Genomic DNA, 66947 nt, shown 5'->3' with positions numbered 1-66947 from the left:
GGATTTGATAATTATGATGATCGTAGAAAAGCGGATCTTAAGAAAAACTGTTGTTTTGGAATGGTAAATTCTGTTCTGTTAATAAAGATTGTTTATTAAGCCACGATTTCGTAGTGATAATGTATGTACCTTTATTGTCTGTTTATGAAGTTTGGACGATCGGCATCCCGCCTAAGTACGAGCCTACAAGCGGTATGAACGCACAGCAATGATTTGTACGTCAAATGTCAAGGACACAATACAAGTTAAATATCAGAATGAATACTGTAAATGGAACTTATTTTGACTAAACTTAGTCCGGGTTGAAACTTTACCATGTATACTATTATTTTCAACAAAACGTAAGTACACAAAGTACTTCAACTGATCCTGAGAAAACACTGTCCTGGCTGTATTGATCATTCATAGTAGGATTTTCAAAACGTTTTCACAATTATAAGGCGCCGTAGCACACACATCAGCCAGACCTTAAGGTAACACTGAGAGGTCAACATTTGAAACAGTTCTATTGAAACATTAATTAATTGAGTACACAATAAATTGAGATGTTCGAGTTTGTTAAATTTTAAAGTTGATCGTTACCAAATTATATATCATACGAAAAATAAATAGTTTTCGTCTTACTGTTGAACTCCATGTAAGCCTGTGTTGCAATAACATGGAAAATAGTCTGACTGTGTCTGAAGCTTATTTAGCAGGCTTGACATGTCGCCACTTGGCGTCTATTATTGCCGTTGTTGAGTTTATGAAGGTCTGCCCGCACTCTATAGAGGCTGCGTTATGGCTTGACTCCGTCACAGCCCCAAGTGAGACTGAAACATTTTTCTGAGGCCGAGGGTTAATCCCATTTGTTTGTGGGAAATTTGCCAAATGAGTAACTGCGGGCTCTACTATAAATGAAATATGTGGTTCCACAGCTCTGACTTTTGGATATGTTTTTTTCCATTGGTCTTGACTTGTTGTAATTTAGAAATTGGATAGCATGCGTGTCTTAAAAATCTAAAAGCTAGAGTACTGTAACTTTGATATTTTTAAAGGATGAGTAAGACTCGTGGACAGTTCATTGGCAAGAGAGTGTTCTGAGATCAGGATGTTTCGTCCACTGTGTATACATATATAATAATGTGAACTGACCTCTTTGTTGTTGAATTCCCAGTTGCATCACTACTATCTGAATTCTAAAACTTCTTCAATACCAAAGAATATGTTGACATTTCTTATTGATTTATTTTTCTGATTGTTTTTTCAAATGTTTATCTACATATTTATGTTGTTTTTGTTTGTTTTTTTTTGTTTTTTTTTCTTTTTCAAACGGCCCGCGTTCGATTGTTTTCCAATTTAGTATTCAAGAACGAGATAATTATTACCCATACTGGACTATCTAGACATAAACATGTCGCCCCTAGTCCAGTGTATGCTCTTTTTCACTGAATATAATTTATTTTCTATATTTGAATATTTGTTATTGAATGAATTAGGTGTGGGTCAAAAACCTACAATGTACTTGGACCCGAAGCTTTATCAAAATAACACCATCAACTTGCATAGCATACACCACGTATCATTCTGGACTTCTATTAGTACAATGGTTGTGTACAAGCTTTGAGAAGAATTGAAACATTGCTTATAACATATACATTTTTTCCGATATTTTCTTTCTTGATGCGTTCGTTCGTTTGACGTTATGTTTTTGTGGTGACATGTATTTAAAAGTTTATGGTTAGACCGATATGTAAAATCATACTCTGAAATACCTCATTCTTTCATGTAAAAACGAAATCAAAAAAGAAAAAGAAAAGTTTTGTCACCACAACGTGGATAATACATCATCAAAATATTTGTAATAGTAAGTGTTTGTTTACCGGGCTCGGTAGGGTTAAAAGTTGATTAATATATCGTTCTTAATGCCATGCATAAGTCCATAAAGTCCTTTTCGTGTTATTCCATAATTTCAAACAGTAAAATATATGTGAAACACTGAATATTCTATAAGTTGTTCGATTTAGAAAAAATGGCATCTAGTACACTATATGAATTTATTATAGACTTAAGGACAATATACCTGCCAATGAATGAAACGGTTGTGTCTTAAATACAGAATCATTCACGTTCTTACGTCAAGTTATGCGAAATCAAAGATTGAAGTAAATACATAAAAGTTGATGATATGCTTGCCACAAGATTTTCAGGACATTCGTACTTAAGGAACTATGCAAATTTATATGTCCCAAAAGTGCATTTTTTTTTAATTTTCAATCGATAATCTCTGCTCAGTGTAGATTATGAATAAAATTCAAACAAATTCAAATATTCGTAAAATTATGTTAGTGTTATTGTTTTGTTCTTCCCTCTATTATTTTGCAGGAAAAATGTCTTTTGTAAGCTTCATGTAAATAACGATATGATCTTAAGCGTTCCTTCCTGAAGAAGTAATAAAAATCAATGTATATTGCATGTCGCTTAAACTTATTTCATATGAAAGCTCTTTTCCATGTAAACTCAATAAGGATTTTGTTTAAGCCTTGATAATTATAAAACATACGTTTTTATTTCCGACTCAGTTATTTATTCAACGTATTGATTCAGATATATCATTGGTGTATATTTGAGGTAAAAGTCATGTTAAGAAACACGAAGAAACCTTACATAAAAACAACTGTGCATTTACTGCTAGGATGTGTTTGCAAAGTGTTTGTTATGTGTTAATTTGTCTTTAAAACATGCAGTAAATGCCTTTTAATAATATAACAGTGATATACCTCTTCGTCAGTCAAAATTAAACAAAATATTATGTCAATCGAATCAATTTCAATTTAAGCCTCATTATCCCGTTAAAAATTCCGCTTCTGTGACCTCATTCCTTTTTGTTTTTTTATACTCCAACGGTTGTCTCGACTTCTATCGTGTAACCATAACCTGGGTTTAAGTGAAAACATCAACCCCCACTTTATAACAATATAATCCCACAAATGGTAAAAATATTTGAAACTAAACTAGGTGTCGTGCTACCAATGAACACATTTTTTATATCTGAACAATTAATATTTGCAGTCGGACTCCTCTGGGAGAGACATCGTAAAACGAATGAGTATGTCTGAAAAACTGAAGTTCGATTTGTAATTGAAATGCTTTTTATAAATTGATGGGAAAACTATATAAGAACCATTTTTGAATGAATTAAAATGTTCCTAGATTCATTTTGATACATATTTAAACGAATCTTTGAATCTTAAACGTAATGTTCAAAATATCTTATATTTGTTATACATTGTCTACCCCACATTTACATGTGTTATGCCAAAGTTTAAAATACAACAACACTGTTTTAAAACGGTTTGCTGTTTAATACACCACGGTTTAATTTTTCGGACTCTACTTAATAACTGGAGCCGTATAATAATTAAGTATGTAAACCCCTTTTAAGGGGCGTAGGTTAGAAATGGAAAAGAGGGGCAACCTATCTCCTTTATATATAACAAAGAGATCGACACATGGAAGAAGTTGTTCCACCGCATACACGATGGAATCAAGAAAACAACGGTTAGTGGCAATATCAGTTTGCTATTCAATCTAGGGAAGGTTCGTGTGTCGCTTTGTTTAAATGGGCTATAGAAACGCGGAAAGATGATGTGCAGACAGTCTTGGGCTCGCGCCGAGACCTACCGCCTAGAGCGAATGTTGTACCTTCTTATCGTTTATTGTGCATTTTTTCCCCTGATGTTACCGCTTTTATACAGTATCAAATATTCAATTATAATTGTCAAGTGCACCTTTAAATTTGTTTTGGAGAGATTAACTGCACTACATTCATTAAAACAAATCGTTTTTCTAAGTGGAATTATAATGTATGGTTTCTGGTGGTTGTTTCTCAAGTGAAATAATACGTTACTGATTTGTTTTGTCATTATCTTCTTAGAAAAAGCGTCATATAATTAATTCGAATGGTTTAACAATCGAACAGATACGAGTGAAACTTAATCAAAATGAATATGTACATATTTTCATAGCATTTCAGCTTTTAAAATTAAAATCGTAATAAGTTGACATTGTATATAGATTTCACTCTTATTTCAGTTCTGACATTATTTTGAAAAATGCACGTGCACTACGTGTGTCCCTTGTACTTTGAGGAATGCCATAACGGTAGATATTAGCAAAGAGTAGTTTCTATTTGTTATTGAAAGTACAGGAACAGTTGGTTTGTAACGACACGTCTGTTTAAGTCGAAAAGAAAATGTATGAAATTGCAGACGACATTACACCAGAGACATATATATATATTCCAATCGCCAATTCTTCCTCCAAGTATAGGGTCGTCGATGTCTGCGCCTCCATCAGACAATTTCGTTTTGGCATTGGCATAACAGGATTAAGGCATCATACACAACAATTTCAACTTTTCGTATTAAACTATTACTTAAATGAGTCATTCATGCTGCAATGTACATATAGTCATAATAACCGTTTCATCATTATTGATGTTCTTCCAGCACACGAAAATAAAAAAGGCTAGCTGCTAACTACGCTTTTGGATACAGGGGACACGTTTTTGACATACATAATCCCGCCGGAGGATGCATTTCGAAAACCATATCATTGCTCACCGGTATCGCCATATATAGGGAGAAAATACCGAAATACACGGTTACTAGCTTGTCAACGTTTTCCGGGTGGTTCCGTGGTCACACTAGTCAATCCAGGGACAGCAGTTTCGATTCCCAACCGCAACATTAATATATTTATCATCTTCAGGGATGGACGTTAATCGGGGTCCCGTGTGACATTCCTGTACTTTGCGGCACGTCAAAGAATTGGATTGGCTCAAACCAGGGCTGTATTGTGTCTGTGCACCATTCTCGGAATATTTTCAATAACTAATACTCTTACCAGAGCACTCGTCGAATGGGCAAGGCCCGAGTGCGAGTGTAAAGAAGCTGACACACCAACGGGTGGTTGAAGCAATTAAGCAACCCCGTCATAATTGCAAACAATGCTGCTTTTTTACAAGAGTAATGCAATGATGAAAACGGCAATAGAGTATGTCATTGGACAAGCAACATGTATTTGGTTTAATAATAATGACATAGATTTTGTTGTTATTGTTTATTAAGGTTCATAAACCTTTGTCTTAGTGTGAGGATAAGATCACAACCTAGCCCGACTTTGAATTAAAATTAACTTCAAATATTGTCATGAACACAGCAAACAAAATGCAAGGAATAATAATTTGATAATATATTGAAAGGATTGAGGAGATGGCTACATAAATCATGGTTATCGAACTGGCATCTTAACGTTGTCAGTAGGACTAAAGTATTAGGTTAACCGATATTTACCGCTTTAATTCGAACAGGGTCTGCCGCGAGACATTCAGACCTCTCTACGGACTGAGTTAAGTAGTTAAGTTACATTATATATAATTGAACCTTTTACCGACATATACAGTACAACCTTTGGGGTACTTAACCCAAAGGTTGTACTTTTTCATGAACATCCGGCGCTTAACCTTTAGGCGACAGTCAAAAATTGTATATTCTCGATGGCTAGTATTTTTGAAAAAAAGCATCATTAATAATGCTTTACTACATTTATATATGCATATTTTATGAAGGAAAATGCAAAGGATATATTATTATGGGATATATAGCATTTAATGATAATGTCTTCCAAAGGTTGTTCTAATTGGCAAAATATCCCAAAGGTTGAATTTGTATATATATATATATATATATATATATATATATATATAAATACCTTAAGGGATTTGGAATCGAATTATATCTAGATGTTTTACACACAAAAATAAGAATGGCTTTGTCTAAGCTAAGATTGTCGTCAAATATACTACATATTGAAATAGGCCGATATAGCCGTAATATTATTGATTTGTCCTTATAGTTATTTGCCATGTTTCACTGTTGCCATATTTAGTATTTGGCATGTCATGTTTTGTCAAGAGACTGTTATGTGTACAACAATAAACAAACTCTGTCTGACTGCCTCTCCAATTTTAAGAAAGTGGTTCTCTAAATTTCATAAAATAACACAACTATAGAGGTGATTGGTATTTGTATTTCACAATAGTGCATACAATTAAAAATACAAGAATGTACTTAACTATGACGGAAACTTAAGAATAACAAAAAAATACATAAATGGGTTGAATTTTAAATAAGAACACAAAATACGAAAAAATGATACTAAATTATGAATACATAAATACATAGCACAATGTAGATATAACTATATCAATATAAACATTTTGGCCATAATAAATATAATAACTTTTTAATGACACATTTTAAAGGTATAGATGAATAGCGCATAATATTTACAATAAATGTATTTACTGATATAAAAATAAAACATATATTAACTCATAACACAACGTACACTTTATTGTAACCCATTCATTTATATTATCTTTAGTTTTACTAAATGGGAAGCAACATCAACATTATGGCATTCTGTCTATTTCGCCAGTTTGCAGCTACTAATGATCCTTTACTCACGGTAAACCATTGGACGTGCTAGTGTTGACTTTCGCATCGGATATTTTGTTTTAACAGTTGCAGTAGTGTCTCTTCTGATTTCTGGTTTTCAGGCTGTACATGTAGCCATTGACAACTAGAGTTTTTTCTGCTATTCTTTATGAACCGTATATTTACTAGCGATTGCCATTTTAGGTGGGTTACGGATGCTGAGGAGACTGACCATCTTTATATACTATGTGTAATAATGACTTACAGTTAGTGACCCTTTCTTGGTGTCCAGCTGTTAATTATCGGAAATGTTAACTTAATTGGGACTCATCATAATTGTTTTTAGACTTTTGTACGTTTAGATATGCATTGAAAACATGTGACAAAAATATAGTTATATTATACAATCAGCATTTTTTAAACAGGATGAAACACGATACTAGTATCTGAAAAAATAAAGTGAGAAAAAGAAACGGTTTGGAAAGTGGGAACAAACCGATTTTATTTATTGAGGGAAGCTACATGAAGTTGAAATGTTTTGTTATGTTTTATACTAATTTCTGGCGTTTATTGGTATTTTGAATTATTTTCGTATAACCCCTTTTTGAAAAGATTGTTTGTTACGCCGCTACCCGTGGGACTGGGGCAGAGTATGTCATTTCATTTTTCGGTTTGTTGAGAAATACTTCTCAGAGTTTATCTTATTGATATCATTTAGTCGTGTTTTAGTGCAAACATTTTAATAAGTGAACAAATAAAAGATATTCCCAAAGCAATAAATCGTCAACCTCTCGTTTACCTATTGCCTATCCCAGTGATGTTAAAGAATTCAATCGCATATTAAAATGGTTTAAAGAGAATGAAAAATAAAAAGAATATATTGACATGAACCAAAATAAACAAAATGAAGAAACATAAGACAAATGAGAATCTTAACAAATATCAGATGAGTATGAAGGACAAAAAGAAGAAGAAATTGGAGTAGTAACAGAAGAAACTGATTGAAAAAAAATATTGAAGAAGAATTGATAGCAGTAGTAGGTCACAACGATGGTATTGAAAAAGATGTGATTGAACATTATAAATTACCCTTCTTATCTACACTATTGTCCAAATACGATAAAGAAAAATGGAGAGAAAAACAAAACAAAACAAATCGTTAAAAACTTGTTGGTAATGATTTAAAAAGTTTATCTCAGGATATTGCTTGGTATAGAAACAAATGCAGCAGAAACTACTACATTTGCAAATTTTAAACCACTAAAAGTAGGTGATAATTTAAAAAATGAAATAATTAAAAGAAATGATTAATCTTCACCATAGCTTTTAACAGCATGAAAATAAAAAAAATAGCAAAGGTCTTACAAAAACTACAAATGGTGAACAATATATCGGTTTATCAATTTACATTTCTAAACAAGTTAACAATAATGAATTAATTGCTAAAACAGCGACAATGTTGTATTAAATGTAAAAGTTTATTCTGATTTGATTGATCTATTAACAAATAAATTTATTCCAAACAATGATTATTCGAAATAAGCCTAACATATGTTTAAAAGATTAAACACAACTCTTTGGAATGTAACCACTAAAAGTAAGTAAAACTTAATCTAATTTGCAAATATGACATTATTTTTTCTTTTTGAACCTTGGGGAAATAAAAATTCTAATTTTGAATTAAGTGGCTTTAAATATTTCAAAATCGTCGAGCGAAGAGAAATAGTGGCGAGGTTGTAATTTATATCCGCAATAATATTTCAAAAGGTGTAAATATTGTCAAAAAACATTTTGATACCATTGTTTGGTTAAAATTGGACAAAACGTATTTTAAACTTGCTGATTTATATCTTGCCGGTGTGTATATTTGGGTCGAGAGTTTCCCTGCATATAATTTTATTAATAAAGATTTATTTGATATTGTTCAAAATGATAATAGTTATTATCAAATGCTTGGTAAAACTATGTTAATAGGTGATTGGAATGCGAGGATCGGAAACGGGGACAAAAGGGATTGCATTGATTGTGATCGTTTTGTGCACAGTATTGATGATGACGAGTATTGTCCGGATTGGCCCATTGTTCGCCGTTCACAAGACCAAATTTGTAACGGTCATGGTATTAAATTATTAAACTTATATAAATCATGTTCAATTCGCATTGCTAATGGTAGATTAAGTAATGATTTTCATAATGGGGATTTCACATTCGTATGTTCAACAGGTGTTATCGACTATTTACTGTTAAGTGACCATGATTTTAATTTGGCACATAATTTTACCATTGGTGTATTTAACGAGTGGTCAGATCATTCCCCGATTTATTTTAGCGTGTATACCTATTGGTCATGATCTAATATATAATTCTCACGAATATGTCAAATCTAGTATTCGATGGAATGATGCACTTTGTGACTCTTTTCGATGCAATGTTATTGCAAAATTGCCCGTTTTCAACTCTATTGTAAATGATGTTACATTTGATAGTCGTATTGCAGTTAATGATTGTAAAAAAACATTTACACATGTCATTAATTCTGTAGCAGAGCCATTGTATCCGATAAGCCTATTGTTGATCAAGGCGTATGTAAAAAGGCTGACTGGTTTGATGAATAATGATTTAATGCTTAACGTCTGTATATCAATGCACTGAATAAATATAATAGTTGTAAAAATGAAATAAATGGGCGATCATTTTGTGAAAATAAAAAGCTTTATAAATGCCTTGTTAAAAAGAAGAAAAGACGTTGTAAAATTAATAAGATAAAGGCAATTGAAAAGCTAAGGCACTGTTAACCAAAATATTTTTTAGGCATTTCAGTAAAATGAAATCTAATAATGATTACAGCACTGATGAATTCTTTTGCTTTTTTCAACTTTGAACGATGATATGCCAACTTGCATCAAATGTAAATGCAGAGAAGTTCTGTAATAATCATGATTTTGATAATAATGATTGTATTTTTGAAGAGCTTGATACTCCAACCACTGTGCAGGAAATTGAAAATATAACAAAAGTATTAAAGAAAAATAAAGCTTTCGCCGGTGACAAATTGTTTAATGAATACTTCGTTGCAACTATTGATGTTTTATCGTCTTATTTGGTAGACATTTTTAACGGTATTCTTCATACCGGGGGTTTTCCCGACCAATGCATGGAAGGTTTTATAGTTCCTTTGTTTAAGAAAAATGACCCCCTTGATGTAAATAATTATAGAGGTATTACGCTTGTCAGTTGTTTCTCTAAAAAAAATTCAGGAATACTTAATAAACGTATTACAGATTGGGCTAAAAATAATAATATTATAAGTGATGCCCAATTCGGTTTCAGAAAAGGTCGCCCAACAGTTGATGCATTTTTGTGCTGAATGCTGCTATAAGTAAATGTTTGAATGAAAATAAACGCTTAGCCTGTGAATTTATAGAGTTTACGAAAGCCTTTGATAGTATTTATAGAAATGGTCTTTGGGTTAAGTTATATAATGTAGGTGTTCGTGGAAAAACGTTGAAAAATATGCGCGATATGTACTCCAAGGTAAGAGCACGTGTTAATAAGTGTAGCTCATTTTCTGATTTCTTTAAATGTTCTGTAGGCTTAAAGCAAGGTGAAGTCATGTCTCCGATATTGTTTTCTTTATTTTTAGAAGATCTAGAGTGGTATTCATTTGATAGTTTTGATTCAGGTATTACTTTAGAAGAAATATCTTTCATATTATGTTATTTGCAGATGATATGGTTATAATGGGACAATCTCCAGAAGATTTGCAAAAAAAGCTTAAATTTGTTGAATTCATATTGTAAATGTTGGGGATTAGAAGTAAATCCAGATAAAAGTAAAATAGTTGTGTTTAGAAAACGAGGTCCTATTAAAATTATTGAAAAATGGACTTACAATGGCTGTAACTTAGAAGTTGTTGATAATTTCAAATTATCTTGGAACGGTATTTAGTTATACTGGAAGTTTTATATTGAATCAATCGACACTTGCTGGTTAAGGTTTAAAGGTTCTTAATGTCCTTCTTTCAAATGTTAAAAATAAGCCTTTAAAACCAAGTACAGTATGTCAACTGTTTGATGCATTTGTCTCATCAGTTCTTAATTACGTTTGCGAAATTTGGGGATTTGGAAAAAATAAGGAAATCGAAAGGGTTCATCTGTAGTTTTGTAAATTATTGTTATTATTAACATGTTAAACAGTCCACATCGACAGTGTCAATTTATGGTGAACTAGGAGGATATCCATTGTATATTTGGGTGTTGTTTTTAATTATACTGGAAATTTTAACCTGAACCAAGAACATTTAAATGGCAAAGCACTTAAGGCAATGAACGTATTATTTTGTAAATGTCAAGATTATGACTTAAAACCCAAAATTATGTGTCAGTTATTTGACGCATTTGTTGGTTCTATTTTAAATTATTCGGCAGAGGTTTGGGGGTATACTAAATCAAAGGAATTAGAAAGAATTCATTTGAAATTTTGTAAAAGATTACTGAACGTTAAAACAAACACTTGCAATGCCACTGTTTACGGAGAGTTGGGTAGATATCCATTATATATTCATAGATATGTGCGTATATTGTCTTATTGGTTTAAGGTTGCTAACAGTGATAATATTATCATAAAATCTGTATACAAACAGGCTAAGAGTGATAGTGATAAAGGTTGCCGTAATTGGGTGTATAATGTTAAAAAGATATTAAATGATTATAGTTTTAGTTATGTGTTTGGTGATATTTACAATATTGATGTTAAATCATTCATAAAAAAAATCAAATGTAGAATTCTCGATACTTTTAAACAAGATTGGTATAGTACTATAGAAAATAGCACGGTGTTAGATGTGTATAGACATTTTAAAACCTGTCTGGAATATGAACCTTATTTAGATATTTTACCAAAGAGCTTACGTTTTTTCTTTTGTAGACTACGGCTGTCCGTGCACCCACTCCATATTCAAACTGGTAGATACAATAGAAATAACGTTGTACGCAACCAAAGATATTGTTTGTGTTGTAACTCTAATGACATCGAAGATGAATATCATTTTATTTGTGTTTGTAAATCCTTTAGCAATTTAAGAAAGAAATATATCAACAATTGTTACTTTATAAGACCTTCTGTATTTAAATATATGCAGCTGTTGAAATCTAACAATAGAGCTGAACTGATTAACTTATGTCTGTTTGTTAAAAATGCTCTCAAAGAAAGATCCGCTTTGATTAATGTTAGAACATAATTCTATTTAATGTTCATCCTCTGATATATATATATATTAGTTTATTTAATTTAATTACTTAGAAGTATTGAATACTTTTGTACATATGTATTTGTATATATATACTAATTTGTTTGCATTATCTGTTACTTTACATACACGTTGACATTATATGTTATATCATTATGTGTTGTTGACGATGTACATTGTACAAGTCAAAATAAATTGTCTGTCTGTCTGTCTGTCTATATAACAAGACATACTCGAATTATAAAATTTTGGTGTAAAACACTAAATAGCGATAATATTATCGTAAAAACATTGTATAATAATCTTTTATCAGATTGTGCGAAAGGGAAAACTAATTGGGCTAGTAATTTAAAACTGTTGCTTAACACAACTGGTTTTTCAAATGTGTGGATAAACCCTAGCTGTGTCGATGTGAACAGGTTCTATTTAGTTTTAAAAGAACGCCTTATTGATCAATTTAAACAATCTTGGTATAATTATATACATAACAGCCCAGTCTTGTGTACTTACCAACATTTTAAAACTTCTTTCGAACGCTTGTATCTGGATACATTTTCTTCAAAGTATCGAATTCCTCTTACTAAACTGAGACCCTCGTCTCACCAGTTACGTATTGAAACTGGGCGTAATGGAAATAACATTGATCATCATGAACGTTATTGCACCATATGTAATAATGGTGACATTGAAGATGAGTTTCATTTTGTTTGTGTGTGTGATGTATATGATAATTTATATAGAATGTATTTGAGAAGAAAATATATCGTTAGGCCTAGCATGATCAAATTTATTGATCTTATGCAAGGTACGAATTATTCCGAACAGCTTAATTTGTGCAAATTTATTTCTAAAGCATTTGAACATCGTCATAACATTGTAAATATTGTTTGTTGATCTTTATTGAAGGTTTACATTTTGGCTTTTTTGCATACCATAATATACCTTTAAAAATCTAGCTTTCATCATGAAAATTATTATATAAATATTTACTAATTAGTTGTTAGGCCATCCTCACTGTGTAAGTGAAATGTTAGTGAAATGTAAAAGTATCTAATGTTAAAGTTTCATGTTAAAAGATTGATTATAAGTTCTTTTCTCATGTCTGAGATTTCAAACCAATCATGTTATCGTTTTATATATGTTTAATTGAATGTATTATATTTATCATGTATTGAGGAGCATTTGTGTTAAAGTTACTTAATAAATAAGTTGAATCTTCAATCTTGAATCTAATATTCTTAAGGTGGATGCAGAAAGAATTTGTACAATAATCGGGATGAATTATTTGACTTTATAGAATTAACTGTAGATTTGAATGCTGCAGGAAATAATAGTTTGCATGTGATTATTGCAATTATTGACGAATTATTAAAGTTGGTGGCAATCACGGCGGATAAACATCAAGACGTTTATAAAAAAAGAATGTATAATGGCATCATATTGCATAAAAGAGAAACAAAAGCTTACACAATTATTAAATCCTTAGTATGTCTTTTCTAAAAAATAATCCGTTGCCGTTTTTTAATGAGAAAGGTAGAGAAAAGACATCCATAAAGCGACTTCTTCATTGCTTTCTTAAAAATTAAACTTACCGTGAAATAAGAACTGTGGACCAATTTTGAGGGAAATAAAATAAGCAAATATTGCATATAATTTAATTGTCACACCAGTTATTAATGCAAAGTATAATGTAGGTCTGTGACAAAACGGTAACAACCCCCCCCTCCCCCCCCCCCCCCCGGAAAAATGACTATAACAAGGTAGATTTGTTAGAGTCCAAGTAAGCTGATACATTAGCAAATGATTTACACAAACCAATTAAATGAACATTTCGAAGCAGACGAGTTATTTTTATTGATGAAATATGGTCAGGAGGTTTGGTTGACATGCAAGGCTTTTCTGCATTTAAACAAAATAACAAATGTTTATTAATAATCATTGGCAAAGTTAATATGCGTGGATAATACCATCAAAATATAAAACAGGTATATCTATTTTACTTTATTAAAGTGTCTTTAAAAAATGGCTTTCCAAAAGTTATATTGATATATGTCGGTTCCCAGTCTTAGTGCGTCCCATAACTACCTTCTAATTGTAACAGCCATTAAAAGTAAGTCAATGTGCTTGTTTTACCCAAATAGTGGGTCCCCAGACGTTGAGGGTCAAATTTTGTCAAGGTGACCATAAGTTGGAAGTTATTCGGCGGTACCGAGTGATATCCCTGAATGTCCCCTACATGCCAATACCCGGTCTTGGGGGGAGGGGGGTCACATCGCCTCCTTCTGGTCGTAACAGTTACCCAAAGTAGTTAAATGTGGTTGTTTACCCAAAAGCGGATCCCCAAACGTTTATGGTCGATTTTGGTCAAGCTGACCCCAGAAAGGAAGTTATTTGGGTGTAAGGTGATAGCTATAGATATCCTCTACAAACCTTTTCCCGGTTTTAGGGCGTCACATCGCCTCCTACTAGTCGTACATGAAACCGATAGTAAGTCAATATGCATGTATTACCCAAATAACGGGCCCCTGACGTTTTGGATCAATTTTGGTCAAGCTGATCAAAGATTTAAGTTATTGGGCATTGCTAGGTGATAATCCTGGATGTCCCCTACATTCAAGCACCTTGTCTTAGAGCGTCACCTGCGTCATTCTGGTCGTAACAGCAATCTGAAGTGCTTGCTTAACTCAAATAAGGGTTCGTAAGACGTTGGAGTTAATTTTTGTGAAGCTGATCCCAGGATGGAAGTTATTTGGCGGTGTAAGCGATAGCCATAGATGTCTTCTGTATGCCAGTACTGGATCTAAGGGCGTCATGTCGCCTCCTTCTGGTCGTACCAGAAGCCAAACGTATGTCAATGTACATGTTTTATCCAAATAATCGGCCCCAGACGTTTATGGTGGAGTTTTGCAAACCTGACCCAAGATTAAAGTTAATGGGCGGTGCTAAATGCCGTCGTCCCCTACATGTCAGTACCTGTTCTAAAGGCGTCACATCACCTCATTCTGGTCATACTGCTAACCCAAAGTAGTCCAATGAGCTTGTGTTACCCAATTACGGGATCCAACGCCGTTTTTGGTCAATTTTGGTCAAGCTGACCTGAATATGGATGTTATTATGCGTTTTAGGTGAAAACCCTGGGTGTCCCTTCCATGTCAGTACCCGGTATTTGGGCATCACATTGCCTCCTTTTAGCCGAAACATACAACCAAAGAAAGTTAATTTGCTTTTTGTACGTAAATAGAGGTTGCCAAGACGTTGAGGTCAATTTGGTCAAGCTCACCACAAGATGTAAGTTATTGAGCGGTGCTAGGTGATAGCCATAGATGTCCACTTCATGCCAGTACCCGGTCTTGTGGCGTCACATCGCCTCCTTCTGGTCGTTCCAGCAGCCCAAAGTAGGTCAGTGTGCTTGTTTTACCCATATAGGGGGTCCTGGACGTTGGGGGGTCGATTTTGGTCAAACTCACCCCAAGATGGAAGTTATTGAGCGGTGCTAGGTGACAGCTCTGGATGTCCCCTACATGCCAGTACCCGGTCTTGGGGCGTCACATCGCCTCCTTCTGGTCGTTCCAGCAACCCAAAGTAGGTCAGTGTGCTTGTTTTACCCAAATAGGGGGCCCTGGACGTTGGGGTCGATTTTTGCCAAGCTCACCCCAAGATGGAAGTTATTGAGCGATGCTAGGTGATAGTCCTGGATATCCCCTACATGCCAGTACCCGGTCTTAGGGCGTCACATCGCCTCCTTCTGGTCGTTCCAGCAACCCAAAGTAGGTCAGTGTGCTTGTTTTACCCAAATAGGGGGTCTTGGACGTTGGGGGTCGATTTTGGTCAAGCTCACGCCAAGATGGAAGTTATTGAGCGGTGCTAGGTGATAGTCCTGGATGTTCTCTTCATGTCAGTACCTGGTCTTGGGGCGTTACTTCGCCTCCTTCTGGTCGTTCCAGCAACCCAAAGTAGGTCAATGTGCTTGTTTTACCCAAATAGGGGGTCCTGGACGTTGGGGTCGATTTTGGTCAAACTCACCCCAAGATGGAAGTTATTGAGCGGTGCTAGGTGATAGTCCTGGATGTCCCCTACATGCCAGTACCCAGTCTTTGGGCATCACATCGCCTCCTTCTGGTCGTTCCAGCAACCCAAAGTAGGTCAATGTGCTTGTTTTACCCAAATAGGGGGCCCTGGACGTTGGGGGTCGATTTTTGCCAAGCTCACCCCAAGATGGAAGTTATTGGGCGGTGCTAGGTGATAGTCCTGGATGTCCCCTACATGCCAGTACCCGGTCTTAGGGCGTCACATCGCCTCCTTCTGGTCGTTCCAGCAACCCAAAGTAGGTCAGTGTGCTTGTTTTACCCAATTAGTGGGTCCTGGACGTTGGGGTCGATTTTGGTCAAGCTCACGCCAAGATGGAAGTTATTGGGCGGTGCTAGGTGATAGTCCTGGATGTTCTCTTCATGTCAGTACCCGGTCTTGGGGCGTCACATCGCCTCCTTCTGGTCGTTCCAGCAACCCAAAGTAGGTCAGTGTGCTTGTTTTACCCAAATAGGGGGTCCTGGACGTTGGGGGTCGATTTTGGTCAAGCTCACCCCAAGATGGAAGTTATTGAGCGGTGCTAGGTGATAGCCCTAGATGTCCCCTTCATGTCAGTACCCGGTCTTGGGGCGTCACATCGCCTCCTTCTGTTCGTTCCAGCAACCCAAAGTAGGTCAATGTGCTTGTTTTACCCAAATAGGGGGTCCTGGACGTTGGGGGTCGATTTTGGTCAAGCTCACCCCAAGATGGAAGTTATTGAGCGGTGCTAGGTGATAGCTCTGGATGTCCCCTACATGCCAGTACCCGGTCTTAGGGCGTCACATCGCCTCCTTCTGGTCGTTCCAACAACCCAAAGTAGGTCAGTGTGCTTGTTTTACCCAAATAGGGGGTCCTGGACGTTGGGGATCGATTTTGGTCAAGCTCACCCCAAGATGGAAGTTATTGAGCGGTGCTAGGTGATAGCCCTATATGTCCCCTTCATGTCAGTACCCGGTCTTAGGGCGTCACATCGCCTCCTTCTGGTCGTTCCAGCAACCCAAAGTAGTTCAGTGTGCTTGTTTTACCCAAATAGGGGGTCCTGGACGTTGGGGGTCGATTTTGGTCAAACTCACCCCAAGATGGAAGTTATTGAGCGGTGCTAGGTGATAGTCCTGGATGTTCTCTTCATGTTAGTACCCGGTCTTGGGGCGTCACATCGCCTCCTTCTGGTCGTTCCAGCAACCCAAAGTAAGTCAGTGTGCTTGTTTTACCCAGATAGGGGGCCCTGGACGTTGGAGTCGATTTTGGTCAAACTCACCCCAAGATGGAAGTTATTGAGCGGTGCTAGATGATAGTTCTGGATGTCTCCTACATGCCAGTACCCGGTCTTAGGGCGTCACATCGCCTCCTTCTGGTCGTTCCAGCAACCCAAAGTAGGTCAGTGTGCTTGTTTTACCCAAATAGGGGGCCCTGGACGTTGGGGGTCGATTTTGGTCAAGCTCACCCCAAGATGGAAGTTATTGGGCGGTGCTAGGTGATAGCCCTCTATGTCCCCTTCATGTCTGTACCCGGTCTTGGGGCGTCACATCGCCTCCTTCTGGTCGTATTAGCAACCCAAAGTAGGTCAATGTGCTTGTTTTAACCAAATATGAGTTTCCCATACGTTTAAGTTAATTGTGTTTAGGCTGAATCTAAGATGGAAGTCATGCGGCACTGCTAGGTGATAGCCCAGATGTCCATTTTATGCCAGTTACCTGTCTTATGGCGTTACCTCGCCTCCTTTTGGTCGTACCATCAACCCAAAGTAGTTTAATGTGTTTGTTTAACTCAATCAAAAGGGCCCAAGAGGTTGGGGTCAATTTATTCAAGCTGACCCTAAGATGGAAGTCATTTGTAGGTGCCAGTTCATAGCCATTGCCAGTACCCTGTCTTAGAGCGTCAAATTGCCTCTTTCTGGTCGTAACAAGGGGTCCCAAGGATTTAGGTGCGGCATCTTGCTGTCGTACTATCAACACAATTTCCTTAATTTCTTTGCCATGCACTGACCCCGTCTTGGAGGATACATATGGTCTTCCTAACCCCAGTACTACGCTTATTAAATGATTACAGGGAATAGTTTTTTTAAAGGGTCTGCGTCGTATGCTTACCCTGTCTTCTGGAGTCTTTATTTGATCAGCATGAATCTTAGATAATTACACTATCAACAAAGCGGGATTTTTTCTTTCAAAAAAACGCGTTGCCACCGCGGGAGAGAATGCGTCATCGCGGAATATCGCAACGATATATTCCACGGCAGCCAACGCGGTGGTGCGCGTCATCACCGCAATCATCTGCTGTTACTGCTGTTTCTGCGTACGACTTAATTCCGTATAAATGCACGCGGCAAATCGCCGTAATTCGGCAAAACCGAGATGTTTAGGTATTTGTGGTACAAATAGAATAGAAGAAGTAGATTAAACCGTGCTCGCGGACAGGATTTTACTTGATTGCGAGGGTAAACAATCGCATTGCTCTTATATAAATACTGACTAAACAACCAGAATGCAACTCATAGTAAAACGATTGAAGAACGTTGGTTAAATATTTTGATACCAAATTTTACGAGAACTCTATTCATATTATACATATTTTTACTTAATATAGCGGGTGTTTCGGATTAAAAACCAAATACCAAATATTATAAAGTACAGTAGTTATTGGGGGAATGGGGGTAAACTGTGCCAGTAATAATATTTTAAAAAGCTGATGTAATATTTTAAATGTTTATGTTATCTGGGGCCAAAAATAAATCCAATTTAAATTATTCCCCCATGTGTTATCAGCATATTAGCTGGTTATCCCGGATACTATTTAGCCGCGGGTAGCCTCTACTGAGTACTGTAGTACATATTAATTTTATGGTTTACTTTTGTTCGTACTGGTTCTTTTTGAGTATGTTTCATCGTGTTTTATTTATATAAACCATTTGCGTTAATGATATTTTCTTTGAAACATTGTTGTTGTGTTGTTGCCAGTTTTTATTGGCTGCTGGAAAATAGTAGATTCCTTTCACATTTCGTGTTTCGTGGTAAAAGTACTTATTGGCTGCTAAGTCCCTTATTGGCTGCTGTACTTATTGGCTGCTGCTATTGGCTGCTAGCTTGCTGTCAGTGTCAAATTATCGATTTCCAATTTATTTCACGTCTGGAGAAACCTTTAACTTGGTAAGTGTTTGCATAAATTGTAGTTGGTATTTATCTATCAATATTTTGCAACAGCTTGTGATATAGTGCTGCAGGTATAAATAAATAAAGTAAAAACTTGGACATTTCTTGAGGTTCTGTATTTTCGGATATATGTTTCGGATACAAAGTTGACTCCATAAGAAATAAGTTGTAAAACTTTATGGGCGATCCAGTGAAAAATATATGTCTGAATCTTCATATTTGTTCCTTTTCAATTGTAAATTTTTATAATTCTGTGGTAATTTCTTCCTTATGTGATGTTTTTATTCCACCAATCTTAGATATAAGATTTAGCTACAATAATGAGCGATCAGGGATACTTTTTTATTATTTTGACATTTCATGTGTATCCCTGTAACGCTACAACTCTCTACCATTTAACACTGCGCGAAAGAATATATAGTAATATTATGCATCGATGTTGATTAATAATGATATAATTGTTACAAATGTACCTAACAGTGATCTTAACTGGGTTGGATTTGTCGTTAGAGTCGTTATTTTCACATAAATATACTCTGGGTCACGAAATGAGCGTAGCAGTCCACCATTTTTTATACATGTTGATTTTTATCGAATAAATTTGTACCCATCCGTCAATGATGGTTAACCCTGTGCGCAGTCACAGTTATCCTCCCTTTTCTATGTATTGTGCAGAGCAACGCAACAGTGTTCAAAAATGGTGATACCTAATCATCATCATCATCATCATCATCATCACGAACATCATCATCATCAACTTCTCCCAACTTGACCCATCAAACACGTTAGCGTTCAGCGCATTGAAATGGTTGCATTTTAATAGTGTTATTTAACCGAGCCTATTAACGACCAAAATATTCGAAATCCTCTACCCCGTTTCATACATGTACACAACCTGTCAGATTTGTCCTAGATTTACAGATTAATGGATACAATCGATGCATGTAAGTGCATTATGGTATCTGAACATGTTTTTTTGGCATAATGACATAAATAAATGTGTGTTTGATAGTAGGCAATGATATTTTCGTAGAAATTTGAATTTATAACAAAGATAATTTAAAAATTGTGGCCGCGAGGATCCTCTGCGCAAGGCCCGTTTGCTACTTTTTGCTGGGATGGTGGATGTCACCAGTCTGCCATAGTCTAAAAATTGTCAAAAGACTGGTTGACGGCCATTTAGGTGGACTAATATAAGATTAAGAAACACACAAATAAAATGTAGATTTTTTTAAATGCTGTGATTGAAACTTTATTACACAATCATATCAGAGATAAGCCTTGGTTGAAATTTCGGTTATATTTTGCAAAAGCATTCTATTAATGGCTCATTAATTTGAATTTAATATTGAATTTCAAGGCTCACAATGAATAAAGTATTCATTCAATTCATTGATTTCTTACTGAATCTCAAACAGCTGAAGTAACATTTCGCTTGATGGACATGAAAATTTCATAGTTTTATATTTAGATGTTATTTTGCTAACATGGATGAAATGGATTCTGATGGGGATGAATTTAAATTAAGCAAAAATATATATTTACAGACAAAGAATAATTTGAATGGAAAATTTGATTGTTTCTTCATACAGAAATTCAAGAATGGGGCTGTGGAATTGTAAAAAACCCAAGTCTAAAATTGAAGTGGTCACAATGGTTGACTAACATCAGAAAGCGTGTCGGGAGTATATTATTTGTAATCGGTAACTGATCATGATCGACGACAGCCAGAAGACTGATGGTGCTGTCAGCCCCATCTCCTCTTAGTTACGAAAATGGGAAGGTGTGAAGAACACCACTGACCTTCCATCACGCTGCTTTTTGTTGAATTCCATGCAGCCTTAATCTTAGTTTATGCTGCGTAAGCTTTCAGTGTCATTAATACCAATAATGTGAAAAAGTACTTTTTTTATTGTATATGTTAAATACTACTGACTTCTTATAATAACTGACTTTCATTTATTTACAGGCACATAAAGAAGATCTAACCTAACACAATGAAGAAATATATGGCAGTATGGGGTGCTCTGTTTTTCTGTGTTGTTTGTCTGTCCCTCTATCTCATGTTAGAAACACTGAACACATCGCCAGGACGTTACACAGACATTGATGCAGTAAGTGATTCAATATCTCTGAATGCATGATTAATCATTAATATATTCATTTCACATTTTTTCCCTTTATTATGTCTGAAATTTGTTGTCTTTCATGTGTTTTTTGGCTTGGAAAATTGTAATTTTTAAAACATTGAACTTAATTAATTTAAAAGTCTTGAACTTTAATTTAATTTTAAAGTCTTTTTCAAAATCCTTTATATAATCATTACATTTATTTTTCAAGAAAGAAGTTCTATGGTTTATGTTTTTCTTTTTTTCTGCCAGTCCAATCAATTTAACAATCATACACTTGAACAGTGGTCGAAATTAGCACAAGCCCGCAAGCCCTGCACTGGTAAAATGTCTTTCGGGCTTACTCAAATTCTGAATTTTATATAGCAGGGCTTGTTCAAAAATTTGATATCAAGAAATAGTATAATAATTCGGGCTTGTTGATCCAAAAGTCTAATTTCGATGACTGCTTGAAGTGTGTAAGCTTATTTATACTCACACTCGGGCTGTGCCCATTCGGGGAGTGGTCCGATAAGATTGTTAGTCATTTTAGGTTTTTGGAGCATAGTGCACAGACAGAATGTAACCCTGGTTATAGCAACACTGGTTCTTTAACTTGCACCGGTGTATAGGACTGTCACTCAGGACTGCCATTTAACATCCCTCCCGGAAGACAATTAGTATTTTTTTAGTGGTGTGGCAGGGAAACAAACTGTGACCCCAAGATTGAAAGGATCTGTTGCTGGATTTATAATTTTACCCATATATTTACAGGAGTCACTAGCCCACTTCGAGCAGAAAGTCAGCGATATACAAGAAGATATTAAACGCAACCAGATAGTAATCGACCAGATAAAAGCTGCTGTGAAAGACATTCCCAAAGATGATAACCAGAATATAGAAAAACTCCAGGTAAGATATATTGTAGTGTTGGATAATCGGACAAGTTACATAATTGATTATCGTTTGATTCAGTCAAAATCTACAACCATAATCGATCATCAAACCGGTAATAATCAAATGAGTATTTTAATAGTAAATGTAGGTATGAACATTTCATTTTTGCAATCTTCTTTATCATATATCTACATGTTGGTATTTTGAAATGGCCTATTGAAAAACAAAATAATATGTTAGTATATATACTTGTACCATTTTTGTAGATTCTTGGCACCAAATTGTATACTGTGAAATCATTAATGTTCGTGGGGCATTAATGTTCGTGGTTTTCGTGGGTTGGGTGATCCACGAATTCAAGATCCCACGAAATATAAACCCTTTATTCACTTTTTCAATTGCCTTGTTACGTACATACACTAGTATATTATTTACAGAGGTCGCAGTATACAGTGTTAAAACCTGTGTCACTGTATAACTTACGATCATTATTCTGTTAATATATTATAACTGCCTTTAACAAATAATGAACCAAATCAATTAAATGTGTTTTATGCAGCAAATGACAGTTATAAGCACGTGTTTAAACGTGTGCTGTTAATGAAAATATCCAAGTTTTAAGATGTGCGTGATGAGTGTCTGTACTCGATTTTTTTATTTAATGAAATAATTAATCGATTACTAGTACATTGAAGGTTACTAAGCACCGAACGTGACAATATACGCACCTTTTCGGTGTTTTCACAGTTTGCAAAATTCTTAATTGGCATTCAATGGCTTCCCCTATCTGTATTTATGATCAGGGTACATCTTCTTTTATTACCTTTATTCCCAATTAAATCGATAAGTGACATGGGTATATGCACTAATTGGCATGTCGTACCACATTAGCAAGTGTCATAAACCGAGTGACATAGAAGACGGAAATCACGGGCCAGCGCGTGGATATTATGCAGACGATCTAGGACGATCGCATCTTCGATTATTTATTTTTTTCAAAAATGAAAATCCACGAATTCAAGTACCCACGAAATTGTTTTTTTTCGGCAAACCACGAAATTTCATGCCCACGAACATTAATGATTTCACAGTATATGATGTTATGGCCAAAAAAAGTTGATTTTACATACATTTTTAAAAATGTTTTAAAAAAAATATCAGTTTTCATTTAAGACAGTTGATTTTAAATGATCATAATGGATTATCACTGGTTATGGGTGCCAAATTAAAATTATTTGATTGCATTCGATCATCCCATGATCAATATTATTTTATATGGATTCATTAAAATGCTCAGTTAATAAGGTTGAATGAATATTGGTAAATGAACTATACCTATAAAAATATATAAAACAGAAAGATCACAACTGAAAAGTTTAGAAATAAATATGTACCCTTGAGGCGTTTTTGATTAAAAAATCAGATACTGTCATCTAACCCGTGACTGTTTTTCCTATTAAAGTTTATCATTGATGATAGTAGCTGAATTACCAGTTATTCACTTGTTATCATTTTCGTAATATTTACCCTGAGGCCTTAGAAAGTTTTGTTATAAAAGTCATATTGGTCATAACTTTTAATAATTTGTATAGCTTGTCAGTAATTGGAAGAAAAAAGTAAAAGTATCTTCAAAGCCTTGGTGTAGGGGTATTCAGTTGTTGTGCCAAATTGTTAACCTTGGCCATTACTCAGAAACTGTTCAAGATATCTGAATGAAACTTTGCACAACTGTTCAGCAGAGACAATACACATACGTTTAGCAATGATCATAACTCTGGTTTAAATTATTTAAAAATTGTAGGTTCTGCATAGTGGTTAACTGGAAAACAAACAATTTATGGTATTTCTTTCCTTTTTTATCATGAGGGGGGGATCTAGGATTTGAGGTAAGAGGGTGTTACTAAATGGCGTAAGATTTTGACTTGAGCCCCTCCCTCAAACCAAAATTAATTTGGTTTAAAATGTTGGCATGGGTGTGTGGGGATCCCCCAATATCCCCCCCCCCCCACGTAGGGAATTTGAAATCTAAAATTCCTAACTGGTACCTTTAGGGTGCATTTATTTTCTTTTAACCCCTATATGGAAATAAGAAGTGAAGTTTTAAGGGGAATTGCACGCTGGATGCGCCCCTTCCCCCTCTGGATCCGCTAAAAATATATTTTCCACATTCTCTTCAGGACCTAATTGACAAACAGAATGCCAAATTAAAGTTCCATAAGAACAAGGTCATAGAGATGCAACAGAAACCTAAACAGCCAGTAGACGTAGAGAAATATGTTCCTGCCACCCTGAAAGGTAACTTGAGGTTGACTTTTTGTAACTTGGTTAAAGTTTACAACGTGATTAACGTCAACATGGTTGTTATCTTTTAAAACATTATTATAGAAGGAGAAGCAGATATGGCGATCTTACAACAGAATTTTGAATACATGTCTTGATAATTTATATCATTAATGCTAATTTAATGTACATGAAAAATTGCTTTATATATATATATATATATATATATATATAAATATAAAACAAATACAATTTACCATGCTATTAAATTATGTCGTCACATCAGAAGTTAAAACACTAGTAGTAGTAGAAGTATATTTAAATTAAAAATAATGTGGCATCATTTATGATATAAATACAAATTTTAAGTGGCTTAAATCTTCATTACAGAAATTCAGCTGCAGAATCCTCCAGGCAAGATCCCTGCCACTGGAGAGGAAGCCTTTGTTAGCCTCAGGAAGCCGGTTCCCGCTTCAAAAGAGATGTGCAGCTGGGTTCAAACACCAAGCAAGAAACCAGACATTCAGGTAACTGTCTTCTATTGACAATAACTTGGGGTTTAAGCTAGGTTTTACGAAGGACAGGGTGCTGCAGAAAAGGGACATGGTACAAAGGTTTAAAGGGGCTGTACTCCGTATGATAAAATAGGGAAAAATAAGAAGAAAATTGTCAAAAACTGTCATAAACTTGGTATCGATATGTATAATGCATTGAAACTTACTAACTAAAGTACCACATAGTTTACAATTAATTTATTTTTCACAGTTTTTTCGTATTTTTCCATTAAAAATCATTACTAGGTATGTCTACCTAGTAGAACTCATTCCTTACGCGTGATTTGCTAGTCAATGTTATCACGTGATATTACCAAGTTAGGTATATAGCTTAAATATTCCAACTCTTTAGGGTTAGCCATCATAGCACAGTGAATACAACACTGGATGTCAATTTTGGCGACACCGGTTCAAACCCGTTCTCCGATTTTTTTTACATTTTGGTATTTTTTTACAATTATTATATCAAGAGTAAAACATTTTATTAAATAATTGTCCTGAGATTCGTTACAGAAAATAAACATTTTTTGGTGCCAATCTGGTGTACTGTCCCTTTAAAAGGGCACATTGTATCAGGCTTTGAAAAAATTTAATGTAATAAATTTGACAAAAAATGTGTTTGAAGTAGTATTACAAAAACCTTCCTTACTTTACTGTCATTTGGTACCTTATAGAATTAACCCTAGATAAATTATGAAATAAAGTGTCAGTGTATTTTTGTTTTCCTTCACAGATCGAGGATGTAGTGAAAGATCTTCCCTTTGACAACCCTGATGGTGGAGCGTGGAAACAAGGCTGGAATGTTACATACCCGGCGGCCAAGTGGAACCAGGGAAATAAACTGAGAGTTTTTGTTGTGCCCCACTCACACAATGATCCAGGTATGTAAAACAGTCAACAATTTTGCAAGTTTACATACCCCCGCCCCCGACCTGCTTAATTTAAGGAAATTATAAACACAAGGTTTCAGAGTCCCCCTCTCACACAATGATCCAGGTATGTAAAACAGTCAACAATTTTGCAAGTTTACATACCCCCGCCCCCGACCTGCTTAATTTAAGGAAATTATAAACACAAGGTTTCAGAGTCCCCCTCTCACACAATGATCCAGGTATGTAAAACAGTCAACAATTTTGCAAGTTTACATACCCCCGCCCCCGACCTGCTTAATTTAAGGAAATTATAAACACTAGGTTTCAGAGTCCCCCTTTCACACAATGATCAAGGAATGTGATACAGTCAACAATTTTGCTGGGTTACATACCTCCCTGCTTAATTTAACGAGAAAAATAAAGAGAGTGTTTCAGAGTGCCATTCTCACACAGTGATCAAGGATTGTGAAATTCTCAACAATTTTGCTAGGTTACAACTCCCGCTCCCCTGCGAATGGGGCTGCTTTTACCCTTGTTAATGTGAAATGGGTCAGATAGACTGGTTGTTTTTGTTGTACCTCAAAATGACCCAGTTATGTGAAACACTCAACAGTTAATTTATAATTTGTACCCGCCCCTCTGTTACAAGTGATATAAACCCATTACTTGTGTGGTTACCAATTTTCTCAAAGATACAAGGCTTATGAATGTGTTACACTGAACATATTATATTAGAGTTATATTGCTCTCCTTCATACAAAAATAAGCGGAATTAAAATAATAATGCAAACAATATAAGCAACATATATCGTTCGGTGCTCAAGCCCAGATATAAAAAGAGCAGTGTTTTAGGTCAGAAAGGGTACTTTTGATGCACATTGAATGAGCCTAAATGGGGCACTTACAAGGGTCAATGTTCAATTCATATTGTGTATGTGTTTGTTGTAACCTCTTTTGATGCTTATAGTTTGTTACAAATACCTTTGCTATTATCTTGACTTTAGGGTCAAAATTATGTTTATTTTATTATTTTTATTCTTATTTCTGAAAATTGACTCTGTCAAACAAATGGGTACAGCGGGGTGTAGTAAAATAGAAGCATTGTGCCTGAATAGGGCAGTGAGTAACCCACCCTGCTATTTAGCCATAGCTGGACGCTGGTCCTTAACAACAAATCATAATTTACCTGCCGACAGTATTTGTACTTCTATTTTTAAATATGTTGATATATTTTCAGGCTGGGTGAAGACTTATGACAAGTATTACACGGAGCAGGTGCGGCACATCCTGAACAACATGCTGGAGAAGCTGGAACAACACCCTAAGATGAAGTTCATGTATGCAGAGATTTCTTTCTTCCATATCTGGTGGAACGAACTGGATGAATCCAAGAAAAACAGGGTCCGGAGGTAGGAAATGTTGGATTAATGTGGAATGCGGTCATTGTGTAGGAATTCATGAGATTAATAGGGTCAGGAGGTAGTATATGTTTGATTAATGTAGTAAGTGTTCATTATGTAGGAATTCATGGGATTAATAGGGCCAGGAGGTAGGATATGTTTAATAAATGTGGAATGCGGTCATCGTGAAGGAATTCATTAGATTAATAGGGTCAGGAGGTTGGAAATGTTTGATAAATGTGGAATGCGGTCACTGTGTAGGAATTCATGAGATAAATAGGATCATAAGGTAGGAAATGTTTGATAAATGTGGAATGCGGTCATCATGTAGGAATTCATGAGATTAACAAGGTCAGGAGGTAGGAAGTTGGATTAATGTGGAATGCGGTCATATTGCAGGAAACATGAGATTAGGACAATATATACTTTTAGGTTGTGGTCAGTTCTTACTTATTTAGTTTCGTTTATAGTAAATAATTTTAGCTCAATTAATATGACATTATTTCGAGCAATGGAAGCTTGCATGTAGCTCCACCTGGTCACTTGTCAGAAGTTGTTTGTCAGAGGTGGTCAAAGTATTCATTTGGATAATTCAACCATTTATTTGCTAATATAAATCTAAAGTGTTTTTCAAGATAGGAATTGTGACAGTTAGCCCAGTTTTAAATGATGAGGCCACACCTACTTTATATTTGATGATTAAGGCTTACACCACCATTCTTTGAGTCATAGGGCTGACATCCACTATTTTTTAATCATAAGGCAAACATCCACTATTTCTATGAGTGAAATGGCTAACATCCACTATTTCTTTGAATCATAAGGCTAACAGTAACACCCACTATTATTTTCCAGACTGTTTGAGGATGGTAGGCTAGAGATTGTGACTGGAGGCTGGGTTATGAATGATGAGGCTAACACCCACTATTTTGCAATGTTGGACCAGCTCCTAGAAGGACATCAATGGCTTGATGGAACACTCGGTATGTTGTTTGAGGGAGCAAAATATTTTACTCTTAATTAGCGTGCAAAGACTTTAACTTTGATAATCAAAAGAAACATGGTGCAAATGCACAGAAAGTATGGCTTACCTGCTTAGGCCAAAAGAAATACTTTTAGCTCGGGTATCCTGACGCTACCTGCGTTTTTAAAGTCAGTAAAAGGAAGTGTTCGTTTAAATATGTAGTTTTAAACTACAGAAAATTACTTTAACACCATTCTCCAATGCTGACAGTACCATTCTTACTTATAGCCTTATAAAAAAACAAAGTAATGGAAAAGGATGTAACGCCAAGCAAACCATACTTAGATGCTAAGGGCTCAACAGTATCTTTATAAAATGAACACATTATGCTCAATAAATTGCATTTTATAATAAAGTTTTCCACAAATTTCAGGTGTTAAGCCATCCTCTGGCTGGGCAATTGATCCATTCGGCCATACACCGACTATGGCGTACCTGCTTAGACGTTCAGGGTTCAACAGTATGCTGATTCAGCGAGTTCACTATGCCTTAAAAAAACACCTGGCTAAAAATAAACAGCTGGAGTTCATGTGGAGACAAAACTGGGGTATGTTTATATCTGATAGATATTTCAACAAAAATATAAAATAATGAATGAGTTACACAATAACATAAGTCAGAAAAATCATGCAGTGTTTTAGGTTGATTTTAATCCAGGTAATGGTCAAGATCACCAAAAACCGTGATTTGCACCTATTTACTGATTGCCCAAACCTAAAACATGATTTTCTTGCCTTTGAACATATCTACTTGAAACCAAAAAAGTACAAACATACGTTTTAGGTACAGATAAAAAATATTCACGATTTTTTTACTGGGAAATTGGTGGCAACATACCTATTATTTAAAAAAATTTTTTTGATAAAACCTAATATTTTTTTATTTGTACCAAGATCATATGCTGATTTTTTTTATCATTATTTAGGTCAAATGCGCTAAAAATGATAATTCATTAAAAAAATAAATAATTCCCTTTGGGCCTTTAAATATGTTTGAATGCATTTATTACAGATAAAGAGGGTAATACAGACATGCTGTGTCACATGATGCCCTTCTACTCATACGACATACCCCACACATGCGGTCCCGAGCCAGCTGTCTGTTGTCAGTTTGACTTCCGACGTTTGCCTGGCAGTTCATACTCCTGTCCATGGCATGCTGCACCAAAGCCTATTACAGATTCTAATGTCGCTGAAAGGTAAGCTTATAATCTTGTTTTGTTTAAAGACGAGCCGTAAGATTCAAATACAATCGAAACCGGTTGGCTCGATATCGCTTGGCTCGATTTCCTGGTTGGCTCGATTTCCTGGTTGGCTCGATATCGCTTGGCTCGAGTTCCTGGTTGGCTCGATTTCCTGGTTGGCTCGATATTGCTTGGCTCGATTTCCTGGTTGGCTTGCACCAGATGTAAAGGACTGATTTTGTTTTACTCTTTGTAAGCATTTTCACTTGGCTGGATATTCGTACGGCCTAAAAGTATTTTGGCTGGTCCCTGGGATTTTAAGCGAACAGGTTTCGACTGTAGAGTTTGTTAGTTTGACTACTTCCATCTAGCAGGAAATAAATGATCCTGACACTGGCATATTACAAGCTTGTTACAGATGTTAATGCAGTCTTTGTCGTAACTGGCTTGCCCGAAGCCCGGGACAAGTAAATGCTGTTTCGGGCAAGTCCAAATACCTAGGTGATTGCCTGAATGTATCTGAAACTAAGATCCCTCAGTTTTCATAATTTCTTCAGCAACAATTCACAAATCCTGATTGAACATTATTATTAAATTAAAAATGGGTTTCGTACATTTACGCATGATTTGGTTATTTTGGGCAAGTAAAACTGTTTTTGGGCAAGTGGTTTTCTTCAATTATTTGCCCGAAAGGACAAGTGTTGAAACAAATTAAGGCAAAGACTGTTAATGTTGTTTAGAGCTAAGATGTATTTTTTCATTTAAGCATGTTGAAGTGTTAATAAGCTTTGTTATCATTTTAGTTAATTTTTAATTTCTGGTGTCTACTGAAGAGTTTGTATTTGTGTCCATGGCTGCTGGTACTTATTATTTATATCATTTACCTATTATGCTATCTTAAAGCTGCACTCTCACAGATTTATCGCTTTTACAACTTTTTTATTTTTTGTCTTGGAAAGAGCAAATTTTTGCGTAGATATCTGCAAACCAATCATATAAGATTGCTGACAAAAAATCAGATTGTCAAAACGTTCAAACTGTGAGAGTGCAGCTTTAAGCTTAAAATATTGCAATTAATTTGACCTCCATGGCCTACTGGGAGTATTTTGTGATGCATCATAATGTATCAATATTTATTCCAGAATTCCAACTACACCTTGCTGGTTGTGATAGGTATAATTACCAACCGAGGGTGTTAAATGTCTCATACAAACTTTCCCCACCCATTCCTATATATTATCAGTGATATTTGAAAATCTTTACTTAGTCTTTTAGACTTTGTGTGGGTGATTTTTAAATACACTAACATGTCAAAGTCTTAATGGAACATTCTTACAGTTTGATTAGACAGAGGGAAATAAATAAAAATAATTTTTTTATTAATTTAAAATTTATGACAATGGTGGTGTTTCCATTTTTATAGTTCCGTCATTTTGAATAATCATTTTCTGTGCTTAAATGATTAAGTGACTATAAATGAATTGCTAGATTTTCATCCCTCCCTCTATTTTCGCTGCCCCTGAAATTTTATTGACTCGAATAAAAATGTTAAACTGGGGGTCTGTATTTTCGTATATGTCTGGTTCTGTCCAGGAACGGCATTTATTCGTACCAGCCGGTGTAAATGTAAATATTTGCATGTAAAACATGAAAATTATTATGATGGTGTTTGTGGTTTGTCTAGAAACACATGTTTAAGGTCTCTTGTGCGAGAGCATGAACACAAATTCAACATTGAAACAAAGTATAAAAAAATAAAGAAAAGTAAAAATAAGATGTTACCACCCATCCCCATTAAAGAAAAAAATGGATGGAAATCTAGGAATTTATTTATATTGGCCTTAGTATAAACAAAAATAAACTGCAGCCAAATGTAAACATCTGGATAAGTTATTCTCAGATTATTTTTTGACATGTTTGCTCATAAAAGCAATTTGATTGGTCAACTGTAATTTTTGGATAAAAATTGACCAATCAAAACATAGTTTGGCCAACATTAGCCAAACCAAAGACTTTGGCTGCTGACAACTAGCTACTGTTAACCAAATGAAAGAATGTCCCTTTAATAAAACTAATTGTCTTTTTGCTGATATTAAAATATTTATTCACATGTTCATTTATTCCTTGTACAACATATTATTGTCCACACGGAGACGAGCTAACATGTCTTCATTTGTAGAAGCAATTAGTTTCACTTATCCAAATAAAAATAATTTAAGTGTAAGATTTTGTAGTAAGACAATGCAAAACTACTTCCTTTGCACACTTTTTATGTTCAACTTTAAGTTTCGTTAATGAGCAATGATTGACATCAAACTTTTCATGGGCAAATTATAATTTTACACCTTTTTTGTCATGGGGAAGAAAATTAACCTTTTTAGGGGGCAAAAATTAGTTTACACCTAGCTGTTTAGGGATCAAATACATATACACCTAAATTCAGTAAGACTTATTTTATATACCCAATTTCAGAGCCCCACTTATGAAAATTACTATAACAACTATTTTTAGCACGCAAAAATAAAGTAACATGTATATGACTTTTCAGGGTGGCAAATAATAAATTTACACCTAACTTTTCATGATGTAAATAATACATCTAACTTCAGTGAGTAAAGAATGATTTTAGATATGCTTTTTCTGTGCTTGACTGATAATTGACCAGTATTTTATATATGCCATTTCAGGGCTCGACTTATTATTGACCAGTATTATATATATATGCCATTTCAGGGCTCGACTGATTATTGAGCAGTATTTTATACATGCTTTTTCATGGCTTGACTGATAATTGACCAGTGTTTTATACATGCTTTTTCAGGGCTTGACTGATAATTGACCAGTGTTTTATACATGCTTTTTCAGGGCTTGCCTGATTATTGATCAGCATTTTATAAATGCCATTTCAGAGCTCGACTGATTATGAACCAGTGTTTTACATATGCTTTTTCAGGGCTCGACTGATTATTGACCAATGGAAAAAGAAAGGCTCCCTGTATAAAAGCAACTCCGTATTTGCTCCTCTGGGTGATGATTTCAGGTAAGACTCTTACGTAAACATTTGTGCATCCTTCAGTTCTAATCCAGGGTAGGTGATCCTTCTGGTCACCTGATAAGACAGTGGCTCTGTGAATAGCCATGAATCATTACGTGAATCATGATTATTATTTTATTATTTAAAGCGTTTAATACAATGTACGCTTTAAAAAAAGTTTGCTATATAGCATGCATGTTTTCAGTGCAATTAATTTATGACGTCATATTTAAAGTTAGTAAATTTGTTATATATATCAAAAATGTACAATGAAGTTATTTCATGATGTCAATGTTATTTATGATACAAATAAGCGTACGACAAAACAAGCATTTTTTTTACTTCCTTCTGCTAGATTTTGATGAAAGAAAATCGATCAATTTCCTTTTCCAGGTATGACAAGGCGGACGAATGGGACCTTCAATATGTGAACTATCAGAAGATCTTTGACTACCTTCAACAACACCCTGAACTTGGTGTAGAGGTATTCTTTAATTACATACATACTGTTTAGCTCGGTTTTTTCATCGAATAGCAGTGTTATAGTAATTGTCGAAGTTCAAATACTTGAACCTGGCAATTACTCAAGACATTTAAAATATTGAATTGAAGCATATAAACATGAAACTAGAGACAATATGCTAATTTATAGCAAAACCCATAACTCTTGCTTTATTGATTTTATAGTTAGATCCCTTTTTATACAATGAGTGTTGCATTTACTCTGTGGCGGTCTTATTATCAGTGTGACTGTGTATACCATGTGATAAATTACGTCATATTACGTGATATTTTGCTTCGAATGAGGACTTTAAACAAAGATAACTTTCCCTTTTCTTCACCATTTTAAATGAAACATAGCGCAGTCTACACCTCTTACGGAGCCACGCCTTCGGTCTTTACCAGAGTTTGATCGAGAGTTTAGTTTCTTAAAACACTTCGACAAACCTTTTCACAATACGGCCGTCTGACGGAGCACTGTCAAAACATTAGTTTGGAAACAGGTTTGTCAAAGTGTTTGGTGAAACTAATCACCTTATCAAACTCCAGTAATAAAACGAAGGCGGGGCTTTTTAAACGGCGTAGACTGCTCTTTGTTTCATTTAAAATGGTGTAGTAAAAGAAAAGTTATCTTTGATTTAAGTCTTCATTTTAAGCAAAATATTGCCTTCCGAAGTAGCATAATTATATGACGTAATTTATCACGTGGTATACACACACTGATTATATTATTTAAGAAAAAGTGACAGTAAGTAAGTTCTCAGTGACATAACAACTAGCAAATTTCACAATTAATCTGATCATATTAATCTCTTTTTAAAATGTAATTGTTGAAAGTAAATGTCAGCATTTTTGTTGGCAGCGGTGTATAAAGTATTTCTCCAAAATGCTGCCAGGTATTTTGATAATTAAGTGAGATTTGGTGCTCTTGTTGACGAGATAAGTTGGTGTTTGCATTTGTCAAATATAAGTCAATATATGTAGCTAATAAGTTTTATTGATCAAATAATTCATCATCAATTTAGTCCAACATAACCTTATAACATTTTGACAGTCAATTTTACAAAATTGAAATGAATCCAAGAAAAACAAGCTACAGTCTAAATCTATTGGCTTGATATTGCTTGGGTTTATTTCCTCGATGGCTGAAACTGGATATACTCTGTGTAACAGTGTTCTCATTAAGAACCGGCTGCCGGCCAAAATGGACAGTTCAAATGGCAATAGGGCCGATTCAAATTTGGAAAACTAAATGAATTTTCAGTAGAATAAGTAGAAGCTGGTCGGTTACTTTACTATTTGAGACGGTTCAACCGAAACTTATTGAGAACCCTGTGTAAGCATTTCCTCTTGGATCAATATTCGCTAGGATCATAGTATTTTGGCCAGTCCCTGGGATATCAAACCAACAGGTTTCGACTATAATATTTACTCTATTTAATAGTATCTAATTCTATAGTTTTCTCTCTTTGAAAAACATGTAAAATATTTCTTTCACTCCTTACCCAAACAATTATTTTTTATAACATGGTATCACATGTTATACAACCAAAAGGAATTTTCTAATATTACGTAATGGCTCAAATTATGCCATCCCCCTACAGAAGCAAAATTACCCTTGTCATGTTCAAATTAGCAAAAAAAGACACCCACGTATACACTATTTAAATAATTGCCTCCCCCCCCCCAAAGTTTGATATCCACGTAGTATTTTCATTGTTTGTCTACACAAAATATTCCATTTGGAACAGTGACAAGAACAATGAGTGTAACTGTTCTATAATAACACCTACCTAGGCTTATTAATTCATTGCTACTCACTGACACCACATGGTAATTATTGAACATTGTCCTTAACAACAGGGAACAAAACAGTTACATCACCTGCAACACTTGTGATTTAAATTAGAAAACAACTCTGGCCTTAAGTTTTGCCTGTCGTCATGTATAAGATCTTGCCTCCAACATGAATGACACAATGCCATTGGTCAAGGACAGACAGGTCATGCAGTGACCCCATATTTTTCCAAATTAGGTCACTTCTGTTTATATCGTACCAAAATGGCGTCTTTTTCTGATTACAATGAATTAAAGGAACATTTATCAATTTCAACATGTTGTTAATCTGATATAATATATATTACAGGATTAGTAAGGGACTTCAAATTGGATAAACAGGGGCGCAGGAAACCATATATGATTTCCTTTGCCCTGTATATTACATATTTCATCACCAACTAGCCCCGTAACTTAAAATATTTATCATATTTCCTTCCACTTTCTTTTACACTCATAAAATATCTGTATCCATGCCTCTGTAAAGCATACCTAATTTTAGTTTTTCAGAGTTTAAAGTTATGCCTTGTAATATTATATCAATGCTTTCGAAAAGCATTACTTACTTTTGTTCAATAGTATGTTTTGCAACTCCTCAAGAGTTATATGAGGGTGATCTCTTACTATCTGAGCCAGTTCATATTTCTCATCCAAAAACTTTACGAGAGCCTTCAAGTCCTTGTGATCCTTAAACATCTCTAGGAAACTCTCTTCTGATGTTCGGCACTTTCTTCGGAGTGGTTTACAACTTTTCTTCTCTCTTGGTGGACTTTGATCCTCTCTTCCTAGACTTCGTTCCTCTCTTCGTAGACTTTCTTTTTCACTTCCTAGACCTCGTTTCTCTCTTCTAACATCTCTCTTTTGTGCTCTAATACTTTGCTTTTCTGTTCTACGTTTAGCAATAGCCTCTCCAGCTTCTAAATCTTGATGCTCAACTTTCCTCTCTCTTCTTAATGCATTCCTCTTTTGTTTCCAAAATTTATGGACAAACTTTTTTTCTTTTCTCTCCTTACCATTTTCACCTGTTTGCACATGATCCATTTCTTTTTCAAGTTCTCTCACTTGTCTTCTTCTTTCATTGCTGTCTTTTTCCACCACTTGCACATTTTTTTTCCTTTCTTGTTTTTCATTGTAATTTCGAACTGCTTGTTCAATATCATTGTTTGTATCAGTGTGTTTTTCTTTTTTTCCAACCTTGATTTTTCTTTTTTCGTTATTTTCTTTTCTCTTTTTTCCATTCAATTCTTTCTTTGCTCTCAAAATGTCTCTGTCGGCATTTTTGTCAACAATTCTCTTTCCAGTTTCTTTGATGTCTCCTTGCTTCTGCATTTCACCAGCATTTTCTGTTTCCTTGCCCTGTGGTTTGCCTTGAGTTATTTGAATAATGATGGTTGTTGTCATTAACATCAGTATGAACATGGTTTTGATATCCATTTTTTTCTGAAATTGAAAGAGTATGTTGATCAATATATTTACAGAACCAGCAGATGATGAACATGGTTTTGTCATCCATTTTTTTCTGAAATTGAAAGAGAATGTTAAGCAATATTTACAGTGCCAGCAGATGATACAGTTGAAAACATTTATGATTTTTTTTTGAAAAAAATGTTAATATAATCAACTGTAAATAAATTTGATACATGCTACATCCATTCGGAGCTGAACTGTTACTGCATTTCAAATGTAGTAATGCAACATTTTAATTATAACTTCTAACCATTAAACTTTTAGTTAAAAATTAAACAATGATGACGCCAAGAACATTTAGCCTTATGTTACAAGTTTTATTGAATATTAATGAAGTTTAATTGAAAAAAATAACATTTCTCAGTGAAGTTTTTAAAGTACTAAAAAGATGTCTTAAATACCTGGATTTACTTTGATATCCTTCTTGGCAAATAACTAACAAACTGGTCCTTTATCCACTGGTTTTAAGCTGTTTTTGTCTATTCATCTGTATGATTATTATAGCTGGTAACATATTGTCTATGATGATATAACTAATTTGCATAAAAGTTATATTGAGTAATGATTATTGATGAATGTATTTCACATATTGCATTGATAATATCACAACTGTTGTGCAGAGCATTTTGATGTTTTTATTAGAAAATTTTGATAGGAGTTTCTGGCTTTAGTATTAGTTGTCATTGCCTTTGAATACTTCAAGTGTTTGCACCCATGTCTCTTCCAATTGAATCGCTGAAGTTGAGACAACTTCTGACAAAAATGACATTTAACCATTAATTGTTCAGTAATAGTTAATGACTTCTTCGTTATGGTTTGTATAACCATTGAAAATTTCTACAGTAATAGTTAATGAGTTTAACATTTGCTGCTTATGATTTGTACAATAATGGTTAATGATTTGTACAGTAACTGTTAATGATTTGTACAGTAACAGTTAATGATTTGTACAGTAACTGTTAATGATTTGTACAGTAACAGTTAATGACTTGTACAGTAACTGTTAATGATTTGTACAGTAACTGTTAATGATTTGTACAGTAACTGATAATGATTTGTACAGTAACTGTTAATGATTTGTACAGTAACTGTTAATGATTTGTACAGTAACTGTTAATGATTTGTACAGTAACTGTTAATGGTTAGAACAGTAACTGTAAATGACTTGTATAGTAACAGTTAATGATTTGTACAGTAACTGTTAATGATTTGTACAGTAACAGGTAATGATTTGTACAGTAACTGTTAATGATTTGTACAGTAACTCTTAATGACTTGTACAGTAACTGTTAATGGTTAGAACAGTAACTGTAAATGACTTGTACAGTAACAGTTAAGGATTTGTACAGTAACTGATAATGATTTGTACAGTAACTGTTAATGATATGTACAGTAACTGTTAATGATTTGTACAGTAACAGTTAAGGATTTGTACAGTAACTGTTAATGAGTTGTACAGTAACTGTTAATGATTTGATTTGTACAGTAACTGTTAATGAGTTGTACAGTAACTGTTAATGATTTGTACAGTAACTGTTAATGATTTGTACAGTAACTGTTAATGATTTGTACAGTAACAGTTAAGGATTTGTACAGTAACTGATAATGATTTGTACAGTAACTGTTAATGATTTGTACAGTAACTGTTAATGATTTGTACAGTAACTGTTAATGATTTGTACAGTAACTGTTAATGATTTGTACAGTAACAGTTAAGGATTTGTACAGTAACTGTTAATGATTTGTACAGTAACTGTTAATGATTTGTACAGTAACAGTTAAGGATTTGTACAGTAACTGTTAATGATTTGTACAGTAACAGTTAAGGATTTGTACAGTAACAGTTAATGATTTGTACAGTAACAGTTAAGGATTTGTACAGTAACTGATAATGATTTGTACAGTAACTGTTAATGATTTGTACAGTAACTGTTAATGACTTGTACAGTAACAGTTAATGACTTGTACAGTAACTGTTAATGGTTAGAACAGTAACTGTAAATGAATTGTACAGTAACTGTTAATGAATTGTACAGTAACTGTTAATGATTTGTACAGTAACAGTTAATGATTTGTACAGTAACAGTTAATGATTTGTACAGTAGCTGGTAATGATTTGTACAGTAACTGTTAATGATTTGTACAGTAATTGTTAATGATTTGTACAGTAACAGTTAATGATTTGTACAGTAACAGTTAATGACTTGTACAGTAACTGTTAATGATTTGTACAGTAACAGTTAAGGATTTGTACAGTAACAGTTAATGATTTGTACAGTAACAGTTAAGGATTTGTACAGTAACAGTTAATGATTTGTACAGTAACTGTTAATGAATTGTACAGTAACAGTTAATGATTTGTACAGTAACTGTAAATGACTTGTACAGTAACTGTTAATGATTTGTACAGTAAGGATTTGTACAGTAACAGTTAATGATTTGTACAGTAACAGTTAATGACTTGTACAGTAACTGTTAATGATTTGTACAGTAACAGTTAAGGATTTGTACAGTAACTGTTAATGAGTTGTACAGTAACTGTTAATGATTTGTACAGTAACTGTTAATGAATTGTACAGTAACTGATAATGATTTGTACAGTAACTGATAATGATTTGTACAGTAACTGTTAATGATTTGTACAGTAACAGTTAATGATTTGTACAGTAACTGTAAATGACTTGTACAGTAACTGTTAATGATTTGTACAGTAACAGTTAAGGATTTGTACAGTAACTGTTAATGATTTGTACAGTAACAGTTAATGACTTGTACAGTAACTGTTAATGATTTGTACAGTAACAGTTAAGGATTTGTACAGTAACTGTTAATGAGTTGTACAGTAACTGTTAATGACTTGTACAGTAACTGTTAATGATTTGTACAGTAACAGTTAAGGATTTGTACAGTAACTGTTAATGACTTGTACAGTAACTGATAATGATTTGTACAGTAACTGTTAATGATTTGTACAGTAACAGTTAATGATTTGTACAGTAACTATAAATGACTTGTACAGTAACTGTTAATGATTTGTACAGTAACAGTTAAGGATTTGTACAGTAACTGTTAATGATTTGTACAGTAACAGTTAAGGATTTGTACAGTAACTGTTAATGATTTGTACAGTAACTGTTAAGGATTTGTACAGTAACTGATAATGATTTGTACAGTAACTGTTAATGATTTGTACAGTAACAGTTAATGATTTGTACATAGATTTGTACTGTTAACTGTTTCTTTACAAACATAGTGACAAAAGATTTTCTCATTTCAGGCCCAGTTTGGAACTCTCTCAGACTACTTCAAATCCATCTATGAAGAGTCAAAGGTGAAACCAGGAGAAAAGCCGACAGATTTCCCCACCCTTGTCGGGGATTTCTTCACCTACGCTGACAAAGACGACCATTACTGGTCCGGCTATTTCACTTCTAGACCTTTCCAGAAAAATCTGGACAGAGTAATGGAGAGTCATTTGAGGTATTTGTTCTTTTTTAATTGCTGGTAAAGGATGCAGCCACTATGAAAAAAGAAACAATATTCTTTATTTCATGAAAAATGGCAAAACACAATTTCTTTTACAATTTGTATTGAATTTTCTTAAATTTTTCTCAACTGTCTGGTGTATTTTTCGATTTTTCATTATTTAAGATTTGTATTTTATTTCAACTCATCTTTAAAGTTTTACAATCTTAACCACCCCCCCCCCCCCAAAAAAAAAATAAATAAAAAAAATTCACTAATATTTGGTGCAGTTTTCAATTTAAATACCAATTCATGCTTGATTTAAGCTATTATAAGCATAAAGTAAAAATAATAAATATCTGTTTTAGTGTAAAAAGAAGATTGCAAGATATTTCACCTGGTGAGCACTGAAAGAAAATATTGTGTTTGTGGTAAAGCCACTCGTGAAAACATTTGGTCAATCAGTGAAAAATATTGCTATTCTAAACTGAAGCAAAAACAATTGTCCTCTCTGTGTTATTTTTTTTTAGGGCAGCAGAAATATTTTACCCCATGGCACTGCCTGTTTGTTGACAACAGGTGGCAGTCAACAGTTTCCCAGCTACTGTTCTAATAGATAGAAATATTTGGTCTGTATATTTTTCAGGGCTGCGGAAATTATTTTCTCCATGGCATTGACGGTATCTAGGCAACAGAAGGCACTCAACAATTTCCCAGCTACTGTTATGATGGACAGACTGATTCAGGCGCGCAGGAACCTTGGGCTGTTCCAACACCACGATGGAATCACTGGAACAGCCAAGGACTTTGTGGTCGTGGATTACGGAAACAGGTATGCTGCTGAGATAGATAGAAGGAAGTATTCTCCCTAGAATGTTACTTAAAGCTGCACTCTCACAGATTCTGCCTTCTGAAGTCGCTGTAGGATATGAAACTTGTGATCAAATATTCAAGATATCATTCTTCTGTTTTAGGCTTCTGAAGTCGCTGTAGGATATGAAACATGTGATCAAATATTCAAGATATCATTCTTCTGTTTTAGGCTTCTGAAGTCGCTGGAGGATACGAAACATGTGATCAAGGACTGTGCCACATATCTGAGTCTCGCCGGCAAGGAAAACTTCCGGATGGGTAGTAATGAACAGCCGGCTTTGTTTGATATTGTAAGTATTAAGTTGGTTGGCCAGATAGAAACTTCTCCAGTGTTTTATGGGTCATTGAAATTTAATCAGGTTGTTTCCACATTTTGTAGCTGGTCTGTCTTTCAAAGATACCTTTACTTGAGTTAGATTGTGATTGCCTTGGTGTCGTTGTCATCTTTGCCAGCATTCATTCAAGTTATACTGATTTTAAACATTGGCTGAACTGTTTATTTATTCCCACCTGGCACGAGGTATGAATAACCGAATGCATAAAATGTATAAATGTATTGTATTATAATTCTGTTGCAATTATTCGATGAAATGATTTTAATTCCTGATTGGAATATAATTATGTTTTAATGTAAACTATCTTAAAACTTTTTATCATAATGTTCATCTTGTGAAAACCAAAAGTAATTATTAGGTGTTGGCTACACCACTGATAAAGTAAAGCTTTTTGATCTGACTCGGTGAAAATATATTACGATCTTACACTGAAACAAACAATTTTCCTGTATATTTTTTAGAAAATAGCCTAAATTTGTTTTTTATATTCCCACTTAGGATGAGACGAGAGAAGCACATGATGCCTTGCCCGTGCCCAAGGTCATTGATGTCGGAGAAGAAGGGGACGACTCAAGGTATGTCTGACTCTAACTTCAGGGTGGAGCAAAACAGACTTCACTCTTTCTAATTCTGTATGGAGTTCCATCTTTTTTTCTATAAGCCCTCATATTCATGTTTATTTTATTATCAATTAACATGTGCCCAAAGTTCTTGCTCAGAGCCCTAGTGTTAATGTTAGCGATTGTGATTTTTACCCTTCCTATTATAGTGTTCTGCAGTTGTGACATGAAATGGGGAGAGGGCGGGGACAATTTTCTTTAAAAATAATCTAACATTCTTAATAAAAGGGTTAACAGTCAAGGAATCAATCATGGATATTTTTCTACTATTTGAAACTTACAATGTTTTCCCTTTATAACTTAAAAAAACAGGTCACAACTTCATTCGTGTTCTTTAAGAGAGACCAGGTAGTCTGTATACATGTATTATCACCACGCATTATGAATCGAGATAAATAAAAAAATTCAGACTGGTGTTGCTGTACAAATTAGAGTTCATGAAAATCACTTCTTTAAAGAGACCTCATCATAAAATCTCATCACTTTTTCAGACTGGTATCACTGTACAAATTAAGAGTTCATGAAAATCTCTGCTTTAAAGAGACCTCATCATAAAATCTCATCATTTTTTTCAGACTGGTTTTGCTTTACAACTCACTAGCCCACGAGAGAGACCAGGTTGTCAGCATACATGTGTCATCGCCACATGTCATGGTTCAAGATGAAAACAACAAGCCAGTGCTTGCCCAGGTTGCGCCTGTCTGGGAAAAAGATGATATAATAGCGGAGAATGTGTACAAGGTATGTTGGATATTAGGTAACGCATACTGATCTGCAGAACAAAGTATTGTTTTGTATGTTGATGGTGTCAAGCATTGTTGAGATTGCGTGTTTAGTGTGTTTTTTTTGTAGGCATATTAAAATCACACCATCCATCCCCCGGTCTGCTTTTCAGTGTCTTGACTGTTAGTTTTTTATGCAGGGAGGGATTTTAAAATTACTTGTTAATCATGGATTAAACTTGTTTAGACAAACAAATATTCCCTGAATACAAAAATACCCCATGTCATATAAATTTAAAAAAATACTATTTTTTGAATACATGATTTTACAATATTACCTCCCCTGGATTCAGGTTTCATTCTAAGTTATTGTTCCTGGATTGGCAATTACAAATAAACATTCCAATATGTTGTTCAAATGGCAACCAGAATTCTAGATTCCATATTGATGTACTGGTTGTTACCTTCCCTCCATTTTCTTACATTACATTTAACAATATTATCTCCCCTGATTTAAGGTCTCATTTTTAGTTACCATTCCTGGATTGGCAATGAGGAAAAACACTAGACCTGTAGCAGAGACTGCAATTAGCATGCCAATCTTCTTATTGATCGACTGTTAGTTATCTCCCCTCCATTTTCTTACAACATATTTAACAATATTATCTCCCCTGATTTCAGGTCTCATTTAGAGTAACCATCCCTGGACTGGCAATTAGCAAATACATGGTTAAACGTGTGGCAGAGACCTCAAACAGCAACACCATTCCTGTATCCATCTTGGTTCTAAATGTTCAGTCAGATGCACCAATTGAGCGGTAAGCTTTTATGAAGAATCGAGACTTTGCTTACTGGATTGAAATATCTGTATTTAACACTCATATTTTGAATTGTAAACAGTATTTTATTAAGTGAAACTTTTATTCTTACGATTGATTTTATTGGCTCGATATTGCTGGGCTCGGTTTCCTCATTGGCTCAAACTTGATGTAAAACTATTTTGTAAGCATTCCCGCTTGGCTTGATATTCCCTAGACCCGATGTATTTTGCCAGTCCTTTGGATATTGAGTTTACAGTTTTTAACTATATGTATTATGAAAATTAGACTTTCTACAACTTGCTATAAAACTCATCCCCAAAATTCACAACCATGGTTTAGGTGTGATTTATAGCAAAAATACTCTAAGTGACATCTATTCTTCAATAACAGTTTGACCTCGAGAGTGATTCTATAAGCTGTCAGCTTTCGTTACAAATCAGCTAAAAGAAATTAGTTTAAACTAACAATTTGCATCAAATGCAATAGACGTTTTGAGTTTTTAAAGCCAAATTTTGATTCACATATATGCCTATGTTAAGTGAAGTTATTGGATAATTGCTAAAGTAATTGTAATATCAATTTCAATATAGAAAATGTCTGTCATATCAGTAGCCTGTTTTCTACTAGTTCATTTTGTGCATCATATAGAGGATAATTGTTTGTTTTAGGAATTGAGAGTACGCTACAATTTCAAAACAGTGAAAAAAATCAAAATGTAATTACATTGTTTGAAATAGTGAAATATGATTTTCATTTCAATTATAAATCTCTATTACTCCCCAGGAAGCATATAATAAATAATTTTATCATTTCCAGGGCACCCTTTTCCATACAGAAAACAGAGGCCCGAGACTTTACCCTGGAGAACCCTTACATGAAGGCCACCTTTAGGGGAGCTAATGGTTTATTGAATGTAAGTATGTGGTGTGCATTGAAGCCGTGTATAAGCAACCTCATTTTGCAGAGATATTTTACTATCATCATCAGCTCGTCTGATTTTCAAGTACAGTCAAACCTGTATAAAGTGGCCACCTTTGGGAAATGGTCAAAGTGTCTGCTTAAGACAGGTGGCCACTTCAACCAGGTGTTGTTGTTTTTTAGCCATTCGGGGAGCTGAAATTTGGCCCGATTCCCTCCTCCTGGAAAAGTATATGTGTTTTTCCTCAGCCAATGTTAAAAAATCCTTTTTAAAAAGAAGATGATATTTTTAGCATTGACCTCTAAACAATTGTGTTTATGGCAGAAGGACCATTTTGAAAATAATATACTAGGGTTGGTGGCTTTTATTAGATAGAGTTGGGACCTGAAACATACAATTGATATGCTAGGCCCTTGTATTGGACTATATCACTAACTCGATTTCAGACGGTGGTAACAAAAGAAGATGGGAGTATTCGAAGCACAAAGCTGGACTTTGTCATGTATGGAACGAAGAACCACAATGGTGATCGCAGTGGGGCATATCTCTTCCTGCCTGATGGAAGCTCTAGGGTAAGGCTGAGTCATGTTTTTGTTCATTCCAATTTTGCCTGTATAAACAGGAAAACAAGTTGATGTCTTCACTGTATACATGTAGGAATGACAATTTTCCTCTTTTCAATTGTTTTCCTTTTTTTGGGGCCACAAAACTTCAAAATTTTATTTTTTGCCTTTTATCATATCTAAACAAAGGATTGTATTTCATATAAAGTGTGATGGGATACTTCTATTTATTTACTGGTTTCCTAATTTTTTTACAAATTTGCATTGGCATTCCTGTAAACAGTTCTCTAATCCATCTTACTTTTTGTAATGTAATGCATGAATATATTAACAAACGACTTTTGAAAATAATTGTTCCAATATTGTACCTATTTAAAATTATATACTTTTATTTCCAGGGCGCCAGCTCTTTTTATGTTTAGCTAAGTTATATGTGATTAGTATTCATGTTGGAAAAGAGGTCATTGAGCTTATGTTTCTTGTTAGCATATACCCGACTTGAAATATAGATTCTTGTATCTTGTACTCTTCTATCAAAGCTACAGACAATCATAGACTTTCTAATTATTTGAATAATAAATTGTGACTTACATTTCCACTATGTCATTAAACAAATTAAAATGAATTAAATTACATATAAATGCTAAGTAGTTTTCAAGGGTAGAGTCACTAGATTAACAATTTAAACGATATTGTCCTTTAGGCTATTTACATATCTTTAACTAAACCTTCAACTTTTAATGTTTTTGCAGGGTTATTTTTAACTTATATGTTAAATGTCATAGTAATGAATCTTAAATCCGAATGAAAAGCTCTGCTGAGCTTGTGTTACTGTGTTGTATGTGCTGACTTATAGATGAAATTTACTTGACTTGAATCATGAGGATCTTTGGATATGACTATCACTGTTCATCATCCATTCCAGCCCCTCCCAGACCATACTCCTCCAGTTATTCATGTGGTCAAAGGCCCAGTTGTGTCGGAAGTCCAGGTGTACTTTAACCTCGTCACCCATGTTGTCCGTCTGTATAACTCCTCTGGTAAGTAGCGTGATCTTTTTCTCAGTCAGTCCTTATGTAATCCTCGTTCGCCTTGATCTGACTATTTTTAGGCTTTATCTGACCTTAGTTAACCTTTATCTGACCTAAGTTAACCTTTATCTGACCTAAGTCAACCTTTATCTTACCTTAGTTAACCTTTATCTGACCTTAGTTAACCTTTATCTGACCTAAGTTAACCTTTATCTGACCTACCTTTATTTTACCTTAGTTAACCTTTATCTGACCTTTGTTAGCCTTTATCTGACCATAGTTAGCCTTAATTTCACCAAAATAAACCTTCATTTGACTGAAGTTAGCCTTTATATGTCCAAAGTTATCCTTCCCTAACAGTTCACGATCAATTAACAGGTCAATAACAGTACATTGTATCCTTTGGCCCCCCAAAAAATGGTTTGTTAGGTTAACATACTTTTCAGGGGTAGGTAGGCTTTTTAATTCTTTAATAAGACTTTATGTTAAAATGTTATTGTTGAGAGGAGAGTTGTGTTTAAGTTATTTTCTGTATAAAGCTTCTATTTTTATACCTGACGATAAAACCAGTAGGGTGGGTGCCTATTTTCGTAGATAGGGTCGGGTAACCAGAACCAAATGTATTTTTTCTAGGCCATGGTACTATTCTGGAGATACTTCTCACAAAGAAACACAAACATACAGTGTTGAGATCCATGTATATAAGCTATATTCAGTGATAGCTCAGTCTTGGTTTATTCCAGGTGTTGATGGCATATCCTTAGATATACAGAACATTGTGGACATCCAGTCACAGAGAAATATGGAGGTAGCTGTCCGAATTACAACAGATGTAGAAAATGCGGAGCGAGAATTTTACACAGACCTGAATGGCTTCCATGTAAGTAATAAAAGTATTGTCAATACATATAATTATCTTTTATATGATAATTAATCCATCCTTAGGTAAAAAAAATGGATTGTTCAGGTTTTTACCTTTTTCAAAAACTGTAAGGTTAGGTAGGCTTTTAAAATAACAAACCTTTTTACTTTGTTTTTATGTTTACGCTTTATGTAAGAATATTATAATCATTATTTGATAATGGTGTTATAGTAATATTTTATTTATAGATTTGAAGGTTTTAAAATACATTATTAGGTTTTATTATTATTATCAAAACAGTAGGATGGGTGCCTATTTCATATGCAGGGTCGGGCATTATGAACCATATTTTTCTTTCAGGCCTTACTCCTTTGCTGATTAATTTTCGTAAATTGATAAAATGAACTCTCTGTTTAACTCTGAACTATTTACTTTCATATGTTACCAGTGATTTTTTTGTGCAATTTACTGCCTTTTAAAGGCTGTTTCCTCTTGCGAAAAACTGTCCATTTTTCCCAAAATGTTATAATTTTTTCCCCATTTTAAAAATGCAGATTATGTTAATGAAGAAAAAAGCAATGAATTTCTTGAAATATAAACAAACCCTTGACAAGACTTACTCTTTCACAGCATATTGTATGCATAAAAAGTTAAAACATTTATTTTTGCCATTATATTAGCTGATTAGGATTGATTTGGTATCTTTCCCAATTTGGAAGGCACACGCTGCAAAAATAATTCCGAAAAATAAATCACTTGTTACTATGACAATATAACTCTCCAGGGTCTCTTTATCTGTTGCAAACAGTTACGGTTACACTGTTCTGCAAACCATGGACCAATTGTTCAAAATCTTGTTAATTTTAAAGCTGCACTCTCACAGATTGAACGTTTTGACAACTTTTTTATTTTTTGTCTTGGAACGAGCCAATTTTTGTGAAAATCCATAGAAACCAGTTTTATAACACTCCCTATCAAAAAATCACAGATTTTTATATTTAAGTACAAAAAATGATGTTTAATGCAGTTTTCTTAAACCGTTACCAGTGGTTTACGCCATAAAACATTAATTTTCGAACGGAAATATGAAAATCTACGATCTGATTTTTTGTCAGCAGTCTTATATCATTTGTTTGCAGATACATACTCAAAAATTTGCCCTTTCTAAGACAAAAAATAAAGAAGTTGTAAAAACAGTGAATCTGTGAGAGTGCAGCTTTAACAGCACTGAAACACTTTTCTGTAGCACACTGTCTTTTTGAAAACCTGGCTAAAACTTTTGTTATGGTTTATGACTTGGCCTTAAGCCTTCTATAAGTGACCTCCCCCCATCTGTGTATAGTACACAACTTCTGTGTACTGATGTTAATCTTGATTGCCTAGTACCATTTATCAGATCTCCAATCTGAGCGTTTTGCTGTGCATTTCTGAAAATTGTATTATAGAAATGAACAAAACATCTTGTCTATAAGTTTTTTGTTTTATTACTGTTTCAAATAATAATAATACTATTATTACAATGCTTTAGAATAAGTATAAGAGTAATGTTATATATAATAGCCCATTAATAAGATTTTACCATGATGATGCTTCACAGCTTGGTAATAACAAAGGTGACCATGCATTTAAAGTGAATTTATATATATATGTTATAGAACTTAACTGGTCAATTCTCTATTTTTAGATGCAAAAACATCGCTACTACGACAAACTCACCCTGCAGGGCAATTTTTACCCGATGCCCACCATGGCTTTCATAGAGGACAGTAAACACAGAGTTACTGTTCTTTCTGCTAACTCACTGGGATTCGCCAACACACAACCAGGTAGTAAAGATGTCTTTTAGTTGTAAAACACAGAGTTACCGTCCTTTCTGCTAACTCACTGGGATTCGCCAACACACAACCAAGTAGTAAAGATGTCTTTAAGTTGTAAAACACAGAGTTACCGTCCTTTCTGCGAACTCACTGGGATTCGCCAACACACAACCAGGTAGTAAACATGTCTTTTAGTTGTAAAACACAGAGTTACCGTCCTTTCTGCTAACTTGCTGGGATTTGCAAACACACAACCAGGTAGTAAACATGTCTTTTAGTTGTAAAACACAGAGTTACTGTCCTTTCTGCGAACTCACTGGGATTTGCCAACACACAACCAGGTATGTAACATGTCTTTAAGTTGTAAAACACAGAGTTACCATCCTTTCTGCGAACTCACTGGGATTTGCCAACACACAACCAGGTAGGTAACATGTCTTTTAGTTGTAAAACACAGAGTTACCATCCTTTCTGCTAACTCGCTGGGATTCGCCAACACACATTTTTTACCAGGTAGTAAACAAGTCTTTTAATTGTATAGCACAGAGTAACAGTCCTTTCTAATAGTAAAGCACAGAGTTACTGTCCTTTATAATGGTAAAACACAGAGTTACCATCTTTTCTGTGAACTCCCTGGGATTCACCAACTCATAACCAGGTAGTTATCATGTCTTTACGATTTGACAACTTTTTTATTTTTTGTCTTTGAACGAGCCATTTTCTGCGAACATCCATGGAAACCAGTTATATAAGACTGCTTAGAAAAAATTAGATCACAATTTTTTATATTTAAGATACAAAATCGATGCACTTTTATTAAACTGTTTGTAACAGTTTAAGCCATATAACATTAATTTTCAAACGAAAATATAAAAATCTAGGATCTGATTTTTTGTCAGCAATCTTTTATCATTGGTTTGCAGATATTTATGCAAAATTTGCTCTTTCCAAGACAAAAAAATAAAAAAGTTGTAAAAATGATCAATCTGTGATAGTGCAGCTTTAAACTATTCCACAATGTTTTCAGGTGTGATGGAGGTGATGCTGGATCGAAGATTGAACCAGGATGATAGCCGGGGACTGGGTCAAGGGGTCACTGATAGTAAACAAACGCCCAGTAGATTTAAACTGCTGTTTGAAACCAGGGCCAGTGGAGCGTATGTAAGTATGAATGAAGTTGATTGTCACCCAGGGCCAATTGTATAAAAACTGGATAACTTATCCGCATAGATGTTATGTAGCAGAAATATGAGGATTTCAGTTCACCAGTTCTAGTTCTGAATGTGTCCAAATGTCTATTCTAGAAATACATAAACATGGCTAAGTTTCTCCTCTTACATTTAAAACAGTGGCAATTTTCAATTAAAACAGTGGCAATTTTTAAAAATATGGGAGGGCCAAGGTCAAAAACTTCTTTTGAATAATTGAATATGATTGAAAAGTTGAAGTACAGGGCCAAATTGTAAAAACTGGATAACTTATTCATTGGTTATCTTTTGGTTTGTTTGCACATGTAAGCAAGTTAATTGGTCAACAGTCCTCATTGGATAAAAAATGACCAATCAGTTAACCTTTTGACTTACTTTAACCAAACCGAAGAATTATAATTTTTTATGCAATGGGCTGAAGGTAGATTTTAAATGTTTGAAGCCTGGCCCAAATATCACAAATATACTCAAATCTAATCTCATTCTCATCATTTTACCTCATAAAAGCAAAGCATGATTAATTTTGAAATCTTGCTTGTTTTTATGCTTTTTATAAACATATCTTCTCATAGTGAGATAAAAAGATTTTGTCAATATTTCAAAGAAAACTAATTCTAGAGCAAAAAATATACTTGGAGTATTTTTAAAGAACAAAGAATAGTGCTCAAATACATTTTTGGCTGTAGAATATCTTTCCCTTGGAATTTGACCAAAGGCTTTAATCAGCATATTCTATGATATATTGCACTTTTAAAAGGTGTAAAATACATACATTGTATATGATTTTTGATAAATTTTGATGCTATGTGGTAAAATGAGTTGAGACTGAATTTGAGATTTGACTTAAGTATTTTCGTGATATTGGGGCCACGACTAGCAGACGATACATTTACGTGAGAGAAATAAGGTGTACACATATAAATAAATGATATAAACAAAATCCCTGGATTAACAGGTTTCTCTGTTTTAAGAAAGAAATAGTCAAATTGTTATTTTACAGTAAAAGAACCTTGAGTAGAATTAAACTTCCTTGCTGTAAATTTATGCTTGACATATTTTTTTCTTTTTAACTTTCAGAGCCCCACCAATCCACTCGCATTCCCCTCCCTTCTGGCACATCACACATCCCTACAGCTCATACATCCTGTATTTACCATTCCTGCAAATACTGGGCACCATTCTAAATACCCACAATTCTCAGCCTTCTCCCCATTGGCTACTCAGCTGCCATGTGACACTCACATGGTCAACCTAAGGACCAATCAGAATGCAGATGATGGGAAAGATAGACTGGTACCAAAACATTCTGCTGCATTGTTTCTACATAGACTGGGTTATGACTGCAACTTTGTAAACAAGGGTTTGGCCTGTAGTGAAGGCAGTGGAGAGGTAAGCAAATAATATATTGAACTAATTAGAAATATTGGTCGCAACTCATACTCACATATGGTTACTGGTAACATTATTATGATGCTTCATTTCAATTACTTGAACAAAAGTGTGCTACTTGCGAGGTATGGTGAAAAGAACAGTTTTTTTTGCATATTATCAAAGGGCGTAACCCAACAAAAATTAAATGAGTCTTTCTACTCATCTGAATAACAGCAGTATATCTGAATTGTTATAATAAAAACTGAGTTCATGGCACAAGACAGATGTATCTCCTTTAATTTTATATGAAATTACGCCTGCTTTGCTCTGAATCTTCCAAACCAAGCTTCGTTGTTGTGGTTTTGTTGTCATCTTGTTTATGTTGTTGCAATAGTTGTCTTTTACTTGTGGGGTTTTCCAATAACTTTGAGTTTTGGACATAATGTCAAAGATTGGCCCAAGCTATTCAAATGAACTTTTGTATGTTAACAATACCAGCGTGAACATCTTCACCAAGTCCACTGACTCTTGATCAAATGCCTTTGTAATTATGCTCTCTGGTTAATGGTGTGATATAGTCAAATTGTGTGTTCCTGCTAGCTGTTCTCTTATACACCTGTCAAAATTCGGTTTTACTGTATCTTTCAGGTTGTGTTATCCAACATGTTCAGGAATATGCAGATCACAGTTGCTCAACAAGTGTCCTTGACCTTGATGTATCATGAGGCGGACCTTGACACCACTGGGTCAATCGATCTTGACCCTATGGAAATAGGGTCGTATGTTGTGACATTACAATAAGCTAATCTTCTTCACACTTCTGGGTCAATCCACCTTGACCCCACAGGAATGGGTCATATGTTGTGACATAACAATAAGTCAGTGTGACATTGCAACAAGATGCCTATTCGACCCTGCTGTTATATTGCTGTGACATTGATACAGTTGAAATTGTATTGTAATTTGCGAATTTGCAATAGACACGTTTGAAGACTAATGTTGGTTGGCAATAAATATGCCATACAGATCCAGTAGGAATAAGGAATACACATTGTGTCCCTTGAAGAAAAAAACATTCCAATTTTTATTGTCATTGATACCATGGTAATTGTGTCTTATATGTTTGACCTTGTAACACAGAATGGAATACACTGAGTTCAACTGTGCACCTTGGTAATTGGTTCATAAATTGTTACTATGCAATGTGTTGGTCATATATATAGCTTTTTTATTTCTGAGGTCTGACCTAATGTCACCTAATAGTTAAAAATGAACATTGTATGATACATTATGACTTTGGGGTCAAATGGGTCATGTGCTATTTATGACCTTGACCTGTAATTGCCTTTAATAAAATAAATATATAATTACTGATAGAATATGATCTTAACAGCTTAAAAACATAATATTTTTCAAACCATGCTAGGCTGTAAAGTGGTAAAATAAGTGGATGTAATTAAAGTTGAGTGAGCTATTTTTGGCCTTAACCTGTAATTGGGGTCAGGTTTATTTATATTATTTATTCCATATTTATTATATGGATATTTGTTGATTTTATGTTGATACATAACACTGTGATTTTTCTTGTTTTTTGGGAATTTGAGTTTTTAATATTGTTTGACATTTTTGTCGAATATTAACTTTTGACACAATAATAAAGTTTTAAAATATTAATTTTAGTGGTTGCATTTTAAAGAATTTTATTTATTAAGAATATATTCAACATATAAAATGCTGAAATGCATGTTTTAATAATAGTTGTATTTTATTGGTTGTATTTATGAAAGCATTTTGTATTTTTATGTGAATATTGCGCTCAATTTGTTTTTTCTTTTATGTGTTTGTTTTAATACAGTTAAGTGTTGTTTTTCTGCGGTAGTGAAATTTAGAATAAGGGCTCTGATTTGTGGTTTTTTTTCAACTTGTTTAATACATGTACTTGAATTGTAATTAATTATATTAATTAGTTATCTATTAATTAAATAATAAATACATCTTTAGCTCATTTAAAAAAAAAATAAGGTGGCTTACTACTCCCCCATTATCGTCAGCGACTGGGCTAAGGTGTTAAAGCTATATGGCATTTTCTCTTATAACATAAATACCCTTCATTCAGTTCACTCAATACTTCGCACAGTTGTTCAGGACCATCACACAATGAGGTAACATAACTCCATATTTTCCTAAAGACAAATTATGGCTTCTGCTTGATTTAGAAACCTAGGTTCAAGTTTTAGGGCAAGTTGGGAGTTGTACTAATAGAAGCTTAGGTTAAAGTTTTGGGGCACATTGTGTCAGGTTAAAGTTTTGGGGCACATTGTGTCAGGTTAAAGATTTGGGGCACATTGTGTCAGGTTAAAGTTTTGGGGCACATTGTGTCAGGTTAAAGTTTGAGGGCAAGTTGGGAGTTGTACTAATAACTTGAATACCCTTGATTCAATTGACTTAATACTTCACACAGTTATTAACGACCATCTTACAATTAGGTTACATGACTCCATGTTAACCCTAAATACAAATTATGGCTCTTGGTTGCCTTTTTTTCACTTCTCTACTTGTTTTTTTTTAGTGCTTTAGACATTTTTAACCAGGTTTTCCCAAATTAAATGTTACATCATTATTGTAATCATTTCTAAGACAAAGCAGCGCATAGTTGGGTGTGCTGTCTTATGACAGCTCTTGCTGATAATCATTTCATCTCATTGACGGATAATAGGTTTAAATCGCATCTCTTCAAAAATAGTTCTGCTTTCAAACAAATTTATTGTTTTTTTCAATGGTTGCAATTTAATGCTCTTTACTGGACATTTAAAAAGATGCAGTATTTATTTTATTTTATGGAATGTTTTGTTTCAAATTTATGAGGCTTAAAAAAACTTGTAAACAAGAGATTAAACATTTTATAACAATAATACATTTTATTGATTCAGTGATAGAAATACCTAAAAATCTACAGGACTGTCCATGCATTTAGATGATATCGTTCCGTTTAATATATTTTTACAATACCAAAATAACATTCGGTAAAATAGTATATCAAATAACGGTACTACAAAAAGAAAAATGAACTGTATAGTTTAAAGACTCATAGTTTCAAATCAGGTTCGAATATTGAAAATATAAAACAGTCCCAAATTGGGCATATGCTGCTTTATTTGTTTTCAAATTTTCGAACATAAACTCTAAAATTCGCTCAGGGTCGTGTAGCCCTCATATTTATATAATTCATTAATATTTGCTCATAGCTTTATTGTATTGTTTTCAGCATTATTTATGGTAATTTTTTTATATTCAAGACACATGCTGCATGTTATTTTTTATCAACTGTATTTACTCACTTGGGTATATCTAGGTCAGAGCTTCTGCAAACCGAAAATTTGCCAGTCTGGACCGATATTGACGGAGCCGGGCTGATTTCAGGAACAGAAAATGGATAAAAAATCAGTCTGAAATTTGTTCATTTATTTTTCCTATTTTCGATCCAAAACTGTAATTAAGTCAGTAAAAATTGTAACACACAAACGTGGTTTGTCATTCACACCCCAACAACAGTGACAAGGTCACAGCCATCAGATTACAGGTGTATTGATTTTCATTAATGTTCGGTTCAAATATTTATTATGTGCATGTGTATTTATATGATTTGAATTTCACTCAATTATTAAGTGTATTTAATTAAATTGGAGGAATATATAAATATGTGCTAAGATGTTCATAGACGGATTGTTATGGTTACTCTTGTGTATCTATATTTTGATTTTGAGAGTAAATTAATTTCTCGGGACTGTGTGATTAATTTCATGGGAATATGTGATTTAAAACAGGAAGGGAAATTCACATTTATATTTCAATAATTGACTTTTCACTTCCTGAACACAAAACTTAAGGTTTGCTTGTTTTTCTATATAAATATTATAAACAAGTGTGAAACTGCAGTAAACATTTCTTGTTGTGAAGTCCTTGATTATAATCTTAATATTAAGAATGCTTACTAGTATTATAAACAGGTTTTTTTATTGAAGAAGAGCATTTACATGTATAAAAATTTAGTACCTAGTGAGTTAAATACAGATTAAACAAATCCAGCAGAACAGGCCCCATTTTCTCGAAACTTATTAAGCTTAACAGACTTAAGTCGCTTATTTCAATTAGTCAAAATATATACTTATATTGAATTTTGATAAATGAAAAACGGTGTATTGTAAATATCATCAAGATAATTGCTATCTAAAGTATAAAAACTCTTAAAGAAGTTAATATTACGCAACTTTATGAAAACCAAAAGTAATGAGATTAGCTTAATCCTGTTATAAGGGACTTAAGAAGTTTCCAGAATTAGGGGCCAGGACTTTAAAACAAACATTGGAAAGGCTTTGTTCTAAGAATACATTTTGACTAACATAAAGTTGTCCTCAAATGTCTCTTCATAAACTCTAAATAGTATCTTACTTATTTTAGATTCTTAGATTTTATGCCATGTTTTGTACATGAACATTCACTTACTTAACTCTCCCACACCCCCCACCCCCTCCTCCCCCCTCCCCCCTCCCCCTCCCCCACCCTCCTTCCCAGTAAACTCATGTTTCATGCACTGTTACATGGTTTTATTCCAGACATTTATTTATAAACCTTATAGTGCATGTGTTGTATGTTTGTGGTAAGTGTATGTTCATGTCTACTGGGCTTATCACTGAAGTTTTTCATTTATTTATTTATGTACGGATTCAACAGTTAAACAGTATCATGTTCAATAAGTCCTCATATAAATAATTTATTTTTGTGTTCTTTATGCAAACCATTATTGTTTCAATGATAATGAATTTATTTGTGTATGTGGTGTTTATACGATTGTGTCGCTAGTTCATTGTTGTTTGGCTCCCTGCCTTGTGGCTCTAAGGCGACTATAAATTAATTGCTAGATTTTCATCCCCGCCCAGCCCCTCTTTATTCCCCTACCCCTTTAATATTATTGACTGAAACAAAATGTTAAAAAAGGGTCTGTTATTTGCTTATCTGTCCCGTACTTTCTGGGAACGATGTATATATATTATTCATACGATGTCGATGTATAAAATTTACATGTACAAAAGCTTTAAAAGGAGAATTCTTACGATGGTGTTCGTGCTTCATCTAGAAACACAATTAACACATGTATATGGTCCAATATACAATCAGAAAGAGCATGAACGCAATTCAAGGGCGAAACAGCCATCTAAAAAAAACAATTAAAAAAATAAAATGTCACCACCACCACCTACAGGCTGAAGTCTTTCCACCCAACTTCACTCCATATAGACGTGATCGCTCTACCGGCTCACAAGGTGGCGGAGTGTTCATCCTAGTATCAAACAAGTATACAAGTGACAGTCCCGTGGAACTCACTGATGAATCCAATATCGAGATGGTATGGTGTAGGCTGAAGGTCATAGGATCGCGACACTTGTACATAGGGGCTTTCTACAAACCACCTTCAACGTCTGACCCCGAGTATTTAGAATGCCTAGCCAACACACTTAGTAGAATTCCTAGCAATGCCCACCTTTGGCTAGGAGGCGATTTCAACCTTGCTGATATTAACTGGAAACATGAATGTCCCACCGCTTATGCTTCTAATGCAAAACAGTGTCAACAGATTATTGATATAACCAAAGATGCCTATCTTGAGCAAGTAGTGGATTCTCCAACCCGCATTACTGCATATTCAAGCAACATCCTTGACTTGTTCTTCACCAACAACAAATCACTTATCAACAAGTGCGAGATCCTACCCGGTATTGGTGACCATGAAGCAGTCTTCATTGAATCCAGCCTCAGACCAATGAAAGCTAAGAAGTGCCCTAGAAAAGTCCACCTATACAAACATGCAGACTACAACAGCATTAAAGAACATTTGGATTCCAACTATAACCAATTCATTAATGAGACGAGTGACTATTCTGCTGATAAAACCTGGACTACTTTTGAAATGACTCTGAAATCACTTATAGGAAAATTTATTCCATCTAAAGTGATAAAAGGTGACAAACTGAAGAAGCCATGGATAGATAAGAACATTCGCTCAAAACATAGGAAACTAAAACGTTTATACTCAAAACAAAAAGCAAGTGGAAAGGCTGAAGACCGCCGGAAATATGAAAAGGCTAGAAGCACCACGCAGAAACTAGAACGCCAAGCTTATTGGAAACATGTCGAAGACCTAATAGAGGGTGATGATGACGAACTAGACCAACCACCCAAGAAACAGAAAAAGTTTTGGGCCTATATTAAAGCTCTTCGTAAGGATAGCTGCGGCATTGCACCCTTGAAGGACAAAGGGAAACTACACAATGAGCCGATAGACAAAGCAAACATTCTGAATCAACAGTACCAGTCTGTCTTTACCCAAGAAAACAACTCAAATACACCAACACCCGATGGAGATCCATACCCATCCATGAATGACATAGAAGTAACACCAGAAGGAGTACTAGCTTTGTTAAAGAAACTTAACCCCAACAAGGCCACAGGTCCAGATATGATACCATCCAGAATCCTTAAAGAATTAGCCGACCAGTGTGCACCATACCTCAGCACGATCTTCAATAAGTGCCTACAGTCTGGGGAGGTCCCATCCATCTGGAAAACTGCCAACGTTTCTGCCATTTTCAAGAAAGGTGAACGTTTTAAGGCCAGTAATTACAGACCAGTGTCCCTAACCTGCATATGCTGCAAACTTCTTGAGCACATAGTTGTAAGCAACGTTATGAAGCACTTCGACAGTCACGATATCCTCACAGATAGCCAACATGGCTTCAGACGTAAGCGTAGCTGTGAAACCCAACTTGTAACACTGGTTGATGAACTCATATCTTCTATGAGTAAAGGAAAACAGTTTGACCTCGCCGTACTCGACTTCTCCAAAGCGTTCGACAAGGTGCCACACAGACGACTCTTGGCTAAACTAGACCACTACGGTATTCGAGGAACTACTCTGCCTTGGATTAGATCGTTTCTGTCAAACAGATCCCAGAGGGTAATTGTTGATGGCGCTACGTCCGAGCCAGCACCCGTAGTCAGCGGAGTCCCACAGGGAAGCGTACTCGGGCCCATATTATTTCTAGCGTTTATCAACGATCTGCCACTTCAGGTTTCATCCAGCACGAGACTGTTCGCCGATGACTGTGTGGTTTACAGACAGATAGACAACCAATCAGACTGCAACCAACTACAAACTGATCTACACAACCTAGCTAAATGGGAAGAAAAGTGGGGGATGTCCTTCCATCCGGAAAAGTGCAGCATCTTGCGGGTTCACAGGAAGAGATCTCCAACTGTACACGATTACAAACTTAAGGGCCATACATTAGAAACAGAAGACTGTACAAAATACCTTGGTTTGAACATCTGTACCAACCTCTCCTGGGACACTCACATCAGTAAGATCGCTAAGAAGGGCAACTCAACCTTGGGATTTCTTCGACGCAATCTACGTATCTCAAGTGAAGAAACGAAAGCCCGCGCCTACAACGCTCTAGTGCGCCCACAACTTGAGTATTGCTCAACAGTCTGGAACCCCTACACCAAAACACACATTAGGAGGCTTGAAATGGTTCAGAGAAGAGCTGCAAGGTATGTGACAAAACGCTATCACAACACCAGTAGTGTAACATCCATGCTGGAAGATCTTGGATGGGAGACCTTAGAATCGCGTAGGACCAAGGCACAACTGACCATGATGTATAAGATCGTGAACAACCTGGTCGACATACAAGCTGATTCCTACCTCACTCCCTCCAACCGCTCCACAAGAACCTCTAACAACAGGAACTTTACACAGATATCAACTTCTACCTCTTACTACAAGTTCTCCTTCTTTCCACGGACCATCACAGAGTGGAACAAGCTACCATCAAGCATTGTTGAAGCCCCAGACTTGGTATCCTTCAAGCAGGGGCTGTCCACCGTCTTCTCTTAAGGGTTAGGGGTCAGTTACAAGTAGCTTTCGAGGATTCTTAAGGCTGTGCCGGCAGTGGCCACCATAACCGGATTGGCTTAGGTTAAGGAGGTGAAAACGTAACTGACAATAAGTACTTTAGACTTTTTCTTCTTTTATCTATCCGCTTACTCTAATCTTTCCTATCATTTCATTCTTTTTTCTTGACCCTATACCACCCGTCACATAAAAGTCAAGCGTGACTGAGATGACGTAACATATAGATGTAGACCATTTCAAAAGAAAATTTGATGAAAACCTAGCAATAAATTTATATTGGCCTAAACAGGGTTTATTTTTGAATATTTGACTGCTGGGGTTGTCCCTGTAGTTTTCGCTGTGTTCATGGTAATCAGAATTGTATAAACTATTTTTCGAATGTAAATGTACATACTATGATATATGTTATATATCTTCTCATTATTTAACCTACGCAACTATTTTCAATTTTGTACATAGCTAGTCGATTTAGTGCCATTGACTAGGTAGACATACCTAGTAAAAGAATTAATGGAAAAGTACGAAAAAACTGCGAAAAATAAATTAATTGTAAACTATATGGTACTTCAGTCAGTAAGTTTCAATGCATTGTACACATCGATACCAAGTTTATGTCAGTTTTCGACAATTTACTTCAAACGGAATACAGTCCCTTTAAATGAAATTTAGTTGTATGATATCTCATTGCTCTACCTTTAAGGTATTTACTGATGGAAAACAACAACTCTTGTATAAATATTGTTTCTTGTTTTAATTTTCCATTAAGTCAATATATATATATATATATATATATATATATATATATATATATATATATATATATATATATATATATATATATATATAAAACATGAATGTGTATCATATACTAATAATACAGTACATAAAAACTTATATTTAGTATCAATAAATAAGCCTTCATTTCTATTCACAATCACCTTGGTTGCATTTTCTAGATTTATTTCTAGGAGTATTCATTAAAATAAAGGAATAATCGTAAAAAAAGTTATTCTTTGTATTGCCAGACTTTATATTCCCATAAAAAAAAAACATTTAAATAAAAGAGCAAACAAAGTCCGCTAAATATTTGAAATAATCTTCCTTTGATGTTTGTTATAATGAAATCATACAGTCGAACCCCGTTAGCTCGAACACGCTTGCCTCGATTTTTTTGTTGGCTCGAACTGGACGTTACAGACTGATTAATTTAAACTTAAGTTTAGAATTTCCGCTTAGCTCGAATTTTCCGAGTCTGGAGGTATTTTGGCCGGTCCATTGTTGTTCGAGCCAACGAAGTTCGAGTCTATTTCCATTGTGTGTATCACTGTCAAAGAAATATTTAAAGAATATTCGGCCTATTCCTGATGCATAAAGTCTTAGTTTGAGATTCACGATCCATCATTTTTTTTGTAAGTTTTTTTACACATTTCTACTTTTCTGGCAGTTATCATTTGGTGTCTAGTCCCTTTAAATGGTTGCTGTATGTTTGCTGTATTAACGATTTGTGTCATATGAAGTGTATTTGTTGAAGCAACTTTTTTAATCATGGTATAAATGGAACATGTATCTGATATGTGAATTAAGATGAACATTATAATTATGTCGCACATTAAAATGCATTGAAATCGAAGAACAGTTGTTATCAATTCCAGTCCAACTTAGATTTCAATATTGAAATTACTTACAGGTAAGCGTACTCGTTTATCATATACAATGAATATCACCACCAATGGCTCTGAGCCAAGGGCTGGTATTCAATATTGCTCTTAATTGGGTCTAAGAACGATGTAGCTAATCGGATTACTCGTTATAAATAACTGACCAATAGAGTGAATGAAGTCAATGGTGAATGACCATAAGATTGACTTAAGTCGCATATTGAATACCACCCCTGGTTATCCCATTGAAACGCTTTTGTGTTCCAGTTTTATTTTCTGTTTTCGGGAATACTTTGTAGATCATACAAAATATTGATAATGTATAATTGTGACGTCGTCAGCGAAAATGAGTCCTGTTGAGGTAATCACGTTACCGAGAAAAGCGAGATTAAAAAACACAACACGTTTTCTGAGCAATTATCATTTTGTCAATTAACTAATTTGGCATTATTTTGCAAAGTATTTACATAATCGAAGTGTATAAACAATATAAAGGCACATCACTCTGCTATCAGTTGATTATTGTCGATAATATTCATGCTGCCTGACCTTAAATCATGATTAATCGCCTTGATCTGAATCGCCCCCGTCAAGTGAAAGCCAGTATTGGTAGCTTTGACGTACCCATACAGATACAGATAGAGGTGTCGCTCTCCGCCATTTTGATGGAAACATGTCGAAATCCGTACTGAAGATATGACGGTTTTGCCGGTTTATCCACACGGCATTAGAATGCTTTTCGGATTAATTACACGGAGACAATTATTTGGAAGGTAGTGTTTGCATTTATCTATGTTGTCATCCTTTATTTAAATTGTCATTTGATGTTTATTTTAAATAACCTTTTGACAGTTTGACCCGGAAATATTTTTCCGTAACAACATACGGTTTACTAATAGCAACAGATATTATGGCGGAAAATTTTGAAAAACACTTGAACATTTTATGAAAATGTCCCAGTTGAGTCAAGCAAGCACCACCCCCTACGAATTAAGCCATGACCATTTATTTCGCGAAGAGTGAAAACATTACAGTTGAAGGTGTGCTTTGGTTAATAAATTTACATGCGCTATAGTTTTAGCTGTCTTATGTCATGCTGCAATATTTTCTAGTCTTAAAATTAAAATATATGTTAAATTCTATTGATATTTTAGGTTCAGAGTCATGTTCCTTAGATGCAACCGTCCACTACAGCTGGGACTTTGCACAGCAGGTTCATATTCCACACCATAGCCAACAGGTTAGTTGATTTTTTTTCTATCAAGTACAAGCAGATAATCAAATGTTGTTTTTTTTACTGAATTTATCAACTTATTGCAAGAGATTATCTTTATTTAAAGGATTTATTGTGTAGTAATTTGCATGTGTATCATACTTGTGAGTGCCTAAGGTTTACTGCAGTAAATGTATGCTTCTACTTAAATGGTTACATACCTGGTAGTGTATTTATTGAATGTAAAGTGTTTATGTTAGAATTCTTTTTACATGATTTAGAAATTGAATCTTTCAATATTTAGAATAAAATGCTGGTTCTAATTACCAGATACTGTTGTCAAATTTAATGCAAGCTTTTATCTACTACAGGTTGGACCCCTGTATTTCAAAACTGCCAGGAGATGTGAGGTATTTGGAGTTTGCTGTGAAGGATCTGGTAAGCTTATTCATTTTGACTGAGACTCACTACTTATATATAAATCTGAATTCACTTTTTTACAGTTTTAAATTGCAATCTGTTCTGTGTCATTATAAGATGTCCTGATGTCAAATGTTAATAATTGAGAATTGATGGGGCACTTCTTAGCAATAAATGTTTTACTTCATTAAAACAAACTGATTAAGAATGTAACATTTCCATTGGTCAATAGCCATCATGCACATCTCACAATCTGGAATTGGATGTGTATCTGAACATTTATTTGGTATATGTTAGTTATGAGAAATGTTTTAAATGTTTTTTTGTATTAATGTTAAATACTGGTGCTGTTAATTTTTTGCTTCTGTTGCTGATGATGGCGATGATTAAGAATAGTGATAAGAAGGATAAATATTTTTCAGAGAAACAGGTGTTTTGCCTGGGTGAGGCACATGCTCAGTTCCACTTTGACAATTGCCAAGGACAACAAAAATAATGCCGTTCTTGGTTATGCTGTGTGAAGAACATTGACAGGGGAGAGTTGTTGTGTTTTAGTGAAAAAAAAAATATGTTTCATGATGTAAACTAAATTATGTTATTGCTTTTTAAATATCTCACAAGGTTTTCAGTAACACTTTAGATGAGTGAAACAGATGTATAGCTTTAAAAGCTTTTGATTTGTTGTACTTAAAAAATAAACAACATATATATTTCAGAGTTTAATTTGAAATAAAGAGATCTTATTAACAATTAACTATTCTATTCCAGGAGGGCATAAGACAATCCAATACTCACTGATGCTAGCCGGCCACACCAAATTTTCATGCGACTGGTATTTTGGAGTTTGGAAAAACAGATGGAGACACATGGATGCAGAGACAGTTGAGGTATTCAGGGAGTTAGATTTTTACCACACCAATATTTTAAAACAATTATAGACATAAATTACTTACATATGTTTCAAGATTGATTAATTTCCTTCTTTTTAATACAGTTATAAACTAATAAGAAGTGGCATGAAGAAAATGGGATTTTTTATAGTTAAAATTGAAAATAATCATATATGACTAATGTTATATTAAATTAATTATTATATAAAATAAGTTCATTTATTATCATGTATATTTAGATATAATAGGTAATTAATAAATTCACTGATGTTTTATACTTCATGTAGGCATTTCATAGTGCAAGAGTACTGCTCAGTATAATCACAATAGTGAAATAAGACGATAACTGCATATAGAAATTGAAGCAGATATTGAGTTCTTGCATTAAGGTGACAATATAATATGTCATATTGGATCGTTTCTGTCTGAAATTCATTCATCATGTAATGCTTTTCTTCAATACAGGAGGTGGCTTCCACAGAAGCCATGTCATCCCGTAATGGCCACAACATTCCACATATTGTTGATGGCAACGGCAAACAAGTGTCGTTCTATGACTGGAGCACCTTCTTCAAAGGCATTTTCAAACCATTGAAGAACATTTCGAAATACCATTCATTTGAGGTGTCTTCTAACAAGCCTGGGGTTTTAAGAGTAAGGAAGTTTGTTGATGCCCCTGGGGAGAAAATTAACATACTGAAAAACTGCCAAGTGGATATTGGTGTTCTGCCAGAGCAGATCTTTGGTAAGGGAATAAGTGCAGAAAGGCAATGGTACTTGCATGATGTAATTAGAGACTTTTGCAGATCAGATAATGCTAAAAACACAACATGCCCATTGCCATTAGTTGCAAAAGAAGGCTATTCAAAGGCCAAAAAACAAAAGTTGAAATAGGCATCTTTATTGAGAACACTTTCTGTGTGTGTTTCAGCAAAAGTTATAGTTTGTTTCTTGCTATAAATATATTGGCATGTGTAAGTGGAAGTTTTATGTTTTCATTTACATTCAAAGACTATATTTCTTTGTGTTACATTGATAAAATATTCATGATCTTAGGAATGTATGGTTTCCATGGCAACCAAAAGTAACACACTTGATTGATCATTGAATACTTATGTATAAACATGTATTTCAATTATGGGAATATCATTGAACAGTCGGCCATCTATAAGTAAAGTATGATGGCATTTATATTTTCCATACACGACTGCAGTATAATGTGAAAGTGTACATTTATAAGTCTATATGTTAATAGTTATACATTAATATAGTTTCAATGTTCCTTGCATGCATATGTTTGTTGTCAATTTTGTCAAATAAGGCATGTGTCAATGCTTTCCTTGTAAATACATTTCATTCTGTGTCATCTTACAACTCCAAAAGAATGAAATGAGCAAAAAAAAAAAGAATTATTCTAGGTATAAGTCAGTTGCTATGACAACCAAGTATAACATTCTTATTGGTTTTAAAAATAATTGATTTCACCAGACAAGTTACATCTTTTAAATAAAATAATTGCTTGTTTTAAAATAATATGTTTTTTGTTTTGATTGATACAAGGATAAGCTGCACTACTTTTGAACAATTAACCTTGTTTAAGAAAAGTGGCGGATTTTCTTTACAGGGTCTATGGAAAATTGCTGTTAACATTTTATTTTACTACATAGCTGGCTGAAATTTTAATGCTGTACTAAAATATTTCCTGCAAACATAATCTAACAAATTCAAATGTGATTTTATTTATTTGAGCTGCTTTTGCGTTTGTTTGGATAAATTTCTCGTGAAAAAATTGTAGTCATGGCAACCGTTTCTATGAAATGTACATGTAGTGTTATATTTTCCATAAATGATGTTATTGATGTTATGATAATGTTTCCACAGAAATAAAAAATGCTGTATTCAATTTTAATGGAATACAGACTCTTAAAATCAAGGACGTTGTATTTACTTATGTTTCCATTTCCTTCATTTTTTTCGCCATTTTATAACAAATAGTGGTATTGCGAAATTTGTCCTCAATCCGTCAATTTTAAAGATATCAGCTTAAAACTTCAGGACTTTATTTCTGAAACATAGCACATTCAAAAAATGTAAAAACCTGAAAATGTCATTTTTCCTCATTAGGACCCATTTTCGCAGACTTGGTCATATTATGAAAACTGTGAAAGTATCACTGAATCCCATGATGTCTATTATTTACCGCACTCATCAAAACCTTGTGTCATACTTTACTCAAAACATTAATTAAAACCTTGAGGTAATAATTGTGAGTATTTCAGCAACTGAAACTGTTATGGGTGGCATATAGTTATCTAATCGAATGGCCGTCTATCCGTCAGGTGTAAGTGGTCTGCTGGACTCAAGTGCAACAAAATGCTTAACATCGAATGACTCTTTAAGTGAGGAAACAGTCGCTGAGTCTATCATTATCCTTTTAGTTTAGTTTGTAACGAGATGAATAACATACTTAATATCATCATAAATAAATTATATAGGTTCCGCTTCTAGTGAGTTTCTAGCAATTGATAACTCTTGAAACAAAAGTACCGCTTGACACAAATACACTCGTTTTCTCCGATCATTTCAGGAAATAGTCTACAATTACACAGGGGCGTAAACAGATGTTGTGGCAGCATTGCAAATGTAAAAGATTTTCTTGTTTTTCATGATAAACCATTTGAATTGAAAGAATCAAGTCCTATACATGGATAAGTCGAGCTGCCGGACTTTGGATATCTAATGTCATCGAAATATATTTTACATGTTGCATTTTGTATCAATCCCTCGAGGCGAGAAATGTGCCCATTCTTATGATTTTAGTGTTTTAGAAGTAACTTTTAATATAGGAGACGCCATGTTATCAGGCTAGTAAAAATAAAACTTCAGTACTGATTGGATGCCAGATTAACTATTAACAAATCGCACTCCGCGTATCAAAAGTCGACATGTCTAGAATGCGGATACAACGGGTCATTTTATTTCATTCATGTTTAATATGCGGATCGAATCGATTTTTGGGGTTCCTGTATCGAATCGAATCGGCGAGTTTTAAACCGATTTTTCGATGCATCGGAGCGAATCGTTGCACCTCTAATAGGATCCTTATACACCTGTCATGCTATGATGATTAACAATTGGATCCCTATATATTTGCCCTGATACGACGATTCACAATGGGATCTCTATATGTCTGCCATGCTATAACAATTTACAGCGGGATCCCTATAAGTCTGCCATGCTTTAACAATTAACAGTGGTATCTCTATATGTCTGCCATGCTACAACAATTTACAGCAGGATCCCTATATGTCTGCCATGCTACAACACTTTACAGTTGGATCCCTATATGTCTGTCATGCTACAACAATTTACAGTTGGATCCCTATACGTCTGCCATGCTACAACACTTTACAGTTGGATCCCTATATGTCTGTCATGCTACAACAATTTACAGTGGGATCCCTATATGTCTGCCATGCTATAACAATTTACAGTGGGATCCATATACGTCTGCCATGCTACAACACTTTACAGTTGGATCCCTATATGTCTGTCATGCTACAACAATTTACAGTGGGATCCCTATATGTCTGTCATGCTATAACAATTTACAGCGGGATCCCTATATGTCTGTCATGCTATAACAATTTACAGCGGGATCCATATATGTCTGCCATGCTATAACAATTTACAGTGGGATCCCTATATGTCTGTCATGCTATAACAATTTACAGTGGGATCCCTATATGTCTGTCATGCTATAACAATTTACAGTGGGATCCCTATATGTCTGTCATGCTATAACAATTTACAGTGGGATCCCTATATGTCTGTCATGCTATAACAATTTACAGTGGGATCCCTATATGTCTGTCATGCTATAACAATTTACAGCGGGATCCCTATATGTCTGTCATGCTATAACAATTTACAGCGGGATCCATATATGTCTGCCATGCTATAACAATTTACAGCGGGATCCATATATGTCTGCCATGCTATAACAATTTACAGTTGGATCCCTTTATGTCTGCCATGCTATAACAATTTACAGTGGGATCCCTATATGTCTGCCATGCTATAACAATTT

At 34.5% G+C, this 66947-nt stretch overlaps 3 protein-coding genes across 3 annotated transcripts; 2 read left to right on the top strand and 1 right to left on the bottom strand.

Moving 5' to 3' along the window:
• Positions 1-18857: 18857 nt before the first annotated feature.
• LOC128222038 (alpha-mannosidase 2x-like) lies at positions 18858-55222 on the top strand. Its single transcript, XM_052930791.1, has 26 exons — positions 18858-18938; positions 20911-21055; positions 21824-21961; positions 24124-24241; positions 24617-24753; positions 25514-25661; positions 26890-27061; positions 27908-28035; positions 28450-28623; positions 29088-29274; positions 32213-32299; positions 32687-32777; positions 39375-39577; positions 40209-40394; positions 40605-40725; positions 41269-41345; positions 41966-42131; positions 42794-42930; positions 43750-43846; positions 44299-44424; positions 45341-45455; positions 46190-46326; positions 47993-48134; positions 49153-49286; positions 50411-50722; positions 51353-55222. Exons 2-26 carry the CDS (start codon positions 20939-20941, stop codon positions 51503-51505), a joined length of 3603 nt encoding a protein of 1200 aa, XP_052786751.1. The 5' UTR covers positions 18858-18938; positions 20911-20938; the 3' UTR covers positions 51506-55222.
• LOC128222039 (uncharacterized) lies at positions 33774-36637 on the bottom strand. The gene is made up of 2 exons (XM_052930792.1): positions 36499-36637; positions 33774-36070 (listed from the first exon to the last, which is right to left on the bottom strand). The coding sequence occupies exon 2, from the start codon at positions 36062-36064 to the stop codon at positions 35189-35191; it is 876 nt and encodes a 291-aa protein (XP_052786752.1). The 5' UTR covers positions 36065-36070; positions 36499-36637; the 3' UTR covers positions 33774-35188.
• Positions 55223-57771: 2549 nt separating the features above from the next.
• Positions 57772-59460, top strand: LOC128222037 (uncharacterized). Its single transcript, XM_052930790.1, has one exon. It carries the CDS (start codon positions 57957-57959, stop codon positions 58656-58658), a length of 702 nt encoding a protein of 233 aa, XP_052786750.1. The 5' UTR covers positions 57772-57956; the 3' UTR covers positions 58659-59460.
• Positions 59461-66947: the final 7487 nt, after the last annotated feature.

Source organism: Mya arenaria, chromosome 16 (genome assembly GCF_026914265.1).
Source record: "Mya arenaria isolate MELC-2E11 chromosome 16, ASM2691426v1".
Classification (NCBI taxonomy): domain Eukaryota; kingdom Metazoa; phylum Mollusca; class Bivalvia; order Myida; family Myidae; genus Mya; species Mya arenaria.
This window is presented reverse-complemented; position numbering and strand designations above follow the sequence as displayed.

Coding starts and splice junctions, on each gene's coding strand:
- LOC128222037 (XM_052930790.1), top strand. CDS start 57,957: ATGTCCTTCCATCCGGAAAAGTGCAGCATCTTGCGGGTTCACAGGAAG.
- LOC128222038 (XM_052930791.1), top strand. CDS start 20,939: ATGAAGAAATATATGGCAGTATGGGGTGCTCTGTTTTTCTGTGTTGTT. Junction 41,346..41,965: donor GAAGAAGGGGACGACTCAAG/GTATGTCTGACT, acceptor CATTTTTTTCAG/ACTGGTTTTGCTTTACAACT. Junction 43,847..44,298: donor GAGCTAATGGTTTATTGAAT/GTAAGTATGTGG, acceptor ACTCGATTTCAG/ACGGTGGTAACAAAAGAAGA.
- LOC128222039 (XM_052930792.1), bottom strand. CDS start 36,064: ATGGATATCAAAACCATGTTCATACTGATGTTAATGACAACAACCATC.